The sequence below is a fragment of the Nicotiana tomentosiformis genome, chromosome 12 (genome assembly GCF_000390325.3).
Source record: "Nicotiana tomentosiformis chromosome 12, ASM39032v3, whole genome shotgun sequence".
NCBI lineage: Eukaryota > Viridiplantae > Streptophyta > Magnoliopsida > Solanales > Solanaceae > Nicotiana > Nicotiana tomentosiformis.
Window position 1 is genome coordinate 78,891,040 of NC_090823.1, and position 62,197 is coordinate 78,953,236.

General features: G+C 38.0%; 1 protein-coding gene and 1 non-coding gene across 3 annotated transcripts; one reads left to right on the forward strand and one right to left on the reverse strand.

The window, feature by feature from the left end:
- Positions 1-16,945: 16,945 nt before the first annotated feature.
- LOC117279013 (small nucleolar RNA R71) lies at positions 16,946-17,052 on the reverse strand. The gene has a single exon (XR_004509403.1). It is a non-coding gene; the product is annotated as a small nucleolar RNA R71 (small nucleolar RNA).
- A 15,699-nt stretch (positions 17,053-32,751) lies between these two features.
- On the forward strand, positions 32,752-50,210 carry LOC104105276 (topless-related protein 3-like). 2 transcript variants are annotated; one of them, XM_009613532.4, is made up of 25 exons: positions 32,752-33,054; positions 34,174-34,353; positions 34,454-34,567; positions 37,150-37,308; positions 37,970-38,144; positions 38,245-38,374; positions 43,371-43,486; positions 43,596-43,731; positions 43,879-43,988; positions 44,483-44,552; positions 44,626-44,699; positions 44,805-44,897; positions 45,010-45,102; positions 45,934-46,061; positions 46,192-46,426; positions 46,603-46,770; positions 46,855-46,938; positions 47,273-47,422; positions 47,503-47,613; positions 47,699-47,878; positions 47,962-48,090; positions 48,178-48,273; positions 48,858-49,040; positions 49,115-49,290; positions 49,815-50,210. In XM_009613532.4, the coding sequence occupies exons 1-25, from the start codon at positions 32,975-32,977 to the stop codon at positions 50,032-50,034; spliced, it is 3,390 nt and encodes a 1,129-aa protein (XP_009611827.1). In that variant the 5' UTR covers positions 32,752-32,974; the 3' UTR covers positions 50,035-50,210. The 2 variants fall into 2 exon arrangements, with proteins under 2 accessions (XP_009611827.1, XP_009611828.1); XM_009613533.4 differs by lacking the exon at positions 46,855-46,938.
- Positions 50,211-62,197: the final 11,987 nt, after the last annotated feature.

Consider the following 62,197-nt stretch of genomic DNA (forward strand, 5'->3'; position numbering starts at 1 on the left):
TTTCATAAAAAAGGGGGCAGTAACGGAGAAACCACAAGTTGAATCATGTCTTGACTAGTGCAAAATAGGGTGCAACAAGGGTAGAGAGCTGACGAATGTTGACTCCTGACCCTCCATCGACCAACACCTGGGACACCACTTTGTCCCCGCATTTGACAGTGATGTAAAGAGCCTTGTTGTGACTTGCGCCTTCGATAGGAAGTTCGTATCTTCTTAAAGTGATCATGTTTGCTTCAACCATTTTCCCTATTGTCGCGGACAACACCTCGCTAGTGGTGTTACTTGGTACACTTACCCCGCTTATTAATTTCAACAAAGAATCCTTATGACTGTCAGATCTCATTAATAGATCCATGATAGATATTTGTGATGGAGTTTTCTTCAACTGCTCTTCCACAGAATAATCTTTGTTTGACATTCTTTTCCAAAACTCAGCAGATCTTGGGTCTGTTATGTTCCTCCTTGGAATTTGTTCTCTCCCCGGATTTACTCAATTGACTTCTTTAGGGGTGTAGCATCTTCCAAACCTAGTCATACCATGGGTTGCGGTAGAGTCTGTCATTTTGGCCTTTCCCTTTTGCTAGTACGTCCATAGGATGGTTTTGTACTCCCGATATTCTTCATCCAGAGTAGCATCAGCAGGTTGCTGCGGATAGGTTTGAACCGTCATTGTAGGCCTTAGTTGTACTGTAATGATCAGAGCCTTTTGGTGAGGGATCCTTGCGGCTTTTGCATTTCCTATGGTGACAATTGTTCCCTTCAGGTCATATTCTTCGTCTAATGTGATCATGTTAGCTCCCTGGTTTAGGTGATTTGGCAGTGGGTTACGATTCACATTAGGTGGTGTTGAAGTGCACTAAATGGCTCCGCTCTTGATCAAGGTTTCAGTTTCATTTTTCAACATGAAACAGTCTTCAGTATCGTGCCCAGGTACATTGGAATGATACACGCATCTTATAGTGGCATCAAAATATTTGGAGGGATGTTCAGGAACCCTTCCCTTAATTGGGTGTATAATTCCTGCTCTTCTCAACCTTTCAAACTATTGGGCCAGAGGCTCAGCAATCAGGGTATAAGTTCTGGGACCCCTCTTTTCAAAGTTGGGACGAGGGCGTGGTGCATAAACAGGTCAGTTCTGATGAGTAGTGGTTTGAACAGGAGCATATGGTCGTTGTGGATTTTGGTTGTTGTTGGCTCGAGGAGTGTTTTATTGTGGTTTGAGGGTGGTAATATGGTTGGGTATTATAGACTGGAGCGTAAGTGGGTGGTGGTGAGTGGTTGTTTGGGGAATAAGAGGTGCTTCCGTGAGGTAGATTGGTTTGGTAGTAAGGGATGACTATTGAGACCTCCTCTTTCATCTTCTTTTTGCTACCAATTGACCCTGACTGGATGGCCTTGCCGGCTGCTTGCATTGCTGCCATGAATTGTACTTTACCAGAATTTATGCCCTCTTCTAAGAAATCTCCCATCTTGACCAGCTCGGGGAACTTTTGACCTATCATTCCCATCATCTTATCAAAGTATATTCCCTCCTAGGTGGTGGTAAGTGGTTGTTTGGGGAATAAGAAGTGCTTCCGTGAGGTAGGTTGGTTTGGTAGTAAGGGATGACTACTGAGACCTCCTCTTTCATCTTCTTTTTGCTACCGATTGACCCTGACTGGATGGCCTTGATGGCCGCTTGCATTGCTGCCATGAATTGTACTTTACCAGAAATTATGCCCTCTTCTAAGAAATCTCCCATCTTGACCAGCTCGGGGAACTTTTGACCCATCATTCCCATCATCTTTTCAAAGTATATTCCCTCTTAGGCTTTAATGATATACTTTGTTAGTTCACTATCATACAGTGGAGGTTGTCCCCGGGCAGCCTCCGACCTCCACTATAGTGTGTATTCTTGGAACGACTCAGATAGTTTTCTGTAGGTTCACCAGTGCAAACCGATCAGGAGTGATCTCTGTATTGAATCAAAAACGATTCATGAAGTCCTCTGCCATATCTTGCCAAGTTCTCCAATTTCTCGGATCCTGTCGGGTATAACAGGTGAGTGCTTTTCCTATTAAACTTCTTATAAATAATATCATCCTTAGCTTCTCGTTCCTTCCCACTCTGACTAGCTTGTCACAATTTGCCCTCAAATGTGTGCGAGGGACCCCCGTCCCATCGAAGATATCAAACTTTGGGGGTTTGTACCTTGCTGGCATATCCACATTTGGATGAACACACAGGTCCTCATAGTCCAAACTTTTGCTGCCCGGGCAACTTGGAGACTCTTCATTTGCCTTCTCAAGATTTGCAACTGCTCAGATACTGACTCTTCTTCCTTATGCCTAGCTTCTCTCTCCATCTCGGTGTATTGATCAATCTCATAAGACACCCTGACCGTGATAGGTGTTGTAAAGGTATGTTCAGAAATGGCATATACATGGGGAATGTACCGCTCATGGGTGGTGGCATGTTCCACAGGTATGTGTTGGTTAGTGGTGAAAGTGACTCCATCATGAGGATGGGTGGTTGCATTAGTGGTAATAGGCGGGTTCTGTGATGTTTGATGGTACTGTGGTACATAAGGAGCGTGAATAAGGGGATTTGGTGGGTTAGCGAGGGTTACTGGAGGTATGACTTAAGTGGTGGGAGTTGATGTTGGTGTATTGTTATTTTGGCATGATGTGGAAGGAAAGTGATATGGAAGTGAATCCAAAGAAGGGAATCTTGGTGGCTAAGGAAGTGTTGTCACGGCCAGGTGCGCCAGTTCTCTGATATGATGTACTTCCTCCCTTAAGACTTCCATTTCATGGGCCATCATGGCCATGTATTCATCATTCCTAGTATTGTCCTTTTCTCCCGATCACCCCGAGCTATCGGCTATGACCAGAGCATGTTCAGTTGGGTCTTCTACGGTCGACATCTTTCCCTTTGACCTTAGATTGTATGGTGGTTTTGCCAGTTTTGGTCGACACAAACCAACTTTCTTTTCTTTTGGGGATAATAATAAGGCAAAAGAAAAATAAGAAGAAAGAAATGAAAAGGAACAAGAGTCAGTTTCTTCATTTATGCGAGCAGGAAATCACACATAGCAGCTAATTTGTGCATTACAGCTAGCACGTTCCTAAAATTTGCGGGGTCCTCTCATTGCCGGAGGTAGGCCTAGTTCATAGATGTTTGACAGACATTTAGACTTGACACATTTAGATTCGAAGCAATTTGTTTTCATTGATAATTTGGACTGATACAAGTGCGGACAAGGGTTACATCATTGTTTCATAGAACTACATGGGCTTGGACAACTCGCCTTTTTGGAAAGTAAAAGAGAAAACCAGGGGTAAAGGTACAAAGTAGGAAAGAGGGGAAATCAACCAACCCTAATAACCATCACCTGAGTCATTTCCCGTGTCTTTCTCTTCCTCGGGCTCCTCTTCCGGATCCTCCTACCGGTCTTCCTCAAACTCCTCCTTATCATCGTTGAATTCAGACTTCTCCTCCGGATCTTCTTTTGGATCTGTGCTTGACTCTATCTGGATGCACTCCGCTACTCGATCATCATCTTCAGCCGGTGGCAACATGTGATCAATGGATCCAGGGACCACTTGACAATGCATTGAAGTGGTCACCAAGTAATGTGGCAGGATCTCATGGTAAATCTGCAAAGAAACCACTGCATCCTCTAACCAGGCTATACCCTCTCTACTTGGGCGGGCTAGTTCTTCTTCTTCGTTAATGCAGAGGTAATACTCGGGAGTACACCATGAGTTTTGACCCATAGGCATTGTCACGAGGTAATTCCACTCTTCTTGCAGTCTTCTTATCCTTGGAATTAGGATCTGACCATTGTACTCATCCTCGTACATCGTCGTCCTTGTCCATAAAGGCATATCTTGGATCATCCCGAATTGTCTGAGGACCCGCAAGGGTAAGTATGGCTGAATGCCTTCAAGTCCGATCAACTCAATGAAGTACTTTTGAGGAGTCTTAAAGATTTCCCTTCCACCTAACCAAGAGAGTTTCCAGTTGATCCATTCTCCTATCAGATTGGTCAATGTTTCCCTCCATTCTTCTTGGCCATGTGGGGAGATCCAGTGTCTCATTCTTTCATTGTGGTTGTTGATAATATTGCTGATACCCACGAAGTAGTCGATGGTGGCCTCTCGCTAGAAGAAGTGTCCAGTAGCCTAGATATGAAGCAGCAGGTTACAAAACATAAAGAACCGTATACTCGTGCACATGCGGACAATGCTCTCAGCATCTCAGCTAACACCATTGGCAACAAAGTAGCTTGAAGATTGTCGCGAAACGTTGCCAGGACCACTAGTAGCAGGTTGATATTGATACAGCCCCTTCACTGTGGGAAGAACAATAATTCCAACAGTGCCCTTGCAAAAGTGATAAGCCTAAGACTCTCCCACGTCACCTGGTCACATTGAAACTCCCCTAAATACCATCCGTAACTTTCACGGTGCCCAAATATGTTGAACATTTGGTCGCGGCTCACCCATCCATCCTCAATACTTCCGAGGCTTCTATTGTTGGTAAGACCTAAGGCATCCATGGACCAGTAACCGGGCATAGTAACTGGCAATACTGGCTTTCTTTCATTGAATGGCTGCTCCGTGAAACTTGTGACTTCTTCCAATGTCGGTACGAGCTCACATTCGGCAAATTTGAACACCACCCTAGCCGGATCCCAAAACTCTATCAATAGGCGAGTGAGCACCCTATCTGCTCGGATGTTCATCAATGCAGTTAATGCCCCTAGGTGCGTCCGAACCTCGTTTTCGTGTTCCCGACAAATATTCTTCCACCATTGTTTCAGCTTATGTGGTGCTCCCATTACCATGCTAATTTCAGGGATGTTTTGGTTGATTTTCATTTTTCTGAGGTGGGTAAAAGAAAGATATTTGGTTAAGTGTTTGCTTTGGATCCTTAAGTGTCTTGTCATGTTTGTTTGTCTTTCCACAGAAATTGTGTCGTTAGGTGCATGACATGTTGACATCAAGGTGTCTTCCTTGTGTGTTGGTACCAAGGACCGACTCACCTAAGGTTTATGCAGTATGACCTATTTTACTAGAGTAGAGTGTTTCTTATTTTGAATTGGACTAAAAGCTGCGTGAAGTTATGTCAGTTGACCTGACAAAGCCATTCTCTGAAACTAGAGATTTTTGAAAAAAAAGGTACGGGGGGGTGTAAAAGACAACCCTCGCGTGCCATTGTGTGTAATAGTGTACGGACAAGACTCGATTGGAAGGAATGTGATGACAATGTATATAAAGTAGTAACAAACATGGGTGTAGAAGCAATAAGCATGGTGATCATAAAGAGCAAATAATTATAAAGAGCAAATAAAGAATGTAATCATGTAATTGCAATTTCAATTATAATCAAAGCAAGGTATAAATAAATCTAGAGGCCAAATTAATCTAAGTCTCCTAAGGTCAAAACCTAAGTGTGATATCCCCAACAGAGTAGCCATGCTATTGCACCATATTTTGAACTAGTCAAGATAGGATTCATCTTGTGGTTTCTCTGTTGCTGATGAAAGAGAGCCGCCACCTAATATTTGAAGGTATACTACTATACCTATTTAATTACTAAGTTATGTTCATTACAGGTTTGCAAACTGGTGAGATTATGGGTAAGGGTTTTTGTTCTTCTAAGGGGAAGGTGTTAGGCACCCCTTAAAATCTACCTGAGGTAGCTCTATAGGACTTAGACTAATTTTAAGGGCTAAGTTATTTATACTATGCTTGATTATTACTAAGGCAGGGTTCACTATATACTAAAGGGAATGTATATGTGTAAGACTTAAGAAGGGTATGGGATTATAAAAGAGTTATTAGAGGCTAAGAGAGTTTTGAAAGTGGTCTAGATTTTAAGGCTTGTAATTATTAAGTCAAGAAAGTGATTATCTTTGAAGAGAACAAATGCTTGTACAATATTTCCATAAATTATTCATAAGAACAGTAGTTCCAAATGTACCTTGATTTTTCTTAGAATTCTGAAGAAGGCGAGTCTTTCAAAATTTGTTTGGGTGATCGTTCGTTATTGCCTTTTATGAAAATCTAGTTTCATTCCTTCGTAGTGATGAATCAGTGTTTCTATCCTAATTTCTTTGAAAATGGGCTGTCGTTCTGATTAAAGACTTGAGCTTCAAAACCTTTAAGAAAAATGAGTGTGCAAGATGAAAAGTTATAATTAACAGGAGGCGAAGATTAATTACTAGTTATTTCATTTTAAGTCCTATATTAATTAAGGTTTGCCTAAATTTCATGTAATACTAGAGCATGAATGTAAAGTACATAATCTAATATATATGAGTGTTGAATACATGATAACAAAATATGATAAGACAGTAAAGGCAGTAAGCGAAAAATAATTAAGGCAGTAAACTAAGCTATGAAAATAATGAACAATAATGAAAGAAGTAGGGAGAGAGGACTGGACTCTGATGATTGGTCCTCAATAAGGTAGGCCCAGCAATTTGAGAGGCGCGACTATAGCAAAACTGGACTCTTCAAAGGTGCAGTGAGGCTGGTTTGGGCCTGAGTTCCTTAGGAACTCAACAGGCCCAAATGTAATACATGTCCAAAAAAAAAAAGAAGGTCATTAGAAACATATTACACATTCTCAGCATATTCAAATATACATGATAGGTATATAGACAAATAATTTAAAAAAGAAAATAATCAATATTGTGGGAAATTATATTAATGTGGTAGTTCTACTTAGCAAATAATTCATATTGAAAACCTTTCGTTGTCACTAAACACTAAACCCCTAAAGAACTAAATGCGTCAGTGAATTAAGGTCTGAGGAGGAAGCTCCACCCAAGGTCGATGCTCCCTTCCCCTGACACTTCAAAGTTTCCAAGGGACTCAAGACCCAGGGTAATGCTTGTGCCGGGGAAGGCAGCCCAACCTAGAGTCGAACTCCGCTTTCAAATACCCTGAAATACTAACCACATGTTTTCCTTACAGGTTTAAATGTCAATAAGGCCCTTTTAATGTAAACTAAATGTTATAGCATAGCCCACCACAAAATATACTTTCCCTCCTATCATAAGAATATATAGTCTATACTGAATTACCAAACAAACATGTATCACATGAATTCTAAAGATCTGGTTCTGAAACTCATACAGGTGAACATCAGAAACATCACAAACATGTTATAAAAGTCCAAATTTATAGCAAAGCTATACTCCAAGGAAAGGTAAAGCTATATAACAACAACTCAGCATATATAGAGATTTCAAAGATATCTATGACATGATCAACTTTCTCAATATGTATGAACTTTACAGACTACAGCATGGAATCCCTAAGGATTTCTACAAACCATACTCCTAACAAATCATCAAGTTGAGAAAATATCAGCCAGGATCCTTATGAGACTTTAGGGATTAGACTTGGTTTTAAAGTTATCAAAAAAGCAAGGATTAGAGTAGTCCTGGACATGATATATATATAATCAGGAACTAAACAAAAGCATGCAGCATTCAGTCAGATACTTAAACACTTCAAATGCAGTAATGATTCTTATGTAAATAGGGGAATCTTTACACATTTTGTAGGATTAGTTTAAGCAAAAGGTTACAGATGAGGGAAAGACACTACATCAGGATAGGTTTAACTCAAAACTTAGTTCTAAGTTAGTACATGAGTACAGGGATGGTCATGCTTCTTTATTTTACAAGTTATTATTTTACTAAGATCAGAGTAGCTAGGTTCCTTAAAGGATAAAATGCATGTCAGATTTTCAAAGAGGAATGATGAACCTAAAGATAAGATATAAGATACATGATACCAAGTAAGCTTGCAGGTGAGGGTGTTGATTAATCAAGAAAACATTTAAGTTCAATATAACCAATTATCAGTCTTTATAACAAAGAGAAAAGAAATAGTATCATGATCACATTGTGAGGAAAGATTAGTTAACCTTAACAGATGTGTACAGTAAAATTATTAGGAGAAGAAAGAGGAAGTTTAGTTCAAACAAGATTAGCTTAAACAGGAACACAAGCAACTAAGCAAATAAAAGGCCATAATAGCAACCTAGAAATAGTCTAACAGACATAAGCAGGGAAGTAGCATATAAACACTTGGAGTTCCTGTTTAAGGTTAAAGGATAGGAGATATAAGCTAAAACACCTTAAGATTCATTCAATCATAGTTATCGGAATATAAGTTCAACTTCAAAAACTCACAAGCTACAGAGATGCAACATGCAAGGATAAGAGCTACTGCATGGTGCCAGCAAAGCTATAAGGTTCATGTGAACATGAACACATAACAACTTAAACATGTATATTGCTGGAAACTCAGGAAATAAGATCAACAAGAATCAGTTATATAGTTTAATCGACCATCATTTAAAGACTCATAGCAGGACAACTAATCACAAGTAGTCATTAAACTAACAGATCATAAGTATTATCATATAAAACACCATAGAACAACTATAATATACAGAACCTAAATTAGCATGCTTGTATCATTCAAAGAAACGACCAAAAAAAAAAAGAAAAATGAGAGAGGTGCTGACCTTTTTGAGGACAGCAGACCAAACGAGAACTCTTTTCAGTTGCTTAAGATCCCAGAAAGCCTCAATTTTAGACCAGCGATAGTACTCAGCAAAAGAAAGGAAAAACAGTAAGAACCTAAGGCTTGGAATCCTAAACCTATCACTATTTGTGTGTGTGTTTCTCTTCAGTATTAGATAGTTGGTTCGTGATGTTAGGTAATGATAGATGAAAACATTAAAGGCTTATATTTATAGTGCCATTAAGGCTCTAGGGTTCAGAGAATTGAAAATAATAGTGGAAACTGACGACAAATTGATGATGATAGCAAGATTGAGTGAATTTGAAAGAGGGCAGAGGGAAACATAGTGAAGATTTTTACCTGAGAAGGGAGATTGAATCGTTGAAGGCAGAGGACCATCGGTTAAACTTTATTATCCAGAAGTCACTGAGTTTGACCTCGGGACATCGAATCCTCATGATGAACTCTGAGAAGGAACTCCATGCATGCCCCGATTTGACAAAGCACGAAGGAACATCAAAGACTTGATATTGCGTTTTTGGGATCTAGGGTTTCAAGATTCAAAGGTTTGAATTTTGTGATTGAAAAAGGAATTTGCAGCAGGATTCACGGACTTCAGGAGGCAAGAGGTGATTTCAGGCTCCGATTTGAAAGATCATAACAGAACTTAGGTGATTTGAGCTTTCATCTTTGAGTCTAAGATTAAGCTTTGGGGATTTCAAATTTGTATGATGAAATGGGAATAAAATCGGCGAGATGTGCGGTTGGAGAAGACAGAATGGATGAATTCATGGTTGATTTGTTGACCTTGCACGGATTTGTGCAAGGTCTTGTGACTGGTGGAGGCTGGAGAGATGAACTAGGGTTGCTAGGGTTAGACCGTTTGGCCTCTGGATTAAAGAGGTAAGGAAAGATCTGGGCCGTTGATCTTTTATATCGATGGTCCTAACATTTTAGGATTAAAGCATTTTTGGGGAGGAATTTTGGTGTCTGTTGGATTCTAGCAATCCAACGGTTAGTATTAAATGGTCTGAATGTTTAGTAATTAAAAAGAAATAGAGTGAAAATCGTGGGCCATTGATCAAGAAATGAACGACCGAGATGACTTTGTGCTTGTTCTATGAGTAAGAGAAATGAGTGACTTGGCGTGCTCTCATTGGCTAGGAGAGGGTGTCACGAATCACCAAGGTATCAAGTGAGATGGGTGTTTGGACTAGGTTATTTTGGATTAGGCCTTGTCTTGGCACTATAAATTATTTAAATGGTAGCCACTTTGTAATTAGTTAAGGAATTACAATTGTAGACTTTTAGTCTTTTATCCCTTTTGAAATTAATTTGAATAAACTTAATTACTTTTAATAAAATATAGTAAAAATTATAATTGTTAAATACTACTAATTATTGTAATTAATTAATTATTTGTAAAAATAATTCACTAAGACATTAATTTTGAATTATTGAAATAGTAAACTAATTAACTATTTTAAGAAGTAATTTATTGAGATAATTATATAACTTACGCATAGAATTTATTTTAATAATCCTAAAATAGTAAATATAATTTATAATTACATAATACTAATACCAAATGATTAATTTTGAAACTAATAATGAATTAATTTGTAGAAATAGGTATTCATTACTGGAAAATACTTTGAAAATATTTATTGCAAATTATTCCGTATAAATAAATTAATTTTTAAAGGGAGGGTCAAAATTGGCCGTCAACAATAATAAAAAGCCAGTATGGTCTGATGCGGCGTGCAGCCCGATCCACAATAACACTCTCAACTCAGCTTTATGGCCCATCTTAGTCATCAACCTCTCAAGTCTCAAAGGCTCACAATCTCATACCACTCAGCCCAACAACTGCACATATGGAAAAACAATGATAACATGTGATGTAGCGATGAATGATGAACAGAGACTGAGATATGATATGCAAATGAAGAACCATGACTGAGTGTATAATTACAGTTAAATCAGATAACTCAAAACAACAGAAATAGCCTTGTTAGGTCTCAATCAAATAAGCACATAGCCTAAACATGATTTTTAACATGAATCACATCTCAAATAATCAAACAAGTAGGGGAAAACACAGATATAACATGATATGATAGCAGAACAAGTCTGATAATAGTCTAAAATTCAACTTGAGTCATGATTAGCCCGGTGCACACCCATACGCCTGTCACCTAGCATGTGCGTCACCTCAACACATCAAAACTAACATGGCTCCCAGGGATAATTACCCTTAATTACAAGTTTAGAAATTTTACTTACCTCGAACAAGCTAAATTAAATACCGAGCAAGCCAAACAACACTCTAGAAACGCCATCCCGCACAACTCAACCTCCGAACAGCTCGAAACTAGCCAAAAGCAACTCAAAAACATCAAACAATATCAAAGGAAACAAACACAATCGATAAAGGTTGAATCTTTAATCAAAAGCCCAAAGTCAATCAAAAAGTTAAACCCAGGATCGCACCTCAGAACCTGACAAAACCCACAAATTTTGATAACCCATTTAATTACAAATCCAACCATACTTATTTCAGTCAAATCTGACTCTAAATCGATGTTCAAATCTCAAATATTCACTTTAGAACAATTTAGACAAAAAAAAAAACCACAATTTCTCATCTAAAATCATCAATCAAATGCTAAAATTGAAGATGGAATCATTGAATATAATCAAAATCGAGTAGAAAACACTTATCCCAATCCATATGATAAAAATCGCCTCCAAAATCACCCAAATCCGAGCTTCCCAACTCAAAATGTGATAAAATAACGCAAGGGTCGGAAATAGAGTACTTATAGGTCTACTCCGGGGATACCCTTCGGGATTGCGGAGCATAAAAGTCAAGGCTCCAAAAATTATCCTACACGTTCGCGACATATACCACGCGAACGCGATGCACTTCTCATATAACATTACGCGAACGCGAAGAGAAAATCCTCCAGCCCCAGCTCTCAGCCCAACTCTATACGAACGTGATTTAACTGACGCGAACGTAATGCTCAGGCCTCACAAAGGTACGCAAACGCGTTTACCTAGTTGCGAATGCGATGAAGGAAATACCTAACTCCCATAATACACTACAGGATCGCGACCTAATCTTCGCGATCACGAAGAAGAACTGAAACACCAGAAATCGGCAATGCTAAAGAACATGGAAATGATCTGAAACTCATTAGAGCCCCTCGGGACCCCGTACGAAATGGAGACAACTCCAAAAATATAACACGAACCTACTCGAGGCCTCAAATCTCACATAACAACATCAAAATCACGAATCGCACCTCAAATCAAACTTTATGAACTTTTGAACTTTCAACTACCAAAACTCGTGTCGAACCATATCAAATCAACTCGGAATGACATCAAATTTTGCACTCAAGTTTGAAATGACATAACGAACCTATTCCAACTCCCGGAACAACAATTCGAACCAGATATCATCAAAGTCAACTCCCCATCAAACTTATGAACTTTCCAAACCATCAAATTGCCAACTTTTGCCAAATAGTGTCAAATCCTTCTAGAGACATCCAAATGCAAATCCGGGCATATGCCCAAGTATAAAATCACAATACGAACATAACGGAACCATCAAAACTCTGATCCGAGGTCAAATACACAAAAGTCAAACTTGGTCAACTCTTTCAACTTAAAGCTTCCTAGCTGAGAATCATTCTTCCAAATCAATCCTAAATCACCTTAAAACTAAAACCGACGATTCACGCAAGTCATAATACATCATATGAAGCTACTCAAGACTTCAAACAACTAAACGCAATGAAAATGCTTAAAATGACCTGTTGGTCGTTACATTCTCCCCCACTTAAACATATGTTCGTCCTCGAACATGTCAAGAGTCATTCCAAAGCCATCAAATCGCTGTGTAAACTCACCTTGCACATACCCGGGGGTGATCCCACGTCACCCCAATCCATATAATCCTGAAAACACAACATAACTGAAGATCCTTACTTCAACCTTAGCTCGTAAACTTTAGAACCCAATTTCCAACATCCAAAATTCATTACAAGACCCGAATCTCGCATCCACACATTGTATAAGTCTAAATAAGTTGTATCAAGCCATAATCATAACCCAATATGTAATCACATGATATACCACATAAGTTGCATACTTGTAGCAATAATTTTCTATCACAATAACTGCTCAAAAATAAATTTGGTACCGGTAATAAACCTCATATCAAATAAAATCTCGTTCTAAACCTTCGTACACTGCCAATGACGAATAAAACACACAGAAACTCATAACCACTCATCAAAGCAACAAGTCGTGGAGCTCTCTCACCTGATAAGAACTATTGCTAAATTATAAGCTGACTTCCGATATTATTCTTCCAAACGTACCGTAATCAAATCCTATAGCACTCGTTCCAGGTCCAATGACTTCATCTCACCCAATACATGTTACTTTACTGACATGCCACACCAATACTACCTAAACCACAAACTGTGCAATCCGTGCACCATTAAGCAACAACTCAAATGCACCCAAAATGGAAGGTGAATCAAATGAGAGATCAGTCTCGCATGCTCAACAGGTACCACCACAAACGCAATGCTATAAACCCATCACACATAGTAGAACAAATACGTATGAATCTAACATAAAGGATCATATCTCAACATAACTCCAATGCAATACGTTATCCCATCCAAACACCGGTCCATATGAAATTCCTCGAGCCATAATGCTCAAAATCAACAACTATACGTAAGTCAAAAACAACCACGCGAAGTGCATGACCATAACCATGGGGTAACGGATAGAACAATATACCACCAAGAAAGACCATAACCGAGGCGCAATCAGCCATTCAACATCCCAATAACCATCTCGCTCGAATTTCACTACAAGACCCAAACAGAATCGCATCTAATATGAAATAACAAATATATCACAACTCATTGTAGCATAGAAGAGTAACACATGGAACATATCGAAACGCGAACAAGCTCAACTCTAATTGAATGACACACCTCTCAACAATAATAGTGTTGAGTCAACAAATACGACCCAGTATAGAATACACATCCTCATTGGACCTACCAATGAGCCCCCAAATCAACTCCGGTCATCCATAGATAGATAAATAACCCTCCAGAAATCCACAATGACCTAACCATAACATACATTATTAGTTGTCTAATTTTGGCCATACCTTCACAGTCCGCAACCAAGGAACAATTTGCCTCTGAGAACTCCCTGTCTCCAATTCCTTAGAATACCAGAATCACCATATCCGATCCCAACTCGACCACTCAAGTGACCATCACATCCTTCATACACAATCATTCCACGAGAAATACTTCCAAAATTCTTCCGTGCCACATAGCAAAATCGGAACATCAGCAGTCGACCGATCGAGCGAGTGCCGCAATACCAATGAAGCATCTGAAAGTCAAAACATAGTGCGCCTTCCAAAATGCACACTCTTCTCGGGTGATACCAGATAGTGCTAGCATTCTTCTAAACATCTGAAGTCGTCCATGCTATCTAGAACCCATGACTTTTCCTTCAAACTGAACCGCAATCTTGTACATGCAAATCTCAATCCCACACAGCACACCGCATCTATCACGCCATCATATGAAAATACAAGAACCCCATTATCAACTCCGAGTCACAAGTAGAATACATATTCAATTAGCTAGAAACCTTCCACTTGATCCCATCCATGATAAAATCACAATACGCAACATACTCCTCATACCGGTAGAAAATATCTATCTCAAGCCGTGGTAGGAATCATTGAGAACTCCTCGAAACCCATTAGCACAAGACCAAGCCATCAGATTGAATCTCTCTATCTCAACCAAGTCATGCAAGTTTCCAAACTTAAGAGTATCGCCACAAAACACCGGTAAAGACTCACCATATCATAAGAACCAAAAGAACTGATCATTTCCATTACCATGATGATCCAATCTACCACCAAGTTATCCTATTTCTCTGAGTTCCTTCTGAATTGCCTTTAAGTTAATGCTTCTCCTTTCCAGAATACCATGACCCTTATCCAAAGCTCGCCACAAGAGATCCTAGCATGAAATAACGTCGTCTTAAAGCCCATAAGCCACGGTATTCCCTCTTGAGCACCCAAAATACTGCATCCGAGTTACCGACTCTGAAAAGACTAATGGTAGGCTAGAAACCCATGTTTTAGCCGTAGTATTGCACTCTAGTTACTGTATTTTACGTGTGTTTGAGCTTAAATGATAGTGAATTGTACTTATTATGTGCTATATGCCTTGCAGGAGTTAATTTTGAGTTAAAAAGATGAATTGGAGCTAAATCAAACAAGTTGGAGTTTGAAGTCTGAGTAGAAGCCCAAGAATTTGAGTCGGGATCACGTTCGGGGATCGAGGGTCAAGTCTGGATATCAAAAAATGAAGGAAACAATTTACTTTGAGAAAAAATCATTGTAGCGATGCATGAGGCGATGCATGGGCGGCGCAGCTGTGCAAAACAGGATAAATCTGTTAGAAACAACTCTTTGTAAATGTCCACTGGCGCGCCGCATAGGCAGCGCACTCTGGGCCGTTCCAGGCTATTTTTCTCAGAGTATTGACCAAGTTCAGCTTGGAAATGATAGTTTCGTCCGAGCCCACTTCTACAGAGTATAAATACACCAAACATAGGTTTTTGAAAGGACTTTTGACCTACAAAATATTTGAGAAGCAACTAAGGCAAGAGCACACAAGAATTCATCAAGATATCAACCAACAATCGGTGCAATACAGGAGTTTGTATCGAATCATTAGCATTGATGTTTTCTATGTTTTTAAAACCTTATTGAGATGACTTTTTTCATTGCTATGGAGTAATTTACCTTAGGGTGTTGACAGATATGGTGTATTGATAGTTTGATTAGGGATTCGATTCTGACAATTGTTTGAATTAATTGATGGAGTTTTAATTCATATTGTGAAGTTATTTATTATTTTGCTTAATCGAAAGAGGAGCTTGATATTAAATTTCTTTACATCTTATGCTCTAGTTTAATTTCATGATTCAACCAGGTAATCAAAAGAGCCTCTTGAATTATTAATCAAACTAGGAAAATATTTGTGAGAAGTTACCCTTTAGACCATAACCATCATTTTATTCGTTGCAATTGTTCATTGTGCTTCAATTGGATTAATTACTGAAATTAATGTTTAACCGAAAGAGTAACATTAACTTCAAGTGTAATCTGATTATCGGTTGAATTCGTGAGAATCAACAGTATTATAGAGTGAACTAACTCCAGAATTGGATCCCGAGTCAATTATCTTGCACATGTCTAGTCAATTACCATTATTTCTCTCATTGATATTTTGGTGTTGCTCATCTGCTAAATTCTGTGATCAATTATTAATTGCTTAATTTTTAGTAGTTAATCGTAGTTGTTAATCATTAAATAAAGTGTTAATTTTTCTGGATAGTGATTAACTAAAGATTATTCGAACACTGTTTAAATCCAATCCTTGTGGAGACAATAATTAAACTATATTATCTTTGACTAGCAAGCAATAATTTTGTGTTGTGTTTTGCGCTCATCATATTTTGGCGTTGTTACTGGAGATTGTAAATCAATAATGTTGAAAATAGTATTTAGTACTAATTCATGAACCAATTTTACTTTATTGTATTCATGTTTTCTCACTTGTGTGTAGGATTTCTCTTGTGTATGACTCAATCTTCTTCAAAGGAAGTGATACCCTACGAACGGGAGTTGGAGAAACACTTGCGACAATTGAGAAAAGAAAGAGGATTCACAAAACATTTCTTGGTTCATACTTCGACTCAAGATAAAATGGCAAACAAAGAGATTGATGGAGTAGACTTAGCTACAAGAGAGACAATACAACAGAGAGAACATGCTACTCGAATAGCAGCTAAAGCATCTTTTAGAGCTACTGAGGAGACTATCGAAGATGATGGGGGTCGGAGATTCAATCTAAATTGACCCTTGGTTGAAGACAAGTTTGAAAATATGGCACCCGAGCCTAGGAGATTATTTGGAGATTATGTGCCAGACCAGTCTATAATCAGGGACTGTTAAGTGTCAGACCTCCATCCATAGTAGCAAACAACTTCGAGTTGAAGCAAGGCTTGATTCAAACCATCCAAAACAATTGTATCTTCAGAGAGAAGGTGAATGAAGATCCTAACACTCTCTTGATGGACTTTAAGGAAATCATAAACGCCTTCCAGTATAATGGAGTATCAAAAGATGCGGTCTACTTAAGGGCATTCCCCTTTTCACTGAAGAATGACGCGAAGCACTAGCTTCGTAGCTTATCCAAGGGTCAATCAGGACATGGGAAGATATGACTAAAACGTTTCTTGACAAGTACTTCTCAACTGCAAAGATAGGGAAATTCAGAAGGGAAATCCACAATTTCTGCCAGAAGGAGACGGAAATGATTTTTGAAGCTTGGGAAAGATTCAAGGAGATAGTCAGAAAGTGTCAGCATAACGGAATTGAATTTCGGATGCAACTCCGGGATTTTTGGGATGGACTGACACCTTCCTCACGACGAACTCTGAGTACTACATGTGGAGGTCCACTAATAAAGAAAACTCTGGAGGAGGTTGTCTCAATCCTTGATGAATTATCTGAGGATGCTAACCAGTGGCCTGTTGAGAGTAATAACATAAGAAAATTAGTTGGGGTTCACCAGGTGGACTATAACACATTAGTACAAGCCCAGTTAGACACCATGGCCAAGGAGATAAGAAAGTTGACATTGGCCAAGGTACAGAGTGAGCTGGAAGCAACATGTGACTTTTGTGGAATGGGATACCCTACACATGAGTGTCAAGCTTCAGCTGAGGAAGTTAACACTGTGGGGAACTATAATAGACTAAACTACCAAGGTGGGAACAACTATAATGCTATGGGATAAAGACATTCAGGTTTTTCTTGGAGTTCACCTAGTGGGAGTTTGAACTCATGGAACCAAAATAATCCTAGACCCCAGGGTCAAGGACCACCAGAGGCAGCAGTTCCAGCGACAACAGTCAAATCAGTCTAGTATGGAAGATCTCAAGAAGGCGTTCATCAACAAATCAGATGAAAAATCTGAGACTCAAGGCACAGCCATCCGAGAACAGGGCACAGCCATTCGGGAATAAGGCACGGACATCCGGAATTTATAAAGACAAATGGTACAGATTGCAGATTTATTATCTAAGAGGGCTCCTGGTACTCTACCCTCTGACATTGAAAACAACCCAAAGGAAACAATCAAAGCTGTATCTCTGAGAAGTGGTAAAACATTGGCTAACCTTATTATGAAAGCTAGACCCAAGGTGGTGAACAAGCAGAATGAGACACTGGAAGAGAAAAAGAGTAAAGAACAGAAAGGCCAGAGTAGTGGGGTACAAAAGGAGATTGAAGAAAGTAGATGGTAGACTAAAAACTCATGTTTTAGCCGTAGTATTGTACTCTAATTACTGCATTTTACGTGTGTTTGAGCTTCAATATTAGTGAATTATACCTATTATGTGTTTTATGCCTTGCAAGAGTTAATTTTGAGTTATAAAGATGTTGGAACTAAATCGAACGAGTTGGATATTTGAAGTTTGAGTAGAAGCCCAAGAAATTAATTGGGGAACACGTTCTGGGGTCGAGGACCAAGTCCGGATATCAAATAGTGGAAGAAACACATTACTATGAGAAAAAGCGCATAGTCATGCCGCATGGGGCGCGACATGACTGTGTAAACATGAGCTATCTATCAGAAACATGGCCTCTGAAAATCTCCACACACGTGGCGCATGGCACGGCAAGGAGCGCGGCGTGCCTGTACCAATTTCTCAGAGTTATTTCCTGTTTCGGCTAGGAAAGGGTAGTTTCGTCCGGGCCCTCTCCTACATGGTATAAATAAACCAAAAAAACATTTTTGAATGGACTTTTGACCTATGAAATATTTGAGAAGCAACTAAGGCAAGCGGACACAAGAATTCATCAAGATTTCACTCTGTTTGGTGATGATTTTGATGACTGCTTGAAAATTTTGGAGCTTGTGCTTGAACGTTACGAAGCTACTCACCTGGTTCTTAACTGGGAGAAGTGCCACTTCATGGTAAAAAAGGGAATTGTCCTGGGCCACAAAGTGACTGCACATGGTATTGAAGTTGATAGAGCCTAGGTTGATGTAATTTCTAGGCACCCTCCACCGACGTCTGTGAAGAGCATAAGGAGTTTCTTGGGACATGTTGGGTTCTATAGAAGGTTCATTAAAAACGTTTCCAGCATTACCAAGTTGTTGACTGCATTGCTAACGAAGTATGTCAAGTTTCTTTTCACTGTGGAGTGCTTAAGAGCATTTGAATTGATAAAGAAAAAGCTTATGAGTGCTCCTATTATGGTGACACCTGATTGGAGCCAGCAGTTTGAAACAATGTGTGATGCTAGTGATGTAGCTGTGTGGGTAGTTCTCGGGCAAAGAAAAGATAAGATGTTTTGGCCCATCTACTATGGAAGCAGGACGTTGAATGATGCTCAAGTCAACTATGTCATTACTGAGAAAGAGTTCTTTGTTGTGTTCTTTGCTTTTGACAAGTTTAGATCATATCTAGTGCGTAGTAAAGTAATTGTACACACTGATCACTCAGCCTTGAAATACTTGTTGAGTAAGAAGGAGTCTAAGTCGCGGCTGATGCGGTGGGCGTTGTTGCTCCAAGAGTTTGTCTTGTAGATCAAAGATAGGAAGGGCATAGAAAATCAAGTCGTAGATCATCTATCTCGACTTTAGAGACCTCCGATTGAGACAGTTGAAATAAGGGAAGAGTTCTCTGATGATCAGATTTTCTCCATTGATACAGTCTCTGAAAGACCACCTTGGTATGCTGATGTATCCAACTTTTGGCTAGTGGATGGTTGGCGCGTGACCTCTCTCTTGATCAAAGAAGGAAGCTTCAAGGTGAGGTAAAAAATTATTTTTGGAATGACCCTTTCTTATTTAAACCGTGTGTAGATGGTGTGATTCGAAGATGTGTGCCTGAAGGAGAAATGGCAAGCATTCTGTCTCATTGTCATGATGGAGCAGCCTGAGGACACTATGGTGGAAATCGCACTGCAGCAAAGGTCATGAAAGTCGATTTCTATTGGCCTACTTTGTATAAAGACGCTCGAGCGTATATAGCTGCATGTGACAAATGTCAAAGGGCAGGTAATATTAGCAAGAGGGATGAGATGCCTCAAAACTCCATTCTGGTATGTGAAAGTTTTGATGTGTGGAGCATTGACTTCATGGGCCCATTCCCATCATCTCATTCTTATGAGTATATCCTAGTGGTTGTTGACTACGTCTCTAAATGGGTCGAAGCAATCCCTACTAGGACCAATGATGCTCGACTGGTGTGTGAGTTCTTACGGAAGAACATCTTTACCTGCTTTGGGATACCTCGAGTGATTATCAGTGACAACGGGTCGCACTTTGTGAACAAGCAGTTTGATGCATTGCTATCCAAGTATGGGGTCACACACAAAATAGGAACCCTGTACCATACCCAAACTAGTGGGCAAGTTGAAGTGGGTAACCGTGAGCTTAAGTGAATTCTTAAAATATAGTTAGTGCCTCTCTTAAGGATTGGTCTGTAAAGTTGGATGGAGCTCTATAGGCATACAGAATTGCGTTCAAAACAACCATAGGGAATTCACTATTCAAACTAGTGTATGGAAAATCATGTAACCTACATGTTGAGATAGAACATAAAGATTATTGGACAATTAAGTTGCATAATATTGATCTTAGTCTTGCAGGTGAACACAGGTTGGTGCAGATGAACGAGTTGAAGGAGTTTAGACTAGACGCGTATGAAAATGCCTGAATTTTTAAGAAAAAGACAAAGAGGTGGCATGATCATCTGATAAAGCCAAAGGAGTTTCATGAAGAGGACAAGGTCTTATTATACAATAGTAGACTTAGGATGTTCCTCGGAAAATTCAAGTCAAGATGGACAGGTCAGTATGTGGTGAAACGTGTCTCACCATATGGAACCATTGAAATCCAGGATGAAGAAGGTAATGAAAGCTTTAAGATGAATGGGCACAGGTTTAAACCATACCTTGTTGGAGGATTTGACAAGCAATCCTCTAGCATCGTGATCAAATGAGCCTAAATGACGGAGTCAAGCTGACGACTATAACTCAGAACTACTTCTAACCCTTTTTTCTTATTTTTGTAGAATAGTTTAGGTAATTGTAGATTAGGATTATTAGATTTTAGGAGTTTTGGTACTTGTTTAGACAGGTATGAGCATAAATTGAGCACAAAATAAATACATAATAGAGTAGGGGTGCAACCCGTGGGCTAAAAAGTAAAAATTGGCAGAACTCCGAGAAAATTGGCCTAGCGCGTCATGTGGGGCGTCGCGCTAGGACAAAGTGCTAAGTCTGACAGAAAATCACCTCTTTGAATATCCCCACTACCACGATGTGTGGGGCGCCGCACCCCGCGACGCGGCCGTACAAATTTCGGCCAGTGATGATTTTGAGAGAGAAAAAGAAATTGAAAAAAAAATTTTAACACCCCTCCCCCTCCCCCCCCCCCCCCCGTTTTCCCCTCCTTTCCCATTATTCTCTCTTCTCAATTTCTCCTCTCTAACTCACGCCTAAATTCCCCATTCTTCTTCTTCTTTAAATTTCTTCCACTCAAATTCTCCCACCTCCATCACTCATCAAGGTAAGTTCTTCTTCTCTTCTTTTATCTTTTTCTTAATATTTAATTGTAGAATTATATAGTTTTAGTTTTATTTCCCTAACCTTAGGTAGATTTAATTTTTGATAATTTGGCCGAAATTATACTTGATTTTGTTGGGATTTTCATTGTTATTATGCTTGTGGAGGATTTTTGGTAAGTCTTGATAGAATTGGAATTATTATGTGATGAAGTTTGGTGGGGGTGCCTATATGGCCGAAAATTGGTGAATTGTGGGTAAGTTTTGTGCACTTTGTGCTATTATGAAGATGTGGTGAGGTTGTGGTCGTGTTAGGTGATGTGTTTGATGTTGTTGTATGCTGGTTCTAACCCACTTTGAGTTGAAATATGATGGTGAATGATTTGCCTACAATGTGTTTGTTGAAATTCCTTAGTGACATAAATTGTGTTATTGTTACTAATTTGGAAGGGAATTGCTTTGTGGGACGTATTTCTAGATGATAAGTGTGGGGTGGGCGGTCATATGCTAATTTTGTGAACTTGGAAGTGTTAGCCTCGAGTGTTAATCGACTGCCCACTCCATGGTTTCCCTAGTTGCTACTTGAGATGTCCGATTTATGTTAAGTATTTGTGTAGTGTTGTATTGTAAATTCTTAAGTTTGTTAGTAGTAAATTACTATAACTTCTTAATTTTATTTTCTTAGTTACTAGTTTCGCTTCTTGATTTTGTACTTTAAAATAGTATAGTATAATAGTTGGTTGCATTGTTGTAATGCTATGATGGTGGTTAGGCGGGTTGGTGAAGACGTGTGAAGTGTTTTGGTGGGGTAGTCTGAGTCCCCGATTTACATTGGACATGTGAACATGCCACTGACATAAGTGTGGGGTGGTCACTCCGTTTGGTCTTGCTTTTTGTTCTAAGTGTTATGGCTAATTATGTTCATCTTGTGTAGGTACAATGTCTCGCCGTCCTAGCAAACGTTCTAACAAAGGTTCCTCTAAGGTTGCATCTAGTAGTCGGAGAGAAGGTAGGCGGGCAACACCCCCCGCCCGAGTGGAGGAGGAAATGGAGCACATTGATCCAGATGCGGACTTGGACCCGGGCTGCAAGTATGGAATTCGGGTTGTGCCAGCTCATGCTAGAAATTGGTACAGGACCTTTGTTCCTGCAGTGATGCCCGACCCAGAAGTTGGTATAGATGATGGCAAGCTATCCAAGAAGTACTCTAGGATATTAAGCAACATTAGATACCTGAGTTTTGAAAGTTTGTTCCATCCCGATGAGTCGGTGAATGTGAACTTGGTAAAGGAGTTCTATCCCAACTGGAAGCATGAGGCCAGTTTGTACATGGTGTATGAGGTGAAGGTGAGAGGCAAGATGATCCCCTTTTCCTTGAAGGTGATTAATCATATCACGGGGTTCATGGAGCACTCTCATAAGCTGTTCCAGAGGTTGCTGGCCCAACTATCCTGATATTAGGCACCAGCTGTGTGGAGCTGATTCTCTTGACACGCGGACGCGGGATACTAATGAGTACCACAAAGTCATGAAGAATAGCAATTTCTAGCATCCCGTTAGGGTTGTTCTCCGGTTGATTAATACCAAGATTATGCCTATCCAGAGCGATACTGATGTCTCAAGGGCGAAGGCGTGTCTCATTTATGCCATCTTGATATAGATGAAGTTCGATCTTAGCAAGATTATTCTTGAGCTCATGGATTGTATACAACCATTTGGGGCCCGCCGCCTTTATTACCCCGAGCATGATCGCTCGGCTTCTGCGGACGCACCACGTGAAGGAGAAGTATTATTATGATCGGATGATTCCGGTGTCGCGGCCTACTAAGGCCTTTGATGTAACATTTGTGATTGAGCCCCCTTTTGTTGTTGTTCCTGTGGATTAGAGGCTGCATCGTGTTGAGGAGACACTGCAACTGCTATTTGCTGATATGCGCATTCGCGCTGCTAGGGAGAGACTGACTTGGCGGAGCTGCAGTAGGACCACCCCCTCTCTGCTGTCACTCAGCAGTGGATGGGCTTGGCATAGGGAGGATATCTTCCACCGGATGAGGATATGAACTCTATTCCCTCTGATGATGAGGAGTACCTGTGCACATTTGAGGGTGTTGATTAGGATTAGGCCAAGGGTCTCAGGAAGTTACCGTTTCACTATTGTTTCTACTGTTTGCATTGGGGACAATGCCAATCACTTAAGTTTGGGGTGGGGTTCTCCTATTTGCTTGTATTTGTTTGTTTTCTATTTGCCAATTAGTTTTGTTTGATTTGTTTCTTGCTTTCTTAGACAATATAGTCTGTAATTATAACTCTAAATTCTATCAGCCTATAATAGTTAGTAATATAATTGTTTAGTTTTGACTCTTCCCAACGATGGATTTCGTCGACTGGTTTCTTGAGGGATTTGAAGTCGAACGAGAAAAATACAAAAAAATCAAAAAATTTGAAAATCCAAAAATATGTACTTTATTTTTATTTTATTTTCCTTTCTTAGGTAGTTAATAATTCTCCTTTGGCACTCGATTCTTTTCCAAGGGCTTTTATTTGAACCGGATGTAGTTATTGTTTTTAGTTTTGTAGGAACAAAGAATCCGGTGTCATAGCGCTAATTTAAAGCAATTTTCCTTGACTACATATGCCTTGAGAGTGGTGACGCCTAGGCTTAGTTATGGACTCATAGATAAGTACCTTAAATTATTTGATTGTGACTTTGTTTAAGTTCTTTGAGTAGAGAGTCGGGATAGATCCGATCCTAAGTGAGTTATGTGTCAATGTGTGAGTGAGGTTTTTGTTGATATTCTATGCATGTCAGTTGATATTTAGAACTTACCCTGTGTGTTTGCAAAGAGAAATGGTAGTCTTGTTTAGTCTAGGAAGTGATATAGGCATTTGTTTTGTTGAGCCAATTATATGTCTTTGACCCGCCTAATTGTTGTGTACCCTAGGTAGCCCCTTTGAACCTATAATCCTATTTTATTTGGAAACTACACTACAAGCCTGACCCCTTTGTTTTACCTCTCATGAGAACTTGAAATATTAATGAGCTTGTTAAAAGTTAAGTGGAGGTATGCTTGAGTTTTTGAGTGAAATTATAGAAAAGGAGAAAGGTGCACTGTTTGAAACATATTGTGAGGAACACTTGTAGGGAATTGAAAAAAAAAACAAAAATCAGAATTTAGAAAAAAAAAGAGAAAGAATTGATGTTTGTATATATTATGAAGAATATTATTCCTTGCTAGTGGTAAATCTTGCTTTGCTTGTGCTTAAAGAAATTGTGAGCTTGGTGCTAATCTGATGTGATGGTTGGGGTTTGGTTCAACATAAGTGTGGGGTTTGAATTGGTGAAATTGTATGTATTAAAGTGCTCATAGAGGTGTAGTCACTATTACCCAAATTGTATCATACCCGTCCCGCAACCTACATTACAACCAAATAAAGTCCTACTTGATCCATGACTGAATAAGTTCAATTAGTAGAGTATTACACTACGGGCAAGCCTATGGTACGTCTTCTATGGCATATAAATTTTGATTCTGAGAGTGAATGAATTTTGTCTATCTTGAGTTCCTATTTGTTCTTGAATTTTATTTTGTGTAGTACTACTCTCTATTTTTGGTGTGAGGGCATATGACTTGCGAAGGAAGGTTAATGACTTTGACCTCGGTGTTAGAGTAAGTGAGTAGGTTGTGAAAATACGTGGTGCTTTTGAGTCGAGTTTTGAGGCTAGGATGTTATGATAGGGTGCTTAGCCTGCTTTAAATATTCTTGGCATGATGTGTTAGGGAAGTTGTTTTATGAAAAAGGTCGTCCCTATGTGAAGTGTAGTTTGATTTCTCAAGGACGAGCAATGGTCTAAGTGTGGGGTGTTGATGGTAGGCTAGAAACCTGTGTTTTAGCCGTAGTATTGCACTCTAATTACTGCATTTTACGTGTTTTATGCCTTGTAGGAATTGATTCTGAGTAATAAGGATGAATTGGAACTAAATCGAACAAGTTGGAGATTTGAAGTCTGGGTAGAAGCCCAAGCAAATAAGCAGGGATCACGTTTGGGGGTCGAGGACCAAGTCCGAATGTCAAACAATGGAAGAAACACATTACTCTGAGAAAACAACACAGCCACGCTGCATGGGGCGTCACAGGGCATGGCGCGGCTGTGTAAATCTAAGTTGTCTGTCAGAAACTTGGCCTCTGAAAATCTCCACACACGCGGCGCATGCACAGCGAGGAGCGCGACGCGCCTGTACCAATTTCTCATAGTTATTTCCTGTTTTGGCTAGGAAAGGGTAGTTTCGTCCAGACCCGCTCCTACATGGTATAAATACACCAAAAATACATTTTTGAAGGTACTTTTGACATACGAAAGATTTGAGAAGCAACTAAGGCAAGAGGATACAAGAACTCATCATGATTTCAAGCAACAATCGGTGCAATATGGGAGTTTGTTTCGAATCATTAGCATTGATGTTTTCTATGTTTTTAAACCTTATTGAGATGACTTTTTTTCATTGCTATGGAGTAATTTCTCTTAGGGTGTTGATAGATATGGTGTATTAATAGTTTGATTAGGGATTCGATTCTGACAATTGTTTGAATTAATTGATGGAGTTCTAATTCATATTGTGAAGTTATTTGTTATTTTGCTTAATCGAAAGAGGAGCTTGATATTGAATTTATTTACATCTTATGCTCTAGTTTAATTTCATGATTCAACTAGGTAATCAAAAGGGCCTCTTGAATTATTAATCAAACTAGAAAATAGGGAAATATTTGTGAGAAAATACCCTTTAGACCATAACTATCATTTTATTCGTTGCAATTGTTCACTGTGCTTCAATTGGATTAATTACTGAAATTAACGTTTAACCGAAAGAAGAACATTAACGTCAAGTGTAATCTGATTATCTATTGAATTCGTTAGAATCAACAGTATTGTAGAGTGCTAACTCAAGAATTGGATCCCGAGTCAATTATCTTGCACCTGTTTAGTCAATTATCCTTATTTCTCTCCTTGATGTTCCTGTGTTGATCATATGCTATCTTTTATGATCAATTGTTAATTGATTAATTTTTAGTAGTTAATCGTAGTTGCTAATCATTAAATCAAGTGTTAATTTTCATACATAGTAATTAACTGAAGATTATTCAAATACTGTTTAAATCTAATCCCTGTGGAGACGATAATTAATCTATACTATCTTTGACTAACGAGCAATAATTTTGTATTGTGTTTTGCGCTCTTAAACCTTATGTGAATCTAAAGTCATATCGTTAATCTCTCTGATACTGAAATATAGAATCTATAATGATATAGAAATACCTCGAGTACCGACATTATCCAATGAAAATCTCAAATCTTAGCCATATACAAATCCGAAAAATTCTCAAATGCCAAATATGAATCTTGAACTCTTTAGAACATTCTCGAGAGTTATCCACCCCATTCAAATCTCAAACGTACCGCCCAAAATGAGCCGAATGATATGTGCCCCATTAGCACACTAACGCCCAAATGAGTAATCCACACCCCTAAGCAACCGAGTGAATCCCTTTTCTTAGTATATTACATCCACCACGAAAAGCAAACCTAAACCATTCCAATACTTCCATATATCCATAATGTGTAATACGTCATGCATCCAGAAATTTTCTTTCTTAAGTCATCCTCAAAACCAACTTCTGCAAGTTATAACCGATCCACAAGTATGCCTCATACCGAAACCAATACAACACTTAACCATGCAATCAAATCGTCGATAGCAGACTCCCCCACTTGGCCTCAAAGCCATAAAAAAAATCTGATAATTAACTCACAATACCCGTACTCTATTACTGCAATAATTCAGCACTGAATCAACTAAATCCTTCATAAGCTCATGAAATACAACCGATAAAATACCTTAAATCATCTGCTAAGCTCGCATTCACCCTCGTGACAGTCAAGTCAACTTTCTCAACTGATCCAACTCAATCGCAATACATATAACTCACTGGTAGAAAGAAACTCTCCATACAACATCATAAGGATCACACATCCGTTCCCACCCCGCAAGAGATAACCTATTTTCTTAGCCTCAAATTGGCATTTCATTATGCCCTACCATGGCCACAACCATCATGCAATCACTTAATCTTCCCCAGTCTAAACTCGTCAACAAGACATAAGAATCCACTTCATCCTATAACTGGATAACATGAAAGATCCCTCAACACAATCATAACTCGAGACTGTACAACACATCAAAACATAAATAAAGCATCCAATTATAGTCCTTCTTACATCCAAGGCAACCCCTCTCATCATATCAAAGCCATATGAACACATTCCGATGTCACCTTATATTCATTATATAGCAATCCAACCACTCACCGAGCCATAAATCTCGCTCCTAGGGATACTATCGGACATATAAGCCCAAAAGCACATGTTTACACAATTGAAACCATCGAGCCCAAGCTACGGTCCAACCATGGCCTCAAGTCCTCCAGACTGGCCCATCGCCAAAATACAGAAAACACATCTCGCACCTCAACCATGGAATCGCAAGTTGTCGATGCACAGCTGATACCGAGTACTCAACATAACATATGAGTGAGTGGAAGGAATCCAAAGAGATACGCTTCAATCTGAATCAATGTCATACGATAAGGAAAGAAAGATATGAAGTTTATCCTAAATGCCCTATAGCCTCTCGAAGATAGGTATAGACGTCATCATACCGATCCGCAAGACGCTGTTAGACACTTGCTGATGACTCGTAGAACCTATGAACCTAGAGCTCTGATACCAATATGTCACAAACCAAAAATTCAACTAGTCATGATAGCACCTAACCCAACCCGCTAGGTAAGCCAATAACAGTAAACAAAATCTAATAATAATGATAAGAGTCAAAAAGTAAAATAATTGAATTTTATACAATTGTTTCAAGGACTGGTAGTACAAGTCATGAGCTTCTAAGACTTAGAATTTACTAAGATGGTACAAAATAAATACATCATATGTTCGAGATATACATAAACGGATTTACAAATCTAAAGCTACCAAGAACAAGAGGCAGCGATAATCAGAACACAAGTACAACTTCAATGCCAGCTCCTGCCATACACAACAACATCAGTTCCAAGATCTGCACGCAAGGTGCATAAGTATATTATGAGTACAACCGACCCCATGTACTCAATAAGTAACAAACCTAACCTTAGGTTGAAAGCAATGACGAGCTCGGAAGAAGGTTAGTGTCCAACACTAATAGCCAATAACAACCCATAATAATATAATGAAGGCAGTACAAGTAATAACTCAAAATATATTATGCTCAGCTCGTTCACAGTTACGAAAAAGTAGATATGCTTTCCAGGTATAACAGTAAATTTCAAATCTTGCCACTAAAAATCAACTGAACATGAGTTTATCAAAAGAACTGTATTTCCAATTCACAACATCAAATAAGAATTTTCGCTTACCATTTACCATGAGAAAAGTGTATCTTTATGCCTACATGTCAATATACATGTCAAATCATCAATTATCATATATTGTCTAGCATGAGAAATATAGGTATCTATGCCTACATTTCAAATGTACATGTCAAATCATGAATGTCACAGTACTGTCTAGCATAAGAAAAATGCACCTCTATGCCTACATGCCAATTATGCATGTCAAATGAATGATTTTACGGTGATATCCCCAGATACTCTTACCCTCAACATACTCAAGCTGTTTGTCTCAAATACCCACTTCATCACACACACACACAATCCATTAGATCCAAATCATTCTAAAACCTCCCCGAAACGAAACTAACCATCCGCACAAGTTATAAAATCACAAACACATATACGGAAAGCTTCAAAAGGAAAAATGGGGCTCACATATACAAAATAGTCAGTCGGATCGTTACATTATTTCTATTTTAGATGAGTTTCCTGAAGATACGGACCACCGATGGATGTACATCAAATGGATTCTTCCATTAATATGTAGGCATATATAACTGCTATGGCTAAGTATATCAAGCAGTTGACCTTAGACAATGTACAAAGTGAGTCACAATCAACCTGTAATTTTTGTGGGATGGACTACCCCGCACATGAGTGCCAAGCTTTTGCTGCAGAGGAAGATATAAATATTGTGAAAAATTTCAATATAGGCGATTAACATGAGTAAAAACAATTTCAATTCCTGCAGCAGAGTCCTCCTGATGTTTTATGGAGTTCATCAAGTGGTTATTTAAATGCATGACAACAAAATAATTCAAAACCACAAGGACTTATACCTCTAGGCTTCCAAAACCAACATAGGAAACAATATTAGCCTCAACAGTCTAATGGGTCAAGCTTGGAGGACCTTATGAAGACATTCGTTAAAAAGGATGAAGAGAAAATTGACAATCAAATGTGGTCATCCGAAACTTAGAAAAGGAAGTCGGGCAGCTTGCTAAAATGATTTCTGAAAGAGCCCCAAGAACTCTTTCAAGTGACACTGAATGTACTCCTTGTGGAGATGATATCATTCTATACTATTTTTGATGTAGCACGAGCTTATTTCTATAGTGTATTTTTGTGCTCGTCAACATTCAACTTGAGGGATAACATATCCGAGTAAAATCAATTTGCGCTGCCTAGAAGGGCTTTTTATTTTATTAAAATGGTCACTATCAAATCGTGTAAATAGATTTTTTTGTATTTCCAGAATGATCTTGATCCGAAAGCGAATCTTCTTTTTAGATATTGCTACTTTTGCAATGCCGGGTTAAACTGAGTAGTCCTTGTGTACTTATTGTTTATCTCCATATAGTATAGTCACCCCAGGGTTCGAGTTGAAGTATGAAAGCTCGGGCATTAATTTTATTATTTGAGTACCTTATCACAGTTAGTTAATCTTTTACTCTAGTGGATTGATCTTTTCTCCGTCTGATTCCTAAAAGAAAGTATAGGAGACGAGAAGCATATAGATGAAAATGACTAACTTTTTCAGTGAGACATCTTTGATCCTTCGATGAATGATTATTATTCTGAAATGTTGCCGAGGCTCAGTATTGTCATCATCTTAGCTAGCTATGACTATCATCTAAACATGCTAGTACAGTAAAAAAAAAAATGTACAAACTGCTAGAGATCCTTCAGAAGTAGTAGCGCTTCAAGTGAGTGATGCTCCGGGTGGATTGAAGTCATTTTCCTTCCATTGTTTCGAGCTGATAAACTCTCTTGCTTCCAATTTCACTGATTCGATATGGACCTTTCCAATTAAGACTAAGTTTTCCAATATCGGGCTCCTAGTTTTCGAGGAATTATTTCTGAATAATATAGTTTATTGATATTACTAAGGTTGAAATAAAAGTACAGTAATTGATAACTTGCTAAATATGATCTTTTTTTACATAAACTGTAAAGAAAAGTCAGTATTGCCCCTAAACTATTTGAAATGGGATAACTTTGCCCGCCATTTTATTATTGACACAAAAATACCCTTATCATTAATCAAATAGCTCGAACATACCCTCGCCGCAGCCAAGTACATCCTCCGTCTTAATTTATATGGCGGTGTTTCATTGAAAATATAGTTTAAGAAAGTAAAAACACTTTTAAAACATGTCGTCTAAAACTAATTATATACATTTGTGTTGTTATAAATCATCTTCTTATAGATAAAACTGAAAGTTTAAAGTTAAATTATTTCGAAATAAGAAAGTATGACATCCTTGTTGAAATAGACTAAAAAGGAAGACATGACACATAAATTGAAATAGCGGGAGAAGCTAAAAAATGTCATTCCCACTAATAGTTGCTTCAGCTAGTATGGAAACGGGCCAATATTGTCACTAAATACTTGAAATGGGACAATTTTATCCTTCGTCCGAGAAAACTTATAAGTATATGATATTTACTTGAAACCGATAAATTTATAATACATGTCTTCGCATACTCTATCACTAAATCTTAGTTCTATAGTATATATTCTCACCTTAAATTTATGACTTAGTCATGATAAATTAGTATAGTCTGGTATAAAAATTGGGTGCTGATGAAAATTTACCCCATCTATTTCCTACATTTAGGCCCCGTTTGTCTATAATTTTTTATTCCTCTTTTTCAATTTTTTTTTCCAAAAAAGTTTTTATCCATAAAACTTTGTAAGTTTTTGAAATATTTTTGAAAATGAGTTTTTCAAAAACCAAAAAGCGATTTTCAGCGCTTTTTTAAAATTTTCAGAATTGTTTTTTCCTCACTCACAAAATTGCAATATTTTTCAAGTGAAATGCATGTTCAAACATAACTTCAAATTCCAAATACAAATTTTCAACTTAACTGCAAATACCAATTTTTTAAAAAATTATAATTTTTATGTCCAAAACGCTTACTTAGTCAATATCATCCCAAAATTTTGGAACCAATAAAATTGAACCTCTAGTCATTTTTAACATATTATAAAATCGTTCATTTGTATTCTTGGCCCTCCACGTATCCCCTTCGTTGGCTTGGAGGCAGATTTGATCAAAGATATAACAATAGAATTAATTATAGTCGAAAATTCAAATTCAAATTCAAATGAATATATGAATTATGTCTCAAGGTAGATCTTTTTTATTTTTGATTTATTAAGTTGTTTTTTCCTGAACCAACCTGTGATAATGACTAGTTGAAAATTGTAGACCCGTGGATGAAGCCTTAACCCAAGTCTAAGTAAGACAAGAAATAAAGGGACCCATGTTATCTTGTGAAGTGTGTAGACGCGCTGTTCCTTTAGCATTCATTCCATCTTCAAACAAACTCATTTGTTCTGACACCAGTCCGCCCCACACTTTGGTTCAGGACTCCAAAATAAGAGAAAGTGCGAGATATTAATATTATCGTGATTATTGCGAGATATCGCGATAGGAACTTATAGCTTGTTTGGTCAAATTTTTTTAAATAAAAACACTTTGTTTTAAAAAATATATTATTTTTTTTTAAAATTGAATTGTTTGGCCAAGCTTTTAAAGAAAAAAAAGTATTTTTGAGTAAAAACAGAAATAATTTTGAAAAGCAAAAAAAAATAACTTTTTTAAAAGCACTCTTGAGAAAAATATAATTAGAAATAATTTTTAAAAGTTTGGTCAAATATTAATTGCTGCTCATAAGTATATTTTTCAAATAAGTTAGTCAAACACAAACTACTTCTTATCAAAAGTACTTATAAAAAAAAATACTTTAAAAAATAATAATTTTCAAAATAAACTAATTTTTATGATATGGCCAAACCCGCTATTAATGAAGCCGAAAGCGACATAGCAGACCGCCTCATCAAATCGAAAAACACACGAAACAAATGCACGACCGGACGTAACTCAAGCTCAATACAAAGTCCATTTAAATTCTCCCTTTCAAATCCGCAAACTCCACCGTTTCATGCACTTATATAAGCAGAATTCCATATACGAAAGCTAAATGTACTTATCGGTGATAGGATCACACTCTTATCATCGATAAGCTCGGCTTCACGCATCGAAGATAGCGAGACCAAGAAGTCCTCCCCCACATTACCATTTCCCCTACAAATAGAGAAACTTCGCCTTTTAACTTTCTCTTTGCTTTATCTTTCTCTCTCTTCTTGCTTTCGCAGCCATTGAATTCAAGCTTTCTGAGGGGGTTCTCATAACTGAATGAAACCCTAGAAATTCTCGCGAGTCGGTGGTGGCTGTGCTTTTCCATTCCTGGTTTTCAGTTGATTTGCTAAAATGTCTTCTCTGAGCAGAGAATTGGTGTTTCTCATACTTCAGTTCTTAGAGGAGGAAAAATTTAAGGACTCTGTTCACAGGTAAACTTTTCTTATGTATATTTTACATAAACGCTTGTTCTTCTTTTTCCTCGAAATTTTACATTTTATTTTTGCCAGTTTCTAATTTTATTGGAAATTGAAACAGGGATGAAAAAAATTCTGGAGCTTAGTTTTTTAAGACTGTTAAGAATCATGTTATATGCGTGTTTTATAGTTTTTACTCTGTTCTGGTGAAGGGAGACACCTATAGATAGAAAGAATATACTTTTTTTGCTCGAAAAGAAATGAGAAAAGGTATTATAACTTAATTTTTAATACTATTCAGGAAATTTATCCCAAAAAGGGAAAAAATAAGAGTCAGTTAAATTAGCTTGTTGTACTGTGAAGTTTACCCTATAAGATTTTTGCGCCTTTCTTTTTTTTTTTTTTTCCTCTCTCTCGCTCTGTTTTCCATTTCTTAAAATTTAATTTAAAAAACATGGACGGTGTGGGGTTAGTGTGATCGATAGAATGTGTTTTCCATTTCTCTCGCTTTTATGTTTCTAGGGAATGATGTTACTGAAAACGTTAAGCTCAAAAAAAGTTAACTTTATGGGCGGGCTAAATTTTGTGTGTTCGGTGACAGAATTCTTTTTTGCAAAAAATGATAGTTGAAAAATGACTTATTTTTTAGGAAATATCTTCGCAGAATATGTTTTACGTGTTTAGCTGCAGAGTGAAAACCTTTTCCCCAAAAAAACATCCATCAATGATTGTTATTAATGTTAGCAAATCAGATAGTGTTTTAATAAATGTTTTGATCATTAAAAATTGATAATAATGTCTGTATTGGTTGGAGAACTGATATGAATATAACTACCACCAAAAAGATTGTTCCCTTTTTTGTGGAAGTTGTTTTCCTTAGAAAATACTGACAATCAAACACTAGAAAGTCGTACCAAACACACTCCATTGTAAAAGGAGCTCGAATGTTTCATTTTCCTCCTTGTCATAAATTTATAAGTTTGAGATAAGAGCCAAACATGGAATACATTTTTGATTTTACCTTTATTCATAAAAAAGCCAAACGTGCGAGATGCATGTTTGTTTACGTGCACAACGGATCATTCTTCATGTTGCATTGTTTATTCACACCAAAATGTATCCCCATGTTTACAGGCTTGAACAAGAATCAGGGTTTTTCTTCAATCTGAAATACTTTGAGGAGAAAGTCCATGCGGGTGAATGGGATGAAGTTGAGAAGTACTTGTCTGGGTTTACAAAAGTGGATGACAACCGATACTCCATGAAAATATTTTTTGAAATAAGAAAACAGAAGTATCTTGAAGCTCTTGACAGGTATGTTAGATGACTGCACTGATAGGGTTAATTCTCTGCTCAGGATGGGTATGATTTGGATTTTTTTCCTTCCGTTTTGGGTGTAATTCTTTTATTTCAGACAAGACAAGGCAAAGGCAGTGGAGATTCTTGTGAATGATTTGAAGGTGTTCTCTACATTCAACGAGGACCTTTATAAAGAGATCACTAACCTCTTGACACTCAACAATTTCAGGTAGCTGTATTTCAATTCATTACATAGAAGAAATATCCTCCGTAGTATGTCAAAACAAGAGGCCTCATTTCCTTTTTAAGCAGCTTATAGTAGATTTTGATGAGACAGTGAGCGGTCATCGCTGGGAAACCCTTAGAGGTCGTTTGGTAGGATGCATGAGGTAAAATAATGCATGCATTAACTTTGTGTATTAGTAATACTTTGTTTTGGTACACTTTTTAAGCATATGCATTAGTTATGCAAGCATTAGTTATACACCCTATTTGGTATTATCCTATGCATAACTAATGCATAAGAAATCATGGTATTAACAATGCAATGAGTTTTAATGCATACATTAACTTAGTTAAAGACAAAATTGTCCTTCAAAATTTATGCTTGATTAAAATATGCTATTATATTAATGCAAGTTTGAAATAATCCAAGAAAGTGAGAAATAAAATTATATCCCTAGTAAATAAATAAATACTTAGCATATTTTCTTTTTTATAAATAAATATTAAGTTCTATACTACAATATAGGTAGACAAATCAAATAATTTTTTTAAGCCTTTTTCATATAAAAACATTCCACAACATATGTTTCTTTTAAGAAGATAACGTGATGGACTGGTTATGAGGGTATTTTTGTAAACAAACAATTCTTTTAGAAATCGTGCAATGCTTTAATACATCAAACCAAACAATAGATAAGAAATATGTCAGCATAACTAATGTCAGCATAACTAATACCAACATTACTAATACACTCTATTCAACATTATTCTTATACACTCTACCAAACGACCCCTTAGAGTCTTGGGATTGATTACTGTTTTCTCAGGAAATTACAATATTCGGTGAAGGTAGCTTTATAATAATTGAAGTCTATCGCAGTGTGTTGATTATCAGTAGTACAATAAATTAGAGAATCTCGATTAGTGGAGGTTATTGTAGTAATCTCACCTTTTTTTTGGGGTTTCCAACCCGGTGTCCGTTGTTCGGTACCCGCTTTGCGATCGACTAATCTAGATTCGCGCCAGGAAGTTTCATTTTTGGGGTAAAGCGCTCCCTACCAAAGGCGATTCCTTTGGTTAAGGATGGAGGAGTACTTACCACCCCCAAAACAACATTTGGTGGTAATCTCACTTTGTTAACTACCCATTATTAAGTCCAAAATGTTGAAAGGAGATCAAGATAATCCAAAACCCCACTTTGATGGAGGATAAATAGCTCCACTTAGATGCATATCTTTCTTTTCAAACTGAGGATTACATATTACTGATAGAATCTTATCAAATATTCAAAATGTTTAAATGCTCTCTGTCAATACCTGTGGGTGGGTAAGCATGGCATAGAGCTACGAGTTCTGGCTTCACCGGGGAAAGTAATGCATGGAAGCTGTATGATTGGTAATGCCATAATATGGCTCCTTGTTCTAATGTTCTTCCAAGGTCCACCTGTCGAAACTTGTCAATTCTGCTGGTTTAGGTCAAGAGCTAGTTATATGATCTTGACAGTTAGATTGACCTCTGCACAAGCAAGCAAGACAAGATTTTTCCCAGTGATGGACATATTCTAAGTTCTGAATCCGACATGTTTCATCCCATGAGTAACCAAAGTAGGACTTTCAGTTGCGAGGTCCATTACCTCTACAGTGAGGCAAATGTCTTGGTGCACTGGAACTACTGTTGGAATTTATCATTACCCTATCATGCACACCTCAATTTACTTACTATATTTGATCAAAATGTCAATTTTTTAAAAAGAAGAAACTGAAGCTAAGAAAGCAGAAGCGTATTTTGGGAAAAAAGAAAAAACTTGAAATGAATAAATTACTAAATTCTGGCAAAACTCATCTCAGTATTAAAGGAATAATGGACTCCTAAGTGCAGGAGGCTAAATTCTGCTCTCTCTACTTCCTTAATGAATAATAAATCAGTAAGTGTTTTAATCATAAAATTATAAAAGTGTCCTATCTCATCTCTAGTGCTAAATTTGCTTAGCTTAGTGTAAATGGTTCTTTTCCATTTTTGGCTTTACAGATAAGTTCAATAAATTTCTTATTCCTATGTGGAATTTACTTTTTGGAGGTTAGTATACCATCTCTATTAAAGAAATAAGTAAAATCCCATAGAAGCTACAGAATATTCATGACCACCATTCTAACTTTCTTTTGTGAAACAAAAATATCTTTCCCAGTCAATGTTGAATATATCCATTTAATTTAGATGGAAAGAGTAACAAATGTAGGAAAGTTTGTGTTTCCACATGCATAATCGTACATTTCTATAATCTAAAGTTTCTAGAATATTACGTTTAGCTTTCCCTCTGAGAAACTTGGAAAATAAGTTTTTGAGTTTTTTTCCTGTACTAGAAACTGCATATTTTGATAAGTTGTTGATTGTTGGTATTTCATCTTAAGCTTATAAGTTTTCAGTCCACGAGGAGTCCAGAATAAATGGTTCATGGAAAAGATTATTTTGATATCTGTAGATTGTTTCTTTTTGCTTAAGGTTTACTCTTTCCTGAATATCTTTGTTAGTTTGGGTTTATTAAGTTAAGTAGTCTTCTGGTTGACTGGTTGCATTTTTCTTTTTCAGAGAGAATGAGCAGCTTTCCAAGTATGGTGACACCAAGACAGCACGTAGCATAATGTTGATAGAGTTGAAAAAATTGATTGAAGCAAATCCTCTTTTCCGGGATAAGCTCGTTTTCCCTACATTAAAATCATCAAGATTGCGTACCTTGATCAATCAGAGGTGAAGTTCTTTTTAACCAATTGGTTGGTTGTATAGTATCAGTTTTTAGGTTTCTGTGATTTCTCCATTCTTTTCCTTCATTTTCGTCACCTAACCAAGCAAACCGAGTAATCTTATCTCCCCCTTGACTGCTTGAATATGTGCTTCCCTGTATAAACTGCATTTAATCTTTATATTAGGTTCACTTCTCTTTTACTCCAGCAGAGGATCAAATCATGCTTGGGGGCTCATTTTGTTAGCATGGGTGCTCTTTGCATTCTCCTAATCTTAGCTTCTTTCTTTATTTTCTTTTAAAAAGAAATTTGTTAGTCACTGGTTAGTTTTGTTGACATTTTTGAGTTGTAGGCTTCTTCAATTATTAGGTATAATATGGGGAAATAGGTGCCACTCTGGATATGAATGATGTATTTACCTACCACTAGTGCTACTTTATTGAAAAAGGAAGAGACTCATAGAATGGCAAAGGCAAATAGAGCTTTTGCACATTTTCGTTAATCCATAAATAGGATCTATACATCTTGATTGGAAAAGAAACTCTAACTTAGATTCCTATCTGCTCACATGTAGTTTTCTTGAGATTCAGCTTGTTGCTGTTCATCTTCCCAATTATGCTCGTCCATTGTGTTTTGAGATTTGAAGTTCTATCTGGCACTTTCTGCAGCCTGAACTGGCAGCACCAGCTCTGTAAGAACCCAAGGCCGAACCCAGACATCAAGACCTTGTTTACAGATCATACATGCAATCCTCAGAATGGGGCGCTTGCACCCGCACCTGTTAATCTACCTGCTGCTGCAGTTGCAAAACCTACCGCATATACATCGCTCGGGGCGCATGGGGTATGGTTCTTTTGGTTGCAGAATCTATTTTTATTTGATGATCTTGTCTTTGCTTATCTCACTTGATTGTATCTACACTATTTTCATCTCTTGCTTGTAGCCATTTCCACCCACGGCAGCAGCTGCAAATGCTAATGTTTTGGCTGGTTGGATGGCAAATGCTGCTGCATCTTCATCTGTTCAAGCAGCTGTTGTGACAGCATCATCACTGCCTGTTCCTCCGAACCAAGGTATGAGTTCTAAGTAGAGTTGGTATTAGGAATAGCGTAGTTGTTTATTTCTTGAATGACTACGATTATGTCTTCCCTTTGGCGGCACTTCTGGTAATGCTTTTTTAACAGCTTTTAAAGGTTTATAGAATGAATCATTCTTTCATGATGCCAAAAAGCAGAAAGTAAAATGACCTTCTGTTTCTTCTGAATATGTTTGACCTTCTGATAACAAGTAGAGTGGGTCCGAAGTGGGAAAGGAATCGAAGATGTAAGAGGGAAGTGGAGAATACAAATTGAAGGGTGTTATCATAAAGCCATAGGAGGAAAACATGTGCTGTGAATATTTGTTGGGACTTCCAAAATAGATGCTTTTGATGTTTGATTCCTCTTCATTTCAAAAAAGGAATAAAAGGTCTTGCGAAAGATAATTTTTGAAAGCATAGTGTAAGATAAGGGTGGCATGTGGGCCGGTTAGGACCGGGCCCGGCCCAGGACCGCAAGCCCAAATGAGCAGTGGGCCTAAACGGTTCTAACCGGATAGGACCGGGACCGTGGGGAGGTGGGCTGGGTAGTGGGCCGGTCCCATAGGAGAGACCCGCGAGACCGGGACCGGCTGAGAAGTGGGCCGGTTCAAGCGGTCCTAAACGCCTATCCGGGCCCAAGGGCTAATCTTTTTTTAAAAAAAAATCTGTCACATTATAGCCTTTATGGCATATAAAATATGGCCGTTTTACCTGCCAACCTGCCAAAATAGCCGTTCGGCTATTTATAAAATAGCCATTTAACCCCAACTTTGTTTTAACCCCAATTTTTTTATAATTACACTTTTTCTTATATATATAGCTTATAGATATATATATATATATATATATATATATATATATACTATACTATATATACATCTTAAGATATGTATATATATTGAATATAGCTTATATATATATACTATACTATACTATATATATATATATATATAATAAGTGTATAGTATAGTATAGTATAGTATATATATATAAGCTATATTCAATATATATACATATCTTAAGATGTATATATAGTATAGTATGTATATATATATATATATATATATACTATACTATAGTATAGTATAGTATATATATAGTATACTATACTATACTATATATATATATATACTATACTATATATATATATATATATATATACATCTTAAGATATGTATATATATTGAATATAGCTTATATCTATACTATATATATACTATACTATATATGTATATATATATATATATATATATATATATATACTAAGTATATAGCATATATCTTAAGATGTATATATAGTATAGTATATATTTATATATATCGAATATAGCTTATATATATACTATATATACATCTTAAGATATGTATATATATCGAATAAATCGAATATATAGTATAGTATAGTATATATATAAGCTATATATATATATATATATATATATATATATATATATATATATATATATATATCGAATATAAGTGTATATATATCTTAAGCTGTATATATAGTATAATATAATATTTACTATACTATACTATATATATATATATAAGCTATATTCGATTTATATACATTGTAAGTTATATATATAGTATAGTATAGATTTACCAATCAGCATGAGACAGTTCGTACTCTACTTAATGGTTTTAGATGTAGGACCTTAAGTGAATTCAGATGGTATAAAGACACCTTTATGAGTAGAGTTATGGAGTTACCAGAAAATAAGTACGACCATTGGAAAGCTAAGTTTATAGATGGCCTTCCCTCATTATTTGCTGAAAGAGTTAGAAAGACTCTAAGAGGTAGCTTTGGTGAAATTCCGTACAAAGATTATACCTATGGTAAGTTGATAGGGATTTGCACACAGGAAGGGTTAAACCTGTGCAATGAGTTAAAATTATCTAGACAGCTTAAGATGGATAAGCTTAAGGAAAGAAACCAATTAGGAGACTTTTGCACCCAGTTCGGTTTACCCGAGACTTCTACTCATAAGAAGAAGAAACACAAGTATCATAGATACCCTAACCCAGACAGTCCTTATAATAAAAAGAGATCTAGATATAGATCCAAAGAAGAGCGTGATGCTAAGAAAGCCCATCGCAAGTCCACTAGATTTACCAAAAATAGGTCTAAGCGTGATCTTGCTGATATCAAGTGTTATAAATGTGGAAAATTTGGCCATATAGCTCCAAATTGTAAGCTTCAAAAGCTGAAAACCTTAGAACTAGACAATGAGTTACGTGATAAGGTTTATGGGCTGTTATACACTTTTGGATCAGAATCTGATTATTATTATTCTGAGTCAGAATCTGAAGCTGAAATAGATTTACTTGATTTATCTGATAGTGATAAAAATATTGATAATACTTGTGCAGCTTGCAAAGGTAATACATGTACCTGTGATGATAATGAATTTTATAAATTGCAATCTCAGTTCCAAGATTTGAACATGAAAACTATTACATCTGATAATGCAATAGAACTTTTAAAAGAAGTTACTGATGATAAACTTCATGAAAAAATTATAAATTTGGCTGCAAGAACTAGTTCAAGTTCTTCAAAACCTTTTGAAAACTCATAAATGGACTCCAGAAGTTGGATTCACCGAGGAACAAATTCCTTGTTTATACAAGACATTTTATAACAATTTCTGGGATAAACTAATGAAAAAGGATCCCAAAACAAAGACGTTATACGGCCAAGAACTCTTGGACTCCATCAAAACAAAAATCCAAGAATATTCCAGCAACCCTCAAAAGGAGAAGGTTGATGATAGTTCAGTTCGGCATATTGCCAGAAAAATCTCCTTTCAAGAAGGGGACAAAGAAGAAATGATCAACGACTACTTGGAAGAATTAAAAAGAAATTTGCTTCGTTCTATCAATCAGTATGAGAAATCAGACACTTCAATGCAAAGTGAGACCAGCAACGATGATATCGCAGATGATTCCCAACCTATTGAATCAGAGAAGATATTATCTGATGAAGCCTTACAAGAGGCGGAAGAATTCCTCCGCAAAATGAAAGAGATGGAAAAGCGACCAGCACAGTAAAGCCCCCGGACCCCACTGCATAGTGAAGCCGCCGGACCCAGCCGCTGGACCCCACTCAACAGTAGATAAACTGTTTCAACAGTAGAAACAATGTTCATCAACAATAGAAACACTGTTCATCAACAGTAGAACACTGTTTGCACAGTAGAAACACTGTACAGGGACCCATGTGGGACCCTATTTTACTGTTCATAGATTCTTTTTCTTTTCTATTTAAACGATTCATTCTTTCAGAGAAGGGAGGCAGAAGCCAAACCCCTCTCTCTAAAATATCTCTCTCTCAATTGTAATTAGAAGTTTGAAGTTTGTAATCGAAGTTACAGATTATGGATGGTTTGATAAACTTTCTTCAAAACAACTAGTTAATCGAAGTTTGTTATTAGAACAATTTATGATTATGGATGGTTTGATAAACTTTCTTCAAAACAACTAGTTAAAACTACTGAGCAATCTTTAGCTTTAAACTCTTCTGAACAGACTATTCGTTTGTTAAACAAGCATGATTTAGATTTATATAAAAATCAGTATAATTATCTGCATGTTGGTATGGTTCAAATTGCTTTTAAGCCATTAACCCTTAAAGGGTTACCAAAGACGTTTTTGGCTGCTCTCAAAGATGCTAGAAATCTTAATTTTAGACAGTCTCTGATGGGTTCTATTGAATCTACTGTGGCCTACGGTCCAGTATATTTTAATACTCAACCCAATCTTCAATTATCTCTATCTGATGTTAATATACTTGATGCCTTGACATTAAATGTGAAAACGCATGGCTATAATTATGCACTTGGTTCTGAACTTATATGTTTATCGTATAGAATTAATTTTAAATTACTATCTACGTTAAACCCTAGATGTAAATTATATGATACATCTGATCAGAGTATATTAGTGGAAACAAATTTTGCAAAGTCTAAGGTCACCACGAGGAGACCTATTAAGTGGGAAGAAATTAATTTCCCAACTACTTGGATTTTGGATTCGGTTATATCCCCTAGTCAGATTACTAATGCTGTCAGTAATACGGAATATTCTCATATTACTCAAAATCCGGATGGTAGGATTTGCATTCAATTTGATGAAAATAGTTCCACTTATAATAGGCAGTCATTTTCTAATAATAGACTTTTGCCTGCTATTAGTCCTGTTAAGATGGTATCAGAGCCTAGGAACTTTCATGGTATATATGAGATAGATATGAAATATTCGACATAGATATGATTTTGTTTCTATGAATTTGGGAGAAACTAGTATGAAAAATACCAGATTAGAAGAGGTAGATATACCTCAAAATCTTGATTTGTTGAACAAATGGACAATTCCTAAAGTCCCTATTAGAACAATTTATGATTATGGATGGTTTGATAAACTTTCTTCAAAACAACTAGTTAAGACTACTGAGCAATTATATATATATATATATATATATATATATATATATATAGTATATATAGTATAGTATAATATATATATTATAACGCATTGCTTTGAATATCTCTTTATAATATTTTTGTCTTTAAATTTGAATTAAAAAATTTAGGTGACAATTCTATAATATAATTTACTAGGAATTGCCTTAGATATTTTTATTACCATTGTTTTTCTCTAACTTTTATAAAAAAAATTTAAAAATAAAAAGTATCCGTTAGGCCCACTTAGGCCCGGGACCGGCCCACTTAACCCGGGACCGTTAGTTCGTGGTCCCGGTCCCGGGCCGGTTCCAACAAGAAGCCCGCGAATTCCGGGACCGCTTAGGACCGGCCCGCCTAGAACCGGCTCACTTAGGACCGGGCCCGGCTCACATGCCACCCTTAGTGTAAGACGATGGACTGGATGCAATACCAGTCAAGCAAACAATCAATACAACTATTAATATTTGGTAAATAAGAGATAATATTTCCAATTTTATTGACTAATATACTCTTTCGTCTCAATAGTTTCAATTTTGAAGCGGCCAATCACACCTCCTGCTACATTGGGCATGGTTGAGTATCAAAGTGCCGATCACGAGCAATTAATGAAACGTTTACGACCTACACAGTCTGTTGAGGAGGTAATAGTAAATGTTTCTTCAATAAATATTTGCTTTATGTGCTGAAATTTATTCCTCAAAGATCATAGTTATTCTTTTTATGGATTATTTTTAACTTCTTTCCTTCTAGGTTACATATCCTATGGTTCGTCAGCAAGCATCCTGGTCCCTTGATGACTTGCCAAGGACAGTAGCTTTTACTCTGCATCAAGGATCCTCAGTTACTAGCATGGATTTTCATCCTTCTCATCATACATTGTTGCTAGGTACAGTAATATTTAAGTTTATGATATCCATGTATTAGAGCTATACGTCTCCTTGGGCCAATGTCACTTATACCAGCAGTAATAAAAATAATTCATATTTATCAAAGATATCGTTTGTTATCTAATTTATGGTGTGTGCTGAAACAGTTGGCTCCAATAGTGGTGAAATAATACTTTGGGAAGTTGGAATGCGGGAAAAGTTGGTCTTGAAGGCATTCAAGATATGGGATATTCAAGCTTGTACATTGACATTTCAGGTCAGTAAATAAGGCATTGTTTAAAGAGGAAAAAACCAGCATTATCTTTCTCTTCAGCTACTAGGTTGTTTTTCAGTTTGGTGTGTAGTAGTTACTTAAATGATTCTTTAGTTTCTCAACATTTTGTAATAATTGAAAAACTGGTCTATGCGCAATTATGTACTCCCTCCGTTTTAGTTTAAATGACACACTTTCCTTATTAGTCCGTTCCAAAATGAATGGCACATTTTTTTATTTAGAAACAATTTAACTTTAAACGTTTCATTTTACCACTTTACCCTTAATGAGAAGCTTTTATAGCCACACAATTATTATGGTCCCACAAAACCGTTGCCCCTTAGGCTTTTGAGAACCACATGTTTCAATAGTCATCTTCTTTTTTCTTAAACTTTGTGCCAAGTCAAACTGCATCGTCTAAATTGAATTGGAGGGAGTAGTAGTTATAAGTATAAGAGTTCTTCAGAGTCTTTTCTCATATCTCAGAGTTTTGACAGGCTTCTGCTGCCAAAGATGCACCATTTTCTGTAACCCGTGTTGCATGGAGTCCAGATGGGACTTTCGTTGGTATGTGATCCTGGCTGGATCTTGTATCAGTATATGTCTTGAGGTTGTTCTTAAATTTTCTGTTGCATTTCAGGAGTTGCATTTTCAAAGCACTTGGTCCATCTGTATGCCATTAGCGGGAAGCGTGATTTACGGCAGCATTTGGAGGTAGATAATCTTTTTATTTTTTTTGTGGGGTTAATTCTGAGCAGTATACTGTAGTGCACTATAAAAGTTGTAACTTTAATATGACCTGCTCTCTTGTGTTTGAAGATGGATGCCCATGCTGGGGGTGTGAATGACTTAGCATTTGCTTATAACAAGCAGTTATGTGTAGTAACGTGTGGAGATGATAAGTTGATAAAGGTAATATCCAGATCTTCTTTGTCTGCTGGAATCTATTTTCTTCTGTCACTGTGAATTCTTTTTCAGTCACCATGATTCTTTCAGGAAATGCTGAATGTAAAATTTGAAACAGGTGTGGGATATTACTGGAAGAAAGTTGTTTAATTTTGAAGGACATGAAGCTCCTGTATACTCAATATGCCCTCATCAAAAAGAGAATATTCAGGTACATACATGGAAAGGAAATGACATATATGGAGCAAGCTTATTATCATTTTTCATTGCTTCAGGAGAAAACAATGTTGCTAACCCCTTTCCTCGGATTTGGAAAATATTGGGAGATGCAGTTTGAAAAAATGAATGATCTGTTTGCTTCCTTTTGCTCTACCAAATGTGTTTTGGCTTTTTACCTTGCTATATGGAGTAGTTTTAAATGGAAATATCATGTTGAGGTCCCTTTCAGTTTAAACATTGATTTGTCAGCTGCTACCATTTACGTTCTATCTAGGTCCTTTGCTGGAAGAACTAGCTGAAAATGTTTGCATTAGAAACAGGAAATATAGGCACCAAGCTACCAAGTAACCAACAAAATTCTCTCAGCGGAAACTGATAACTTGCATGTCATTTATGGCTTATCACTTCTTAAATTTAGCAAAATAAGTAATGGGATTACTCAATTGCTGCCTTGCTGGGATATTCACAGATAGTGAAGCATTCGTCAAACATAAAATGTTTAGTTATGACGTTGAACCCGCTTAGAAACTCTACCAGATTTACCCATAGGCCATATATGTGTGAGAAATCCATCGTGGTAGATTTGGAGATTTAACATTATGATCTGTACATGTTGCCAGCAATATTGAATGTGCACTTGACCTAATAGGTTATATAATTTTTTGTTGTAGACTGATATGATGTATACCGTTATATCTTTGCAACTGTTTATAATGGGAAAGATGTAGCTATTCTTTGTACGTTTCAGAGGTGTTTATTGTCTTCATGTTGTTTGTCGGCATTGCATGCTTTAATAACATTTTCTGTATGCCTCTATGTGCAGTTCATATTTTCAACTGCTATAGATGGAAAAATAAAAGCTTGGCTGTATGATAATTTGGGATCTAGAGTTGACTATGATGCTCCTGGTCATTGGTGTACAACTATGCTTTACAGTGCTGATGGAAGCAGGTAAGTTTTGTTTCTACGCAATGGTTGTACATTTATAATCTTTATTTATTGTCTACTGTCTTTACAAGTATTCCTGTTTCAGAATGATTTTCTCTATCTATTCCTTGATGGTGAATTTTCATACTTGTAGATTGTTCTCGTGTGGAACTGGCAAAGAAGGAGATTCTTTTCTTGTAGAATGGAATGAAAGTGAAGGAGCCATAAAGAGAACATATACTGGGTTTAGGAAGAAATCCGCTGGTGTTGTGCAGTTTGACACTACTCAAAATCACTTTTTGGCTGTCGGTGAAGATAGTCAGATAAAATTTTGGGACATGGACAACATTAACATTCTTACAAGTACAGATGCTGATGGTGGTCTCCCGGTCAGTGCTTGTGCCACCCTTCAAGTGCAATTTTAAGCTTCCTCTCTAACCCCCAACCAGGAAAAAAAGAAGAGAATATAAGAGAAATGAAACCCATAACACCTTCCCCCAGAAAATTAATTTATAAGAGGAAATTTCCTCTTAAGATAGCTGAAAGTATGGTGTTTTATGTGCAGAGTCTTCCACGCTTGAGATTCAACAAGGAGGGCAATCTTCTTGTTGTTACTACTGCTGACAATGGGATTAAGATTCTTGCAAATGCTGCTGGTATGAGGTCCTTAAGGGCAGTTGAAGCCCCACCCTTTGAAGCACTAAGATCTCCCGTTGAAGCAGCTGCAATTAAGGTAATAATTGTTTATCTGCTTTTCCGGATTGCCGCAAGAATATTGTTTTATGAGATCCAAAGAGATCTTTGTTCTTTTAAGCAGGTGTCAGGTTGTTCTGTTCTAAATGTTGCACCAGTCAATTGTAAAGTGGAAAGAACCTCTCCTGTCAGGCCTTCTCCTATGCTTGTATGTCACATATCTAATTTTTTTCCCAGTTTCTAAATATATACTTATCGTAGAAATAACTGTACAAGTGATAGTACTATGATCTAGAGAGAGATCTTAGTTTCGGTTAATTTTCTAGAATCACAAGAGGTTGGTAACAGTTTACTCTTCTATCCAGCATTGGAATTTAATCTTTAATGGTCAAATTTTTGGTAATAAATTTTCTTGATGATCAAAGTCACTTACATGCACCATATTATAATTTGGAAACCTTGTCATTTTATGTCTTTTATAATGCATCTTACTGAATTGAATCCTTGAAGAGATCTTAATTATGTCCTCTTTCCTTTTGCAGAACAGAGTTGATTCTGTTCCCAGAAGCATGGAGAAACCAAGAACATTGGATGACATTTCTGATAAGACCAAGCCACACTTGACTGAAATTCTAGATAAAGATCAATGCAGGGTTATTAGCATGCCGGAGAGCCTAGAATCCGGTAACAAGGTGCCTCAACTAATTCACCTGCAGCTCCTCCTCAGTGTGACTCACTTGACTGGATGCTTTAACCACTTTCTTTGTTGTAGGTTGCAAGGCTTCTTTATACCAACTCTGGTGTTGGCATCCTGTCACTTGGATCAAATGGTATTCAGAAATTATGGAAGTGGGCACGCAATGAACAAAATCCAAGTGGGAAGGTAATAAAGTTTATCTGAAAAGTCTTAGGTTTGATTAGTTTCACAATGTTTATGAATAAATTTCTGAAATTTGTGGGGTCTCAAGGCCACTGCTAATGTTATTCCACAACATTGGCAACCAAACAGTGGTCTTCTTATGACTAATGATGTCTCAGGTGTTAATCTTGAAGAGGCGGTTCCTTGCATAGCCCTCTCAAAGAATGACTCTTATGTAATGTCAGCTGCTGGTGGAAAAGTTTCATTGTTCAACATGATGACATTTAAGGTAGGTGGAAAAAGGTAGTTTTCTTCATATTAATATTTCATTCAAGTGGTATGGTATGTCATTGTGATATCAACGGGATGCAGGTAATGACAACTTTCATGTCGCCTCCGCCTGCCTCAACTTTCTTAGCATTCCATCCTCAAGATAACAACATTATTGCCATCGGTATGGAGGATTCCACAATTAATATATACAACGTTAGGGTGGATGAGGTATCTTTTTCCATCAGTTTAAATATTTTATTGACATCTATGTGTTGCTTAGATGACCCATATTTGATGTTATTGAATACACCACAGGTAAAATCTAAACTGAAGGGCCATCAAAAGCGCATAACTGGTCTTGCATTCTCCACCAACCTCAACGTGTTGGTCTCATCAGGAGCTGATGCGCATGTGAGACTCAGTTTTCTTCCATTCAACATTTTGCTTTAATGCCTTGTGTTTTTCTTCATCTACCCATCGAAGTATGGATGAACAAGTAGAGCACCAACCCTTTTTTATTCAGTGCGGCATGTTCATTAGAAATCTCATAATCAATGTGTCCTGGATGGTAAAGTGATTTTGTCTACTATTCTGTCCGTTTTAATCATCCTACTTTTTGTTTTGGATTGCCCCCAAATTATGTTCACTTACATAAGAGGAAAAGCATCTCCCCGTCTTTCTTAAATGCCTTTTCAATATCATACTATAAAAGGTGTTATGGTTCCACCTTTATATTAAAAAAAAGTTTTAAGTTCTTAAATCTCGACGTTGTCACCCATTTTGAGGACTGGATTTAATAATGAATTTCAACTATTATCTTAATAACCTTGCTCGGATAAAACTGGCACATTTGGCCTTCCTCATATGTTAAGCATGCAGAATGAGCTGACGTATGGCCTATAGCCTGGAGTTACATACAGCTACCTATTTCTTTGTTGTCCAGTACAGAACTCTAGTATTGCATTGAGTACTAATGTGAAAAAAATCTATTGCAGCTATGTACATGGAGCATTGATACATGGGAAAAGAGAAAATCAGTTCCCATTCAGTTGCCTGCTGGTAAAGCATCTGCTGGTGATACTCGGGTACAATTTCACTCGGACCAAGTCCGCTTACTAGTATCCCATGAAACCCAATTAGGAATATATGATGCCTCTAAGATGGAAAGAATACGCCAGGTAAACCAGATGCCAAATATCATGGAATGTAGACACCTGTAGGTTTGTTTTCTCACAGATGCTGTTTGTTGCAGTGGGTTCCACAAGATGCTCTTTCGGCACCCATATCACATGCTGTGTACTCTTGCAACAGTCAACTAGTTTATGCTTCCTTCTGTGACGGTAACATTGGTGTGTTTGATGCTGATAGCCTTAGGCTAAAATGTCGTATTGCTCCCTCTGCATATTTATCTCAGGCCGTGTTGATTGGGTAAGAGCACATCTATTTGTCCAGAATATCTTCTGAACTAGACTTGAGCATTTTCATAGTGACTGGAATTTGTCTGATTTTAGTCCCAAAAATCCAAAATTTTATCGCATTTATTGGATCAACAATGCTTTTCGATTCATTCTAATCAATAAGGAGAAAAGACGAGCAGAGAGAGAGAGAGAGAGAGGTTTATTCCTTATATGCTTCTTTTTGTGTTTGGGGTACAGACACATACTGTAAGTCTCATAATCGACGACAGTGATTTACTTGGTCCATGGTTGCATTAATGCCTGTTACCTCCTTTGGCAAGAGCCTTCATCATTTCCAAGTAGTGTTACAACTTTCTTCCGTATCACTTGCTCATGTTGTTTCATCAGTGTCATTTTCTAGATGTTGCTAAAACATGTTACACTACCTTCCTGCAATGCGCAAAGTTGTGCGATACTCAAAACTTCCGTTCCTCATTGTCAGTAATGTAGTTGGTGCTAAAAGGAGTCATGACTAACCCTGTTTGTGTGTTTCAGAAGCCAAGCAGTGTATCCGCTGGTCATTGCAGCACATCCCCAGGAGCCAAACCAAATTGCAGTTGGGTTGTCTGATGGGATTGTCAAAGTGATTGAACCTTTGGAATCTGAAGGGAAATGGGGAGAAACTCCACCTGTTGATAATGGGATGTTGAATGGTAGGACAGCAGCAGCCTCATCAACCACTACCAACCATGTAGCTGAACAAGTTCAAAGATGAAACATATAGGAGTACTATATTTTTGTAATTGACATTCGTTCTCTGTATCTTATCTGTATAGGTTGTAGAGAATATAGGTTGTAGTTCATTCTCTGTTGTATCCTTTTATCAAAGATAAATGCACCTCTCGGAGACATGTGTATATCTTTATTAATATTAAGTTTTTCTTTAAAATATCAGAAAATTCTCTAATTTAGCAATTGGTCACTTGGTGAAAAGATAAAATTTCATCTAGTGTTTTTTTACTAATTGTTTGAACACTAGGTCGTGAAGAGAATAAGAACTTGCCCAGTGCAGACGTTTCAGTATTGTCAAGTAAGTGTCGTGCGTGGCTGACCCTTTCCAAAATTTCAATTCGGATATTGTTCACATCTACCCTCTGTTATACTATCGGGACATATCTATCCTTACCGTTAGCCAAACTTTTTAAAAATGCCCTCCACCCAACGTAAAGTCACAAATTAAAAAAAAATCTTTTTTTTTAAAACCCATTAATAATCCGTAAACTCCTTTTATTTAATGCACTTCTTCCTTACATATTAGTCATCTTCTTCGTAGTCATTTGTTGTACTCAAGAAGTGAGACATAAAAATTCCGACAACCATATATTCATTTATACAATGAGTCCCAATTCTTTTAATATCCTTATTATATGTTTATTATATTCTACCTTTTCCATTTTTCTTTTTTTTTTTCTTCTAACTTCTCTCTTTGTTTTTTTCACCATGTCGAACTGTACCAAGTATTCATCATGATTTTATTATATTCTACATTTTCCATTTTTTTTTCTTTTAACTTCTCTCTTTATTTTTTCCACCATGTCGAACTGTACTAAGTATTCATCATGATTTTCTTTCCACCATGACTTGAATGTTTATAGCGTCTTATTAGGTTGGCAGTTCTGAAGTCTTAAGGCAGCTACCGAAGTATTTCTTCCTCCAACAGTGAGCCTTTATTGATGAGTATTCACGCACCATAATTTTCTTATTCTGCTTTAAGCATTTGGGCGACAAGTAGTTATCGCCAAATCACCCCTTAAGAACCAAAGTTAGATTCCAAGATATAGGATGGGATACTCATAATTCTTAGTAACAACTGAACTTATAATGAACAAATATTAGAAAATAATTAGAGGAGATTCAATTTAATATCAAGCTACAGTCGGAGGAATTCATCAAGAATGAAAGAAAGTATACCAATAAGTTGGAAAGCAACTTAACAACCTAAGTGCACTAACTTAATGCATTAACCAAACACAAGTATTATTAAAATATATATCAGTTGTTGCCAACATACAAACTAACTGTCAGGTGTGTATTATATTAGACAAAGGGATGCCATATTATAACCACACACAAAAAATAACCGAAAGTGATAACATGATATCCTAATGCCATCATGAACAACTAATAACCAAAAATATAAGTTCTTACTAATCCTACCTCTACCATCATTCCCGGTCTCTCTCTAAATGAATAAAATGTGTTAAGACGTCTCAAAAATTTAGGTTCCGTATTTTTAAATAATGGATTTGGGTTAATAATTTTTTTTAAAATAATTATTTTATTAATCTAGTGGCTTTCCGTTAGGTGGAGGGTATTTTTAAAAAGTTTGGCTAACAGTAAGGGTAAATATGGCTCCATAGTATAACGGAGGGTAGATATAAATAATATACCAAAGTAGAGGGGTATATTTGACCCTTTTGCCATCTATCTATATAGAATAGGAAAAGCAAATCAATGTGATGATACCAAGTGTCACAGCAAAAATTCAACAAATGTCAAATTTTAGGACAAAGTTAGTTAGGTTAGTTAATAATTAGTTACTCTTTTTTACTTTAAATTAAAAATAATTAAATATCTATATATTCTTAAGGAAACTATTCTAAATTATATATATATATATATATATATATATATATATATATATATATATATATATATATATATATATATATATATATATATATATATATATATACACACACACACACACTTAAATGTAGAGATATATAACATGATAAAACTTATTTGTTTTTGAGATTAGAAAGTTTTTGAATAATAATTCATATGGTCATGCTATATGGATAAGATCATGCATGTAACTAAAAATATTATGATAGATAAAACAAAAGACAAAAACATAAAAAATAATTTCAAGAAAAATATATATAAATAACTTCAATGTAGAGATATATAACATGATAAGACTAATTTATTTTTTGAGATGATAAAGTTTTTGAATAATAATTTATATGGTCATACTATATGGATAAGATCATGTAACTAAAAATATTATAATAGATAAAACTAAAGACAAAAATATAAGCAATAATTTCAAGATGTACATAAATATATAATTTAACTTATTATGTAGTAATTTTAATATATTAAACAATAAAATAACAATTAATCTTTATTAAATTAATATGATATATTCTGTCAAATTATTCGCAGATCGCGCGGGTTCTAACAAAATCACTCAAAGTTAATAGAAGTCTTAATACTTAATATTTTAAAATTAATTTTAAATTTTACCTTATATACTAATATCTAGAACCTTCCTAACGGTTCCAATATAATAGGATTGTTTGACATACAAGGAAAGTGATAAGTTAAATTAATTTAAAACTACACAAATTAGCATATTAGGAAAAGGAAGTAAAGCGTAGTTCGTGGCCGACCGTTTCCAAATTATCAAGTATTTAATTAAATTTACCAAACATGTTAGAAAAAAAAACCCAAAGTTAATAGGACTAGACATGGAAGAAAAAAATGTTAAGAATACCTATTGTATTGTAACGATCCGACCGGTCATTTTGAGAGTATTAGCCCCGAACCTCTATTTATTGCTCCCTCTATTTCATTCTGTGGTTACGTGACTTGTCGGGAGGTTTGATTTTTTGTTTCGGAGTAAAATGGGACACATAATCCCTAAATTGGAAGTTTAAGTTCTAGGAATTGACCGTAGTTTGAATTTTGTGAAGACGACTCCGAAATGGAGTTTTGACGATTTCAATAGTTCTATATGGTGATTTGGGTCGTAGGAGCGTGCCCGGATGTTGATTTGGAAGTCAGTAGGTCATTTCGGCATTAATTGGCGAAAGTTGAAAAAGTTGGATGGTTTTTGGGAAATTTGACCGGGAGTGGACTTTTTGATATCGGGGTCGGATTCTGATTCCGGAAGTTGAAATATGTCTGTAATGCCAATTATGACTTGTGTGCAAAATTTGAGGTCAATCGGACGTGAATTGATAGGTTTCGGCATCGAATGTAGAAGTTAGAAGCTCCAAAGTTCATTAGGCTTGAACCGATATGCAATTCGTGTTTTTAGCGTTGTTTGATAGGCTCGACTAAGTTCGTATGATGTTTTAGGACTTGTTGGTATATTCGGACAGTGTCCTCGGGTGTGATTCGGATTGAAACCATAACAATTTGAGACTTGTGAAATCTGCTGAATGCTGGGCTATTCTTGGTCCCAGAAGCGCGTTTGGTCATTCCCAGCAGTGGTCGCAGAAGCGGGCAACATTCCGCAGAAGTGCCTTCGCTTCTGTGATGGCAGGGGCGCAGAAGCACCAGTGGTCGCAGGTGCGATCCCATTCCCGCAGAAGCGATTCCGCAGATGTGGGCTCTTATCCGCAGAAGCGGAAGCCCTGGACTCGAGTGTTGTCCGCACCTGCGATGGTTTTTCCGCAGGTGCGGCGTCGCAGAAGCGATTCTTGGTCCGCAGATGCGGTTTTGTTGGGCAGAAAAGGGCTAAGTTCGAGGGTTTGATTTCATTATCCATTTTTGGACCTAGAGAGCTCGGTTTGTGGCGATATTTCGAGGGTTTTGCAAGGAAATCATTTGAGTAAGGATTCTTAACTCATTTTTGATTAATTCCCACGAATCTATTGTTGTTTTCTTCATTTAATTAGTGTTTCTAGTTGGAAATTTGGAGAAAATTTGGGAAAGTTTCTTAGGCTAAAATTTGGGGATTTGAAAGGCAATTTGAGGTCGGATTTGAGTAATTCTTGTATGGTTGGACTCGATATCGATTGGGTGTTCTGATTTTATAATTTTGGTCGGGTTCCGAGACGTGGGCCCGGGTCGATTTTTTTGAGCGATTTTTCAATTCTTTGCTAAAGTCGTAGTTTCATTATTTAAATTAGTTTCTTATAGTTATATTTATTGTATATAATTGTTTTGGCTAGATTCGAGCCGATCGGAGTTGGAAAATCGATGGAAAGGCCTTCTTATTGATTGATTGAGCGAGGTTTGAAGTAAGTGACTTGTCTATCCTTGTGTAAGGAAAATTTCCCTTAGGATTTGGTACTGTTATGGTAAATTGCAATACGTGAAGGCCATATACGCGATGTGACGAGTGCGTACTAGGGCTAAATGTTGATAATCCGGTTTTTGCTGAGCAGTTCCATTTTATTCCCTTAATTGAGTTACTCTAGCACGCATAGTCATCATGATTAGCCTAATATCACATATCTATGTGTCGTATCTCTTACTTGCAATTCGTGCAACATGCTTAGTTGAATTTCCTGCTTCCTTTGATTTCGTATTCATTCTTTAACTGTAGCATTTCTTGCTGTAATTTCATTGTTTCATTTGTTATGTGTTGTTTTCGTTATTTTGTTGAGATAACTAATTGATTGTGGCACGAGGTTTCTTCAGAGCGGAGTGTTATTGTGGCATAAGGTTTCTGCCGTACGGAGTGTTATTGTGGCATGGGGTTTCTACCATGCGGAGTGTTATTGTGGCACGAGGTTTCTGCCGTGCGGAGTGTAATTATGGCACTAGGTTTCTGTCGTGCAGAGTGTTATTGTGGCACGAGGTTTCTGTCGTGCAATTATCATTATTTTCACGAGGTTTCTGTCGTGCCGTTGTGAGATATTTATTTTTGGGACTACGAGGCGGTACCTCAAGAGCGCCCCTATTGTTTATCTCTATTTGGTGTACTGTTGTTGTTGTTGTTGTTGTTGTTGTTGTTGTTGTTGTTGTTGTTGTTGTTGTTGTTGTTGTTGTTGTTGTTGTTGTTGTTTCTTAACTTGTAAGATTCTTGTTTACTTACGTGTTGTAGTTGTCTTCTTGAATTCCGGGTTGTTATCTTCTGTGAATTTCTATTGTTACACTTCTCTATCATCTAATTACATTATTATATCTCCTGCCTTGTTTTTACTATTATTCCTAGTAGGGCTCTGACCTATACTCGTCACTACTCTACCGAGGTTAGGTTTGGCACTTACTGGGTACCGTTGTAGTGTACACATACTACGTTTCTGCACAGATTTTTGTGCAGATCTAGGTGCATCCTATCAGCCTCGATATTAGTGCATTGTGTTGCTGCTTTGGAGACTTCAAGGTACACCTGCCCGCGTCCACAGGACTCAGAGTCCCCTTCTATCCCGTTCTTTTCTTATTTCTTTACATTTTGATAGACAATGATGTATAGGAGCGTTCCACACTGTATCTAGAGCTTGTGACTTATATTTCACTGGGTTTTGGGATTTGTACATGTTGAGCAGTAGTTTTCATTTATATAGTTGTTGATGTTTGCTATTTAAGTTATTATTTCAGTTATTCCGCATATTTGTTAGGTTTACCTAGTCTTAGAGATTAGGTGCCGTCACGGCATCTTACGGAGGAAATTCGGGTCGTGACAAGTTGGTATCAGAGCTCTAGGTTTATAGGTGTTATGAGTCACAAGCAGGTTTAGTAGAGTCTCGCGAATCGATACAGAGACATCTGTACTTATCTTCGGGACGCTATGGAACTGTTAGGAAAAGCTTCACTTCCTTGATTTCTTATCGTGCGAAATTTTTGACTTCGGATTCTAAATTTCTTCTTTCTACTCTCTCACAAATGGCGAGGACACGTACAGCTGGATCAGATGACCAGACACCCGCTCCCCCTGCTAGAGCCATGAGAGGCCGGGGCCTGGGTAGAGGCCGAGGACGTCCACGTGGTGCAGCCAGAGCACTCGCACGAGGTTCCACAGAGGAGCCACCAGTAGCTCCAGTTGGAGGGCAGGCACCTAAGACGCCTGTTATAGCATCAACCTTCTAGGGGACTCTCGCCCAGTTTCTGAGCATGTTCAGCACCTTGGCTCAGGCAGGATTGATACAACTTGCTCCTGCCACATCTCAGGCCAGGGGAGGAACACAAACTCCCGCCGCCCATACCCTAGAGCAGCGGGTCCAGGTCGATCAGGTTTCGGAGGTCATACCAATGTAGCTGGTAGCCCCAGTTCAGCCCGAGGTTAGGGTAATAGTTTCGTAGGAGGAGCAGCTCAGGCTCGAGAGGTACAAGAAGTACCACTCTCCTACTTTCAGTGGCTTGGCGTTAGAGTATGCCCAGGGTTTTCTTAAGGAGTGCCGCCGTATCCTTCGTACTATGGGTGTTGCAGAGTCTTATGGAGTTTCTTTCATTACGTTCCAGCTTAGAGGAGCAGCCTATCAGTGGTGGCGAGCATATGAGTTGGGTAGTCCGGCCGAGGCAGCTTCACTCACTTGGACTCAGTTCTCAGATATGTTCTTGAGGGAACATGTCCCCCATATTCTCAGAGATGCATGGCGTGCAGAGTTTGAGCAGTTGCACCAGGGTTTTATGACCATGTCAGAGTATGCGGTCCAGTTCAGTGATTTGCCCAGCTATGCACCAACCTTGGTTGCTACTGTTCGGGAGCGGGTTCATCGATTTATTTAGGGGATTAACCCCAGTATTAAATTTAGCATGGCCTGAGAGTTGGAGATGGACATCGCATACCTGCTGGTAGTGGGGATTGCTAGGAGATTGGAGGGTATGCTGACTCGGGAGAGAGAGGAGAGGGAGGCCAATAGGTCTCGAGAGTCTGGCACTTTTAGTGGTACTCGTGCCCTATCTGTAGCTCATTAGGGTAGGGGCTATGTGAGTCACCCTGTTTATTCAACACTTCCAGCCGCCAGTGGTATTCCGGCCACTCCTAGGCCCCAGGATCCTTATTATGCACCGCCATTATCTAGTGTACCTCCTGCACGGGGTGCTTTCAGCGGTCAGTCCAGCCGATCAGGCCCGAGCCAGTCACAACAGCCACGTCCTCCGAGAGCTTGTTTTGAGTGTGGTGACACTCATCATATGGTGAGAGATTGCCCCAGACTCAGGAGGGGTGCACCTCCACAGACCACTCAGGCACCATGTACTCCACCGGGTCCTCAAGCTATGGTTACAGCACCAACTACCACTCCACCTACATAGCCAGCTCGAGGTGGAGGTCGGACAGGTAGAGGTCGCCCTAGAGAGGGAGGCCAGGTCAGATATTATGCCCTTCCTTCTAGGATGGAGGCAGTTGCATCTCACTCTATCATCACAGGTATTGTTCCGGTCTATCATAGAGATGTATCAGTCTTATTTGATCCAGGCTCCACTTATTCGTATGTGTCATCTTATTTTGCTCAGTATTTGGGTGTATCCCGTGATTCTTTGAGTTCTCCTGTCTATGTGTCTATACCCGTGGGAGATTCTATTATTGTTGACCGTGTGTATCGGTTGTGTTTGGTTGTTCTTAGTGGTTTTGAGATCAGAGCTAGTTTATTGTTGCTCAGTATGGTGGATTTCGAAGTTATTTTGGGCATGGACTGGTTGTCGCCCTATCAGGCTATCCTTGATTGTCATGCCAACACAGTGACGTTGGCTATGCCAGGTCTACCGTGTCTAGAGTGGAGAGGTACCATAGATTATGTTCCTAGCAGGGTTGTCTCATTTCTAAAGGCTCAGCGGATGGTTGTGAAGGGGTGTGATGTGTAAGGGGTTGGTATTGATTAGTTACCGGGCACTCAACCCATTTCTATTCCACCCTATCGTATGGCCCTAACAGAGTTGAAAGAGTTAAAGGAACAATTGCAAGAGTTGCTTGATAAGGGATTCATTAGTTCAGAGTGTCTCCTTGGGGTGCTCCAGTCTTATTTGTAAAGAAGAAGGATGGTTCTATGCGAATATGTATTGATTATCGCCAGTTGAACAAGGTTACAGTGAAGAACAGGTATCCATTGCTACGTATTGATGACCTATTTTATCAGCTTTAGGGTGCTAGAGTGTTCTCTAAGATCGACTTGCGTTCAGGCTATCATCAGTTGAAGATTCGGGAGCCAAATATCCTAAAGATTGCTTTCTGGACTCGGTATGGTCATTACGAGTTCCTTGTAATGTCTTTTGGGCTGACCAACGCCCCAACAATATTTATGCACTTGATGAACAATGTATTTCAGCCCTATCTTGACTCGTTCGTCATTGTGTTTATTGATGACATTCTGGTATACTCCCGGAGCCGGTAGGATCATGAGCAACACCTGAGGACTGTGCTTCAGACCTTGAGAGAAAAGAAGTTATATGCGAAATTTTTGAAGTGTGAATTCTCGTTAGATTCAGTGGCACTCTTGGGTCATGTAGTATCGAGTGAGGGGATCAAGGTAGATTCGAAGAAGATTGAGGCAATGCAGAGTTGGCTCAGACTATCCTCAGCTACGGAGATCCGGAGTTTTCTTGGCTTGGCGGGGTATTACCGTCGATTTGTAGAGGGTTTCTCGTCTATTGCAGCACCTATTACCAGATTGACCCAGAAGGGTGCTCCGTTTAGGTGGACCGAGGAGTGTGAGGAGAGCTTTCAAAAGCTCAAGACTGCTTTGACGACAGCCTGAGTGTTGGTATTGCCTACTGGTTTGGTTGTCATATACGGTGTATTGTGATACGTCACGCATTGGTCTTGGCGCGGTGTTGAGGCAGGACGGTAGGGTGATTACCTGCGCATCTAGACAACTGAAGGTGCATGAGAAGAACTATCATGTCCACGACCTCGAGTTAGTAGCTATTATTTATGCATGAAGGTGGCACTATTTGTATGGTGTCCCTTGTGAGGTCTACACCGATCACCAGAGTCTACATCATCTGTTTAAACAGAAGGAACTTAACTTGCGGCAGCGAAGATAGTTGGAGCTGCTTAAGGATTATGACATCACCATTCTCTATCATCCCAGGAAGGCCAATGTGGTGGTCGATGCCTTGAGTCACAGGGCGAAGAGTTTGGGCAGTTTAGCATATTTACCAGTAGTAGAGAGACCTTTAGCCTTGGATGTTCAGGCCTTGGCCAACCAGTTTGTTAGATTGGGTATTTTCGAGCCGAGCAGAGTTTTGGCTTGTGTGGTTTCTCAGTCTTCTCTTTATGATCGTATCAGAGAGCGTCAGTATGATAACCCCCATCTGCTTGTCTTTAAGGACACGGTTCAGCACGGCGATGCCAAGGAGGTTACTATTGGAGATGACAGTGTATTATGGATGCAGGTCAGGCTATGTGTGCCCAATGTAGATGATTTGCGTGAGTTGATTCTCCAGGAGGCTCACAGTTCGCGGTACTCCATTCACCTAGGTGCCGCGAAGATGTATCAGGACCTGAGGCAACATTACTGGTGGAGGAGAATGAAGAAGGACATAGTGGAGTATGTATAAAGGTGCCTAAATTGTCAGCAGGTGAAGTATGAGCATCAGTGGCCAGAGGGATTGCTCTAGAAGCTAGAGATTCCGGAGTGTAAATGGGAGCGGATCACTATAGATTTCGTTATTGGGCTCCCACAAACTCAGAGGAAGTTCGATGCAGTTTGGGTGATTGTGGATAGATTGACCAAGTCAGCTCATTTCATTCCTGTGGTTACTACTTACTCTTCGGAGCAGTTGGCTTAGGTTTACATTCGCGAGATTGTCAGGCTTCATGGTGTGTCAGTATCTATCATCTCTGACCGGGTTACATAGTTTACATCGCTATTATGGAGAGCCGTACAATATGAGTTGGGTACTCGGGTGGAGTTGAGTACATCATTTCACCCTCAGACGGACGGACAGTCCGAGCACACTATTCAGATATGAGAGGATATGCTTCGTGCGTGTGTGATGGATTTTGGAGGTTCTTGGGATCAGTTCTTGCCACTTGTGGAGTTTGCCTAAAATAACAGTTATCAGTCGAGCATTGAGATGGCCCCATATGAGACTTTGTATGGTAGACGATGTCGGTCTCCAGTGGGTTGGTTCGAGCCGGGCGAGACTAGGCTATTGGGTACAAACTTGGTTCAGGATTTCTTGGAAAAGGTTAAATTGATTCATGATCGGCTTCATACAGCCCAATCCAGACAGAAAAGTTGTGTGGATCAGAAGATTCGCGACGTTGCATTCATGGTTGAGGAGCGGATCTTGCTCTGGGTTTTGCCCATAAAGGGTGTTATGAGGTTCGGGAGGAAGGGCAAGTTGTGCCCTAGGTATATCGGGCCTTTTGAGATTCTTAAGAGGGTTGGAGAGGTGGCTTACTGACTTGCACTACCACCTAGTCTCTCTGTAGTTCATCCAGTGTTCCATGCTCCGGAAGTATCACGACGATCTGTCTCATGTGCTAGACTTTAGCTCAGTCCAGTTGGATAAGGATCTATATTATATCGAGGAGCCGATGGCTATTTTGGACAGGCAGGTTCGAAAGTTGAGGTTGAAGAACATCACTTCAGTGAAGGTTCAGTGGAGGGGTCATTCGGTCAAGGAGGCGACTTGGGAGACCGAGGATGATATGCACAACCGTTATCCTCATCTTTTCACCACTTCAGGTATGTCTCTATACTCATTCAAGGACGAATGTTTGTTTTATGAGGGGGAGGATGTAACGAACCGTCTGGTCATTTGAGAGTATTAGCCCCGAACCCCTATTTATTGTTCCCTTTATTTCATTATGTGATTATGTGACTTGCCGGGAGGTTTGGTATTTGGTTTCGGAGTGAAATGGGAGACATAGTCCCTAAATTGGAAGTTTAAGTTCTAGGAATGGACTGTAGTTTGAATTTTGTGAAGAAGACTCTGGAATGGAGTTTTGATGGTTCCAATATCTCCGTATGGTGATTTGGGTCCTAAGAGTGTGTCCGGATGTTGATTTGGAAGTCCGTAGGTCATTTCGGCGTTAATTGGCGAAAGTTGGAAAAGTTGTATGCTTTTTGGAAAGTTTGACCGGGAGTGGACATTTTGATATCGGGATCGGATCCCGATTATGAAAATTGGAGTAGGTCTATAATGTCGATTATGACCTATGTGCAAAATTTGAGGTCAATCAGACATGATTTGATAGGTTTCGGCATCGAATGTAGAAGTTAGAAGTTCCATAGTTCATTAGGCTTGAATCGATGTGCAATTTATATTTTTAGCGTTGTTTGATGTGATTTGAAGGCTCGACTAAGTTCGTATGATGTTTTAGGAATTTTTAGTATATTCAGACGGGGTCCCGGCGGACCCGGGTGTGATTCAGATTGAAATCAGAACAATTTGAGACTTGTCAAATATGCTGAATGCTGGGCTATTCTGGTGTTTTTGCACCTGCGGAGGATTTGACCGCAGGTGCGGGCTCGCAAAAATGAGCTCTTGGTCGCAGAAGCGCGTTTGGTCATGCCAGGCAGTGGTCGCAAAAGTAGGCAACGTTCCGCCGAAGCGCCTTTGCTTCTGCGATGGCAGGGACGCAGAAGCGCCAGTGGTCGCAGGTGCGACCTCATTCCCATAGAAGCAGTTCCGCAGATGCGGGCCCTTATCTGCAGAAGCGGAAGCAGAGATGGTTTTTCCACAGGTGCGGCGTCGCAGAAGCGATTTTTGATCCACAGATGCGGTTTCGCTGGGCAGAAAAGGTCTAAGTTCGAGGGTTTGATTTCATTATCCATTTTTGGACCTAGAGAGCTCGGTTTGTGGCGATTCTTCGCGGGTTTTGCAAGGAAATCATTTGGGTAAGGATTCTTAACTCATTTTTGATTAATTTCCACGAACCTATTATTGTTCTCTTCATTTAATTAGTGTTTCTAGTTGGAAATTTGGGAAAACTTCTTAGGCTAAAATTTGGGGATTTGAAAGGCGATTTGAGGTCGGATTTGAGTAATTCTTGTATGATTGGACTCGATATCGAATGGGTGTTCTGATTTTATAATTTTGGTCGAGTTCTGAGACGTGGGCCCGTGTCGACTTTTTGGAGCGATTTTCAATTCTTTGCTAAAGTCGTAGTTTCATTATTTAAATTAGTTTCTTATAATTATATTTATAGTATGTAATTATTTTGGCTAGATTTGAGCCGATCGAAGTTGGAAAATCGAGGGAAGGACCTTCTTTTTGATTGATTGAGCGAGGTTTGAGGTAAG

Bases quoted from the DNA above. Each gene is read 5' to 3' on its own strand.
- LOC104105276 (XM_009613532.4), top strand. From the start codon at position 32,975: ATGTCTTCTCTGAGCAGAGAATTGGTGTTTCTCATACTTCAGTTCTTA. The intron at 44,700-44,804 runs GTAGATAATCTT...TTGTGTTTGAAG, and splicing joins ATTTACGGCAGCATTTGGAG to ATGGATGCCCATGCTGGGGG. The intron at 49,291-49,814 runs GTAAGAGCACAT...TGTGTGTTTCAG, and splicing joins TCTCAGGCCGTGTTGATTGG to AAGCCAAGCAGTGTATCCGC.